The sequence below is a fragment of the Pan paniscus genome, chromosome 12 (assembly GCF_029289425.2).
Source record: "Pan paniscus chromosome 12, NHGRI_mPanPan1-v2.0_pri, whole genome shotgun sequence".
NCBI lineage: Eukaryota > Metazoa > Chordata > Mammalia > Primates > Hominidae > Pan > Pan paniscus.
This window is the reverse complement of record NC_073261.2, coordinates 48215332-48287420: the sequence shown is the minus strand read 5'-3', so window position 1 is coordinate 48287420 and position 72089 is coordinate 48215332. Positions and strand designations below refer to the sequence as shown.

At 35.4% G+C, this 72089-nt stretch overlaps 1 long non-coding RNA gene across 1 annotated transcript; it reads left to right on the top strand.

The window, feature by feature from the left end:
• The first annotated feature begins 23737 nt into the window (after positions 1–23737).
• On the top strand, positions 23738–62815 carry LOC130541213 (uncharacterized). Its single transcript, XR_008955257.1, has 6 exons — positions 23738–23799; positions 28497–28646; positions 29621–29760; positions 41920–42131; positions 46787–47017; positions 62511–62815. It is a non-coding gene; the product is annotated as an uncharacterized LOC130541213 (long non-coding RNA).
• The last annotated feature ends 9274 nt before the right edge of the window (positions 62816–72089 follow it).

The window sequence follows — 72089 nt, the reverse complement described above, 5'->3', positions numbered from 1 at the left end:
CGTCTATACATAGAGATGTACACACACATATGGATATACCTTATTAAGTATATATTGGTAATATGTCATAAAGACCCAGCCAAGTATATTATGTTTTTATATTATAGATGTGTGTGTGTACATCTTACATATAGATGTACACACACACATATGCATATACCTTATTAAGTATATATTGGTAATATATCATAATGACCCAGCCAAGTATATTATGTTTTTATACTAATAAAAACTAGATATCTCCAAAATGTCAAACATACAAAAAAGTGGGTAAATAAATCACAGTAAAACCATACAATAAAATGTAGCATTTACAAAGCATGTGGGTAAATACTATCAAAGAAAAATTAGAAAGATGGACAGCAGTTAAAGTGGTAAAAACTGATTTTATTCAGGAATATTGCAATATGGAAAAAGATATTTTACACAGAATTTGCCTCAGTTCTAAAAACAGCATAGGAATTGAAAATTTGTAGGCACGTAACATGATGGGGTCAGTGTGGATGGTAAATTACTAAGAGGAAACCTCAGGGAGAGGGGAAATCTGGCTAATTCCACCTAACAGGATTATTGCTGAAGATAGGCTAATCAGACATCATTTGGGGGTGGTCAAGGATGAGAACCTGATTAGGTATTGAGGACGATCAGATAAGGAGAACGAGAGGTTCTTGTTAGATTGACTTAGCAGGGGGCTGAGTCAAATAAATGTTCAGTAGGATAAATAACATTAGGAAAAGAATCCTTGTCAGTACCTATTGATGTCTTTGTTCATATTCGTGTTATGAACATTCATGATGCATATTTTTATTAGAAATGTTCCACTCTTTAAATGACCATATTGGTAATATTTTATTTTTCTTCTCATACAGTAACTTTATAATATCAAATTTGTATTTTAACTCCTACTTATTTTGTGCACATTTTGCTTTATCTCTTTCTGATTCATTTAGCTTTAGGTTAGTTATCATTTTATATTGCATATTGTACCTTTGATTTGTTTCCTAGATCTGAAAGACTGTCAGTTTACAACAAGGGATGGAATTTTTTCATTTCTTTTTTCTCCAATTTGCCTTTCCCCTCCTCTTGTCCCGTCTTTTAACAAACCTCAATCCCATTTTGCCAACAAGAAATCTGTTGCTTTATGAGACTAAATAACTTTCCCAGGTCACACAGATATAAGTATTAAGATTCTGATTCTGTTTGACATCAGAGTATTTACTCTTCATTACTGAGTTTATGAATTTTCAAACATCCTATTATCCCTTACCAGTAAAGTAATAGTGATAGCTGAGTACTTAGAAAGCAGATGCCCTTTAGGACACAGGCAAGTTTCAGAGACAGTAAATATTGAACTTTAAATGTCCATAACAACTGAGGATTTGTTAGACATTTACAATATTTCCAACTGTGAACTATTAATTATCATTTACAAGGTTAAGTTTTACAATGACTTTCTATTCTGATAAAAAAAGTAATGAGTTTTGTTTTACTCTAGGCACTAATTATAGGTCCTGATTTAAATATCTTAAAAAATTTTATAGCCTCTTTATTTCTGGCTCAAATAATGTAGATAATGAGTTTCTCTGAGCCAAGATTTTTTGTTTATATATAAGGTGTTCTAACATTTTCCCTTGTGGGAAAATTTCTTCAACATACTTCTTTCTCTTACTATGATTTATTTTTAGTTTACATGAAAATTAGCCAAATAGCTGAATCTGTTGATAACGTTCTTTAATTGAGCAATCCTAGGTCTACATAGAGAACACTCTGGGCTTTGTCTTCTAGTGATGTAAATGGGTACTTCTCAAGAGGCAAGTTTAGTTCTCATGTACTGTTTACAGTGATTTATAAGTGGAAACCTCCCTAGAAATAATTTCTAGAAAAAAATCAACCTAGAGTCATTGTAACAACAAAGAGATCAAAGCATACTAAAACCTCATTAGGTAGTATCACCAAATCACAATTATAAAACAGTTTATTCCTTTCTTTCCTTCATTTAACAGAGATTTGAAAAATACTTTATTAAGCTTCTATTATGTGTCAGGCTCTGTAATATTTGGTTGAGAAGCAGAATCCTTTTGAATCCATCATCCCATCCAATATTTCAGGCCGCCATTTTTAATTAATATGAATAGATAAGCAAAATGAAAATTACTTATCCTTCTCTGACCATGCATGCTTCACCGGAATCATCTGGAAACATACTTTAAATGGTAAGTATCTCTTTCAACTAACTCTATACCTAACTGTGAACACGTACGTTATTCTTACTAATTATTCGTAAGTTTCAGAAAAACAGTCTTACATGCCCTGTAAGTGTGTGTTTTAGTGTTAGATTCGCTAAGGAGCAGATCCAAGTATTTTAATACAAGTGATTTAGTGAAAACTCTTCCCAGGGCAATGGAGTGGAGGAAGCAAGCTAGGAAAAGGGAAGAAATCAAATGAGTGTGTAATTACAGGTGATGTCCCAGGCTCAGCCTGGTCTCTTACGGAACTGTAGAATATAAACTCAACTCAGTAACAAAAGGCATGAGTTGTGTATTACCCACAGGTCAGTCACTGGCCATGGGCTGTCCCAGGGTCCATGAAGTTCCCAGGAAATTCTTGTTTCCCTTGATAATTTGGCAGATCCAGTGGCCAAGGGCATCCTTTTATGTCCCTAAGTGCAGAAGGCAACTTTTGTCAGGGACAACGCTGAAGAAAGCACCTGCTCAAAGAAAGTTAAATATATCTCCCTTTTTCTTGAAATTCCCGTAGCCCATTTAACTTCACAATGGCCTTTCCACTGCTTAGTAATGGACTGCTTCTTTGTTCCAAATCTAGGAATATCCCATGACCTTAAAAATTGCTCCACAAGAAAGACTCATAGTCTGACATTAAATCAGTCTATTACCTACAAGTAAAAAAAAAAAAAAATCCCCATTTTTTTCATATATGATATCTGCAATGACTTGGGTAAATTACTAGGTGATGTATATTTTTTCATTTTTGTATCTTCCCTGAAAACCTGATGCCTCACACGGGAAAGATGCTTAACAACTTTAATTTAAAATAAAATATCCTTTATGTCTAAAACAATTTAAATTCCAGCTACAGAGAAACATAAACACAGATGAAAAATAAGAACAAATTATTTAAATTTGTGGTCCTTGACATTTAATAATCTTAACATTGACCAACCTGCATAAACAGAAATGTAAGGCAGTGGGCACGAAATCCCGTTTGGGGAAGTTTCTTCAATGAAACTCTGCAAGTAGCAATCAAATTAGTCTCTCTATTAGACTCCTGGAAGGAGGCACCAAGATGATCTATAATTAAATTCCTAGAATCCAATTTTCACTAGCCGCTCCTAGAATAAACATCATTAAACTACACATTGCTCATCAAAGCAATGCATAAATGCTTTCTAGAGCACTAGAAAGGGATGAGCAAAGGCACACATTATGTGTAATATTTGGATTCCTCAATCTAGCAAACAGAAGCAGAATACAGGGCAAAAAGATGTTATAAAATTACTCTCTCGGAGAGCTTGATGTATAATAGATCATGTAGCATTTTATTTATTTGGCTGTTTTTGGTATAATAAATTCCCATCTTTGCATGCATAGCCCTATACTTTACCTCTTATTTTAAACATAAATGTTCAAAACCAATATGTACCTAAAGAGTTCAGCTATAAGGTTTTAAGGTTGATTTTTTCTATATTTAAGAATTAAATGGGCATGTAACTTGAATTTTCTTTGTATTGCATATGTGTAGCATAGGGCATATTATAAAATTAATATTCTGTATTGTATATATATACATACACACAGATACATACATACACACACATATACATATATATATGTACACTCACATATATTCATGGTTCACAAGACAAATCTTCTATAACTGGTGACTTTAAAGGCCATAATCAATTATCTTATCTCACAGGAACAAATACACTTTGTTATTTAATTTCAATGTGTTCTCAATGGGAAGTTGTTTTTGAAGGGAGGCAGTAATTAGAACTGCAGTGAACCATTTGATAGTTGAAAGGTTGGACAGATTATTCTCCTGGGATACTTCTGCCTGAGAGTTTTTCTGGGTACAAGCCAGGTACAATAATCTTTATACTCACTTGAATTATTTCACCTTAAAACTTGGCCAAATATTACCATTAACAGAAGCTTTAACTTCAATCATAGAAAGCAAAAAAAAAAAAAAAGAAATGTATAAACTTACACATGTTTTATGCTAAAATGTACAAATAAAATATCAAAGTAACACTATTTGAAATATTTTTGAAATGAAGTGACCAAAATATTTTCGTATTTACTTTGTAAGAGTAGTAATAAATATTTTAAGGAATCAACTGGATACAAATTCAAGGGAGTATAATGATGTTTTAAATTGATTTACAATTATTAGTAAATAATTATTTTAATTTTTAAGATTTTCAAAATTTGAAAAAAGTCAGGAGAAACACAAAAATAAAATCACAGAAATGACCTAGAGCAGGAATTAACAAATCTTTTCCATAAAGGGTCAGACGGTAAACCTTTTTGGCTTCCTGAGTCATATGGTCTCTGTCTCAACTACTCAACTCTGTAGTTAGAATAAAAGTAGCCAAAAACAATATGTAAATACATGAGCATGGCTGTGTTTCAATAAACTATATTTATGGATGCTGAAATCCGGATTTCAAATAACATTTATACATCATAAAATATTATTCTTCTTTTGCCCTTTTTAAATCACTTAAAATGTAAATACTTTTCTTAGCTCAGAGAAAAACAGGCTACGGTAAGACAGAAGGTGAGCTGGATTTGGTCTGTGGTTCTTAGTGTGCAGACTTCTGATCTATAGTTCTAGAATATAACCTTCATATAAATTGGCACAGCTGACATTGTGATTTTTGCTTTTTTCTCTTCTATTTTTATAATAATGTACCTTTATAAATGTATATTTTAATACAGTATTACAGTATATATACAGTGTTTATATATAAATATAAACCTCCTTTGTAAAAAGATTATGAACTGTATCTCATTAACATACTATCATGTTAATAAGAAATCTTATATATTAATATAATTGGTTTATACAATATCAGCATCATTACTGATATAATTTTCTTCATTTTACGGATAAGAAACCTCAAACTCAAAGACTATCTAGAGGTTCCAAGTTCAGGTCCTCTGTTTTGAAGATAGAAAGACTGAAGCAGAAAAATATAATTTAAATTGCAGTAACATAAATGGACCCTTCTGATCCTGAAACAACACTTGGGAGCCAGTATGCTAGGTAAATAGCAGTTTAAAATACATTAACAAAGAAAGTAATAACAAACACCATTATATCCAAACGATGGAGAAGACTCATAGATAATTCTTTTTTCTCAGAAAAAAAAATACAGCTCACCAGTGTGACAACAATAATGATTACTGATTATTTTCCAGTCTCAAAATTATTCATATGGACAGTGCTGAGTAAACACTCTCAAACTCTGTTTATTCTTCATTTCTTAATTCATGTTAACTATCAACATTTCCTTAGTAAAGATTTCCCATTAAGTACAATAAATTCAATTTAATTTCTTTTATATTACAATTTTCCAGTTCTGAGTTTAGCCCATGTCATCTTGACTGAACATGGTTGTGATGTTTTCCTTTACAGACAATTTACAGTTTTTGCTATCAGTGTATATCATTTATTACTATCACATACTATTAGTGTAATTAATTAGTCTAATTGTCAGAAAACCATCTTAGCCCGCCCCTGCGCCCAAACACCATTTTTTTCTAATTTCTTTGGAGACACCTTAAGGTTTTTTCTGAGTGTTTTCTATTTTACATGGTTGTAGAAACTGATTGAATGAGGTTTCACTCACAGTAGCTGCTAAATGCATTTTTGTGGTTTCTTACTTTCTTACCTCTCTCACATGTAATGTATTAAGGCAGAGAAAAAAAAAGCTCCATGCTTTAGCTTACTGTAAGTGTCTTCAGAAAAGCTCATTTTTTCTTTCTCAGTTCATTATGTAAAATATTTAATGCAGTTGGAAATTATAGCCCAAATCTCAATTATGGGAGAGAGCGTGTGTGTGTGTGTGTGTGTGTGTGCATGCGCACACACATGTATATGTGTGCACAATCTGTAAGCCAAATTTTCTGAGGTAATAGTTTATCTTTAAATTCTTAAAAGTTTTCTATTTTTATGCATATTTTCTCTGAGATCCCAGTTTCAAAATTGTGGTTTTACAGAGGGAAAATGCCTACTCTTTTCTCATAGCAAGGCTATTATTTACTCTCCTAAAATATTTATAAAGAGTTTTAAAGTATTAACCTAAATACCTTTTAAATTTTTGCTTAAATATATTTTTCATTCTGTTTTGGGAAGTTCTACCCTATAAGAATTGTGAATTGATGGGCATTGTAGAAGATTGAAGATAAATAAGCAGTTTTTAAAATATGACAACAAATTGGCAGTCATGTTAGCAATACATGAAAGTGACATTATTAAAATATGTTGATTTGTAATTGTTTTGACATTTTACCACTGACTTTTCAAAACAGTATTATGAGTACAATCAACTCCATATTTTAAGAAGTATTAGCAGATAGCTATTAAGTACCTCTCTTGGTGCCAGACAGCAAATCAATGGAATGATCAATATCACAATCCACAGGCCCTGAATCAGCTACAAAATAAGTGAATTTTGTCCAAATATTAATGTTCACACAAAACAATCATTAAGGTTATTAGTAAGATCACTTGTAATCATTAATACTATCAATTATTTCAAAGTTTTTGGTTTTTTTTCTATCCCCAAAAATGTATTTTTTAGTAAATATATTATCCTGATCTCCTGAATTCAGATGTTGGGCTTATTTTTTAAAAGGTTGGAAGGGTTATGTGACTCTAAGTGTTATGACTTTAGCCAAAGAGCAAAACAAAATTCCAGTAAATGTGAGCTGCGCTTAAAGAAACTAATCTAAACAGTTCCAGAGATTTGTTGTTCATTGGATTTATTTTTAACTGCTGGTAAAAAACTGATATCATCAGTAATTACACGAATATTCATCTTAAATTTTAGAGGAACTCTATATTAAATATATCTCAAACAAATAATCTATTATGCCTTTCTAATATACTCTGAAAGACCTCAGGTAACTTAATATTTAGTCACTGGGGAAATGAAAGAAGAGCATACATAAAGCTCTATGGCATCCTTAATCATTTTGTTAAAAACAGCAATAACTATTCTCTTTTAAGAAAGGAAAAGCAGACCAGGCGCGGTGGCTCACACCTGTAATCCTAGCACTTTGGGAGGCCGAGGTGGAAAGATCACAAGGCCAGGAGTTCAAGACCAGCCTGGTCAACATGATGAAGCCCTGCCTCTACTAAAAAAATAGAAAAGTTAGCTGGGCATGGTGGTGTGCTTCCGTAATCCCAGCTACTCTGGAGGCTGAGGCAGGAGAATCGCTTGAACCCGGGAGGTGGAGGTTGTAGTGAGCCAAGATCACGCCATGGCACTCCAGCCTGGGCGACAGAGCAAGACTCCGTCTCGAAAAAAAGAAAAAAAAGCAAAAACAGACACACACATACAAACTGAATAGGAGAGGATGTAAGCTGGGGATATGGAACTAGTGGAAATAAAATATATCCTGAAGGTGTATTTCTTATATATTTCAGAGACAGGAAGAGCTCTGGTTACTTCACTTTTAAGGTCGCAGGTTCTGAGAAGAAATAGTAGATACAAGGCATTATTTTCACTAAAGTTTCAATAATACTTCTCAGTACATATCTGTATGTATTAAGAATGCCACATAATAAAAATACACATAATAGAAATGATCAACAGCTGATAAATAATAAGCATCTCCTAAATCTAGTATTCTATTGCAATAATTATTGAAAGTCATTTAGCAATACTAACTAGAATGTATTAGATTTTTATCTTGAACTATGACCTAAAAATTCTACTCTTCTTCAAAACACTTATGTGAAGGAAATACACAGATCTATTGTAAAGTTGAACTGTCAGGATTTCCATCACAGTCTTCATTACAATAGAAAAATTAGGGACACTATAACTATCTAATGTAGGGCTTTGATTAAATAAATTATAAGGTAATAAAATGCAATATAAAAAGTAAAATATTTACTAGAAATATTATCTGCATTAATTTGTTTATGATTTACTGATAAATAATTATAGCAGATTTATTTATTATTATAAAATTTATATTGATAAAGGATTACAAAACTAACTATATATTCGACCTCACTGTATTTAAAAGAGAGGCATAATATAAAGTGCTGAAAGTAAAGGAAATAAATGCTACAATTTATGGAGTGAGATTTAGGTCATAAAATGTGTTTTGGCTGCTTGTCTGCATTTTAAAATTTATCATCAATTATTTTTGTAATCTGCATATTTAAAAAGATGTACATATTTGTTTCCAAAACAATATTAAATGTTGAAATTTTGAGAGGTCTAAGTTTCATCGATTTTTCTTCTTCATTCTTTCCTTGATAAAAAAATGAGAAAAAAAAACTTTTTTTCAATAGTTTTACTTACAAAACAAATTGCCACAAATTAAACTGTCAACAAATATCAAAGGGAAAGCAAATCTTTTTGATAACTGCCTAGCAAAATGTCACTTTGGGATATTTGACATTTTGATACAATCATTGATAATTGTTGTGAAAAGCTCAGTAAATTTGTAAACCAGGTGCAAATAATGTGGCATAAAATGATCATTATGCAAATTAAATGGCTTAAATCTTCACATGTAGCTAATGTGTTTATGCTGAAGTTGAAGGCATTTATTTTCTTCTCACCTAGCAGAACCAACTGCAAGCACATCCTTCTAATTGTCTACATGTTGAGAAAACTACTTATATTACTACCTAAAGAAGCCCACCAAAGACACGCTACATAAAATGGGATCATTTTAGGCCTTCTATCCAAGTGGTATAATAGGAGAAAAAGGTTTCAAGATAAAATGACTTACACACAGTTGTTATAGGAAAGAAACTTAATAATCACAGGTTCTTGTTCTCAGTCAGTGAGGAAATTGGAAACTAAAGTAATTGAATTTCTCCCTCAAAACTTAACAATTAGTGGAATAATGGGAGTGTAACTCTAGTCTAGTCATAAATTTACCTACGCATTAGATTATATGCGAAAAGAAAAGCTATTTCCTTTATTTCTTTGTTGCTGATTTTATCTCCCTTACTCTGCTTGGTGCATGAGGAATTGGCAGTGTCATAATGGCCAGTTCCAGTAATCCAAGCCCAAAGTAACGACTGTGTCTTTTTGCAACTCTTCATGAGAAGAGGCTTCTATTTCTCTGTATGTTTCTCTGAATAAGGGGCAGGTATGATGAGATAGATATTCTGAGGGAATTAGAGACTATTATAAATACTTAACAGTGGTGAGGAAAATGCAGAATGATACATGGGCAGCATAATACCACCAGTCTTACTTAATAAATATGTGCAATCATTATTTGTCAATTAAGAATACAATAAAACTTAAAGTTGTTCTTTTTTCCAGTGGCTTTTGAAAGCTAGATGGAAAAGATGAGAAGCCAACATTTAGACTTTTACAAAATCACAGTTTAACTGGCAGCATGTAATAGGCATGCAAATAAGGAAAAGAATTTGAGATGTTGGCAAGAGAATGATTAAAATGATGCAGCAGAGAATTTAGATAAAAGGGGAAGACAGATAATTCAGTAGCGGGGATATGGCTAGGAGGCTAATCAACAAAGAGATATTACAGGCCGGGCACACGGTGGCTCACAACTGTAATCCCAGCACTTTGGGAGGCTGAGGCGGGCGGATCACAAGGTCAGGAGATCGAGACCAACCTGGAGAACACGGTGAAACCCCGTCTCTACTAAAAACACAAAAAAATTAGCTGGGCGTGGTGGCGGGCACCTGTAGTCCCAGCTACTCGGGAGGCTGAGGCAGGAGAATGGTCTGAACCCGGGAGGCGGAGCTTTCAGTGAGCCGAGATCGCGCCACTGCACTCCAGCCTGGGCGACAGAGACTGACTCTGTCTCAAAAAAATAAAATAAAATAAAATAAATAAAGGGATATTACAGAAGTAATAGGCCTAGAGTTCTTGGTGAGAATGCAAGACAGGTGTAGGGGGCAGTCACATGTGAAAGCTACAAGGATAGGTTAGGATGGAAAAAGTGGGAGAGTTGATTTCAAAAGTTCAGAATTGCAGTGAGTTTAGATAAGTATGCAAATCAGTGGCTGAAACAGAGTCAAAGTGAAGGTCCCAGATGTTGAGAACATTATGGAATTAAGAAGTTTACATGTTGGATGTCTGTCTGGATGCCTAATTAACTTTGCAGAATCTATTACTGAACTTGAGTGAAGAGAATGACAAAGAGTCAGGTGATACAATCTTTAACTAATACTAAAATGTTGCCAAGAACTCTATAGGTGGGAACAACTAGAAAGAATAATGGATGGTATAAATATATGACACAAGTGAGTAGGCCAATATGGGCAGCATAGAACAAACACACCAAAAACAACAATGTCAAGTATAAACCCAGATTATTCTCAAGACATGTGAGGATTAAATGAAAGAATGCTCTAGAAATACACAGGGCTGGCCAGGAGTGGTAGCTCACGCTTGTAACCCCAGCACTTTGGGAGGGCGAGGTGGGTGGATCATGAGGTCAAGAGTTCGAGACCAGCCTGGCCAACATGGTGAAACCCCGTCTCTACTTAAAAATACAAAAATTAGCTGGGCGTGGAGGCGCGTGCCTGTAATCTCAGCTACTTGGGAGGCTGAGGTGGGAGAATCGCTTGACCCCGGGAAGTGGAGGTTGCAGTGAGCCAAGATCATGCCATTGCACTCCAGCTTGGGCAATAGGGCAAGACTCCATCTCAAAAAAAAAAAGAAAAGAAAAGAAAAGAAAAGAAAAGAAAAAAAGAAATACATAGAGCTAAAGTAACTTTCCTTCAGAGCTTGATTATAAAATGATCAACTGACAGACAAGCCTTAAAAATCAATGCCTAATGTATATTATTTATTATTTGTAGAAGTAATTCACCCAAAGATATTTTCTGCAAATATGTGGTTGACAATACACTGAAATCTAATCAAGACAACTGCTAAGTAATCTTTGACCTAGGCAAAAATTAAGGGAAGTTTAATGTATGCAACTTTATGAATAGTAGAATTAGTTGAATGAATTGAGTTTTTGTTTAGAGCAACTATTTATTGATGTGTCTTGAGCTCTCTCCAGAGGACCTTGTGCTCACACAAAGGTGAGTGTTTTGCCATGGCAAATATATCTTTATAGCAGTAATGGTAATTATAGGTCCCAGAGCTTGTTCCTGAGAAGAGTCTTCAGGTAACTTTCTTCACTCTGATTCTGTGTAGAGGAAAAGAAATCCTAGTTTATACATCAGTTTTGTTTTTGTTTTTGTTTTTTTAAGTTAGGGTCTGTATTAGCCAAGGTTCTCTAGAGGGACAGGAGTAATAGGATAGATGTATGGATGAAAGGGAGTTTATTAAAGAGTTTTAAAGAGTATTGACTCACATGATCACATGGTGAAGTCCCACAAGAGGCCATCTGCAAGCTAAGGAGCAAGGAAGCCATTTCCCAAAACCTTGAAAGTAGGGAAGCCAATAGTGCAGCCTTCATTCTGTGGCCAAGGGCTGGAGAGCTCCTGGTAAACCACTGGTGTAGGTCCCCAAGAGTCCAAAAGCTGAAGAACTTGGAGTCCGACGTTCAAGAGCAGGAAGCATCCGGCACGGGAGAAAGATGGAAGCCAGAAAACTCAGGCAGTCTAGTTCTTCCACATTCTTCTGCCTGCTTTTATTCTAGCCTTGCTGGCAGCTGTTTAGATTGTACCTTTCTGGATTGAGGATGGGTCTGCCTCTCCCAGTCCACTGACTCACATGTTAATCTCCTTTGGCAACACCTCACAGACACCCAGGAACAATACTTTGCATCCTTCAATACAATAAAGTTGACACTCAACATTAACCATCACAGGATCTCATTCTGTCATCCAGCCTGTATTGCAGTGGTACAATCATAGCTCACTGCAGCCTCCAACTCCTGGGCTCTAGTGATCCTCCCGCCTCAGACTCCCAAATTGCTGAGACGTCCAATGCACATGGCTAATTTTGTTTGTTTTTTGTAGAGATGGAGTCCCACTATTTTGCCTAGGCTGGTCTCAAACTCCTGGGCTCAATCTCCCTCCTACTTCAGCCTCCCAAAGTGTTGGGATTATAAAATAAGTGTGAGCCACAGTGCCTGGCATATATAATTCTTTTTGGAAAATTTAGGGAAAATAAACATGAAAAAAGATCGTATGTTTAAAATTACAGATTAGATTCTAATATTCTGTTTCTACTTGTGAAGCCCTGTCTTAGCAAGCAGCCTTTCTCCTTTTTTATAATTTCTACCCAATCACCTTCAACATTTATGCAAAAATGAGTTTCAAAGTATAACGTACAAAATATAAGAAACATATGAGAGCACTAGGCTTATTATCTATAGCATTTGTAGGCGTAGATAAGGTCAAATCTGTAAATTGTTAAAAAACAAAACACTTCGGATATTAATACTAAGCTGAGTGATAGATGGCAGGATGGTGATTTACATGTTGGCAGGATCAAAGTGTTCTGAGTGTGATGTGTGTGGAAGTGGCTTTGTCTCTCCTTTTCATACTACTGTGGTGCCGTAAACCATAGCCTCGTCCATGAGATGAGATCCAGGCATGCTTTGGAAGCTCTCCTTTCTGCCTTGCACATATGCCGTATAAGCCTAATGGGCCCCAAGGTACACTTCCTGTGTGCAGGCCCAGCTGTCTGCTATGTTTTCCCTCCTCCCATCTGACAGCCAGCAGGAGACTAACCAGCAGTAGTCTAGCAACCTGAGTCAGATCATCCCCAGGCACGTGAGACAAGTGATGAGTTCTGGGCTTTTTTGTTGTCTTTCTCTCATTGAAGATACTTTCCTGCAATTGTTAAGTGTGTGGTTTGGTGTGAAGTTGTTTAGTCCAAATTAGCTTATCAAAATCACGTTGCTGCCTGTAGTCCAGTTCAGCTTCTCCCAACTGCAGGTTTGGGCATCAATATAGATTTTTTTAAATGTGTTCCTTTGTTTTCATTTCTTGTTGCCCTCTGTGGCTATATCATCTTCAGATACCTTGACTGAATGTCCCTGAGTTCAGATGAGTTTATGGCAGAGGCAATGTTCAAAATCTTTAACAATTGGTGTAGCATGAATTCTTCAGCATAGATGCTGCCCTTACAGCTAGAGCAGGATCCTAGATAAACCAGTTAGGCCAGTAATTCTTATTTAATTGCTGGATCAAAGAGATTTCTCCAGGACGAGCTGGGTATTTGAGTGGTAGCAGCTTTCAGGTGGGCTGATTGTGGCAGAATTCTACCCACAACCAGTATAGCAAAATATAGTGTTTTCCAGGTAACTAAAAACACTGATTTAGTGAAGATTTTTCTTGTGTTACATTCAATGGCTATCAAGCTATTTTAATAGTATAAATAACCAATGATTATGTCTAACAACATTCAAAATATTGTGTTGACTATTTTAGGAAATATGATTGTGACTCAAGATCTGATTGCTTAATTGGTTGGACTGGATTAAGGAAATTAGTAGCGAGTGCACTTAGGTTAACGATGACACAGTAGTCAGAGTTGGTAGTAACAATTTTTCTGCATTTTGTTTTGCTCTTTAATCCATTTAACTACATATACTTGACTGTCTGTTACTTCTGGATCAAAGAGTATCTTAGTACATTTTTATTTAGGTGTGAATTCTGAACTATCAAAGTCATTAAAAACATTGCTTGTGTTTCAGCCCACATTTCTGTGCATAGAAAAGGCCACTGTAACACTTTACAGTTATAATCTCACATCTCACTCCTCCCTTAAAAAAGGGACATGTCAGGGATCTTTCATATATTGAAAATATCCAGAGATCTGAAGCAGCTTGAACAAACTTAATTCTCAGTGCCTTACCTTCTATGTTTTAGTAAGCCTACTACCAAAACACACAATAAGACATGGAGTTGTAGACTATGCACATGTAATACTCTACACATACACACTTACATTCTTTCCCTCTTTGTCTCTCCCTCCCTCTCTTCCTCACTGACACACACACACACACACACCTACACACTTACATTCTTTCCCCCTTTGTCTCTCCCTCCCTCTCTTCCTCACTGACACACACACACACACACACACACACACACACACACACACACGGAGGCAAAAATATGAGGAGGCTTTTGATTGGGGTCTAGTGTAGTCTGAAATTCTGCAATACAGTTCATTCAAATCCCTCTTTGCAATTTTAACTCTATTTGAATGAGATCAATTAACTAATTGTTTCAGCCTATTCTTTGTTTTCTATCTGGAGAACTCTAATATTGACGAATTAAAACATGAAGAATGAAAGAAAAGCTCTCCGAAGCTGGCACTGCTATTTAAAACACACCTTTCATTGCACACTTTTCAATGACTTGGTGGTCCCTAGGTTTGTGTTTTATATTATTTTCTGTTTGGTTAAATGCTTTATAAGTACATGTTCTCCTCTATTGTACATAATTAGTCAAACCATCTCGTGTTTCCTTTATGCAAAACTGTTCCCACATTGGATGCACTTCCTTCCACACAAGAGACAACTGAAAATGTAAGATCATGCTAATACCTATGGGTGCTTCATTTAAAAGTTAAATGGATCTGCCTCTGAATTCCTGAATTTCTGTAACTCTTCCAGATGAAGTCATGGCTATCAAACTCTTGAGGTTCAGTTTTACATGTTCCTGATCTAATTATGTATAAGAAAGGAATCATATAATGAACTTCCTCACAGAAGTAAATGAAGTAGGGAAATAACTCTAGCTTTTGTCTTGTGGTATTCAGAATGCCTTGATGTTGGTCCTTCATGGGCTCATGATGTCAACTCTTCCCAGTCTTTTCCTGTTTCTTGCCATGTTCCAGAGGTGAAAATGTCTCAATGTGATTCTTCCTATTTGTCTCACTTCCTTTAAATAAAAGGTAAATACCATGCCAGAATTTTTGTTTTACCAATTGACTCCCTGACGGTAAAGATGGGTGGTGATGATAGCATGAGAAAGGCAAATTAAAGTATTTTAAATGTTCTGCAATATTCAACATCCCTATATATCAAAGATTGGTGACATTAATAATAAATTTGTCAAAGCTATTTGATTGAGACATACGGCAAGAACCAGTGGCTGCACTATAGAACTCAGCATTGCATTTGAGGTTTTACCGTTGATCTCTGATTCTTTGGTTCTTAACTTTCACTATGTATACGTGCATTGTTTACTCCAGCTTGTCACCTGATTCAGACTAGCAAATATCAGCAAGGAAGCTCATACTTGTGGCAACATATACTTATTTGATGAATTAAGGAAATAATACTTCATTTTATTTACTCTCTTCATTCCAACATTTTTTCATCAACGTCTAAGGTTTCACTGTTTTAAAATTCTACTCTCACTATCTTTTAATTCCCAAACTCCAGTAAACTTCACTTCAGCTTCTGCCATGTCCTTAGTGATCGCAATTATTATTAGAGATTTTTCAACTGTTGTTACAATCATCTGGTTCTATGTTAACAATAATGATCCCCAGACATCACCCTCAGAGAATTGGGTCTGGAACAGGGCTCTAGAATGTGCATAATCATAAAAACCCCAAGCAATTCTGATTCAGGTAGTGCTCCTGCTTACACTTCGGGAAACACTGACCTAGATATTCTAATCCACAAAGTTACTTCACCATATAAATAATAAAATTCAATATTATAGTCTTTGGACACAGCCTCATAACTTTTTATCTCTTTCTCACTCTCCTTCATAAATTCTAGACCTCATAGAATTATGCTTTCATGACAGGCAGTGTTTCTCAGACTATGCATCAGCTAAGCTAACTTACCTTCTGCGTCCTATTATTTACATTTAAATATTTTCTTGCCAGCATCTTAATCCCCTTTCATGCCTTACTTCAGTCACAAAGATCCTCCCCGGAAAAGAGAAAGATAAACAGAAAAATGGAAAAAAATTAAATAACTATAATAATCCTATATCTACATTGCTGTGTGCAATTGAAGAAAATCATTCAACTAGTTGGTCACCAATAACAATTCTGAATTTTAAATTAAAATGTCCTCAGTACTATTTATCAATCACTTATTTTACCTCTACACCCTACTTCACCCATTTTAAAAAACATTATTCCAAATGCAAAGACCAATAATAGAAATCCTAGCTGTACTTTCAAAAAAAAAATGTGTTGCTTTCTTCCATAATTTCCCATAAAATTGTTGTGTCTTTCACAAACTTAGAAACATCTGCATACAGGTCTTGTTTATCTAGTCTCATTTGTTGAAACGATTAGTCCTTCTTTTCCTAATCTGGGCCATTGTTGTTCTCCTTGACCACATAACTTATGAACTTTCATCACTGAACATATCCTTTCTCTTTTGTATATTCACTCTGTTGGACAGTTAGTGCCTTGTCTTTAGCCAATAATATGTATTTATTGTTCCCATTTTATAAAAATATATTTTGAACTTTATTTTTATCTAGCTATTGCAGTATTTTAAAACTTTTTTAAAGTTGTAGAAAGAGTTCTCTTTTGCTAACTCATGTTGATTGTGGCCCAGATGTTATCCAACCATTATTATCTACTTTCTATACCCATATCTTCTCTTATCTCCTTGACATAATGTTGGTTGGATAATTTTCTCTAACTGCTAAGTAGCTTCACCTTGTTCTCTTGAAATACATATTATCTTTCTTAGAATTTGCAATCATTTAGTCAAAAACCTAAGTTAAGTCTTTTGCTGCTATTTTCAGCAAACTAATGCAATTCATTTCTTGCTACATTTTCCATGATTTAGATTTTCATTTTATAAAGCTAACAATACACAGTAGCTAGATATATTGAATCTATCCTTCCTTGCCTTTTTACTTTTACTTTATAATTTTTATTTCTTTACATATTTGCATTTTTCTTTGGTACAGAGTCACTACATATTGTTTTAAACTTTAGGGTATTCTTTTATTTTGTCCCAAATACTTTTAAAAATAAGCAAAAATTTGATTAAAAGTTTTAAATAATTATTAAGTTTCATAATAAGTTTATCAATTAGCTTTGTTTTGTTTCTCTTTCTCAAATTTTCTATCTTTCTGATAATATTTAGCATCCTAAATAATTATAAATAAGTATTTACATGGCTAAAAATGTACTTGATATTAGGAGTGGAGAATCGCTTTCATTTCTTTTGAATTAAACAACTTTATTTTTAAGATGGATTTAGATTTACAGAAAATTGAGTAAATAGTACAGAGAGTTCCCAAAATATTCCCTTTCTTTCCTGTTCACAGTCTCCCCTATTATTAACATCTTGCATTAGTGTGGTACATATATTGTAGTTGATAAACTTATGTTGATACATTATTATGAACTAAATTTTACAGTTTGCGTTAGGGTTCACTCTGTGTGTTATATAATTCTATGAGTTTTGACAAATGCATAATATCATGTTTCCACAATTACAGTATCATAGAGAGTAGTTTCACTTCCTAAAGACTATCCAGTGCTCCATCAATTCATCCCTCCTCCTTCTCCCAAAGCCCTGGTAACCACTGAACTTGTTCACTGTTTCTACATCTTTGAGATGTGCGTGACTTTGACAGATGTCATATGGTTAGATCATGTAGCATGCACTTTTTTTAGACTGAGTTCTTTCCCTAAGCATTATGCATTTAATGGTCCTCCACATCTATCTGTGATTCAATAGCTCATTTCTTTTTATGAATGAATACTATTCCATTGTATGGATGTGCCACAGTTTGGTTATTCATTCACCCTTTGAAGAACATTCAGTTGCTTCATGTTTTTGAAGATTATGAATAAAGCTGCTATAAATATTTGCATGGAGATTTTTGTGTAGATATGACTTTTTAACTCATATGGGTAGATATGTACGGGCATGATTGCTAGATAATATATAAAGATTATGCTTAGCTTTGTAAGAAACTGACAGACTGTCTTTCAAAGTTGCTGTACCAGTTTATCCAATTTCTATGCTTATCCACCAAGTAGTCTTTAAATTTTTGATATGATAAACAATGATATAGCATACATCATTTTAATGACAAATTTGTTCACATGCTTAAATATGTTTTTAAGACATCCACGTGTTTTCAGACATGAACTACTAGTCAAAGATTACACACATCTTAAGGTTATTTATATTAAGAATCATCATATAATAAGCTTAACCAGTTTTTATTTCTGCTCATATTTATAGCTTAGAAAAAAATAGCTTTTGGTTAAGGAATTTTGAAGGATTTCATGATAATAGCTTCTAAAGAAGGAAATTATAATAAAAGTAATAAATCAGCTTCTATAGCATGAGAATGAGTATTGCCCAAAAACTCAAACATGTGCTGGTGGGATAAATGAAGTCGGTTATGATGGAACATTTCTTATTGAAGATGACTGCAAATTCATAAGGTAAAGTAGAACTCCTAATATAAACAATAAAAAATCTGGAAGCTGAGGTAAACAGAAAATTTCTCAGAGATATGATGTACTTCTATCCTATTTTGTCATGATCATGAGATTAGAATGACCTTGAGGTCATGGTCATAAGATAAATATGAACACATTGGTATGCTCTGAACTGCGCCTAACAAAGCCATGTTTTGCCATAATGTTCTGTGCTTTAGAGACACTTGTGGAATAGTATGGCATTAAGAGGTTGATTTGCTGTGAAATTGATTGTTTCAATGGAAAGCACACATTCACACACCTACACCAAGATGAAGTTAAGTTCATTTCCTGGTGGCATGGAGAACAGCTCTTGTTGAAACAACAAATCTGAGGGTTGAGAACCGGCACTGATAATGTCCACGTCTCAGATAAACCTTCTCATGTGGAATAAGGTTGTGCCTCTTCGTGCATTCCATAAAATGATCAGACTTTCAAGGGAGCAATTCTGAAGTTCAGTAACATGAAACAGCACTTTCTTATGTTATAGATGAACACTAGAGCATAGTAACATTATGCTGGGTTTTGCCTCCAATTATTTGGAGCTAGATAGTTAAATGAATAGACAGATTAAATAGATAGATTAAATGAATGACTTGGAATTGTTTTTGTGTGTGTGTATGTGTGTGTGTTAGTGTGTTACATACGTGTGTTAATGCACATACATATGTATTTACATATTTAACACATTTAAAGCATGTGAGACTCGCATAACATACAACTCATTACTCTATGAAACTCAATGATAAAAAAGAATATCTAACTTTCTGCATAAAATTTAAAGTTCAAAACCAAGACTAAAATAATGGCCATTATGTATTAAAATAAAGTAAATGAGATAATACAAAAAGTAGTGATAAAACTAACTGTTTTAATTTCAGCTATTCTTCGAGGAGAGTGATAAATAAAGAAGGAGGCGCATAGGCAGTAATCATAAAGTCTTCACAAAGTAACTTCTGTTTTTTTTTTGTGATATTTCACCTATGTTATACACTTGAAAATGCCTCTGGGAATTAATTCTGATTCTTCAACATTTCCCCTGAATATATAAAATTAGAAAAAGCCAGAGTTGGCGATTTATGAGAGAATTAGGTAACATCTCTTGTTGTCTATTGAATATCTAAACAGAAAAAGATAAGATATATGTTTTAAAAGTATATGTAATGTTGAAAATGTATACTCTAAGTGAAGTCCAGGTGAAGTATCTGCTAGATATTCTGGACAGGACATAGATGAATTCAATTCTATTAAATGGAGGTTAAAAAATTGTGGAAGATTAACTTGAATTGGAAAATGATAAATAAAAGGTATAATGAAGGTTACATTAGTTGTTTTTATAAACAATTTTAAATAGAGCATCAAATGTGGTATGGACTGAATTGTGCTCCCTTAAAATTCATGCTCGAGCCCTGTTTGCCAATGTGGTCATATTTGGAGGGGCGATTGGGAGTTAATTAGGTTTAGATGAGCTCATGAAGGTATGGTTTTAATGATGGTATTAGTACCCTTACAAAAAAAAGATACCAGAATGCTTGCTCTCTCTCACTCTCTTTCTCTCTCTCTCTTTCACCCTCTTTCTCCCCTTTCTCTCTTTCTGCATGTGAGGACACAGTGAGAAGGCATCTGTGTACAAGGAAGGAAGCAAGACCTCACCAGAAACCAACCATGCCAGCACCTTGATCTTGAACTTCTAGCCTCCAGAGCTGTGAGAAAATAAATTCCTCTTGCTTAAGACACCTGATCTATGGAGATTTGTTATGGCAGCCTGAGCTGAGTAAGACTATATGCTATACATAATTGCAATACACGAGAAAGTTGAGGTGTGTATGTATGTGTTTGTGTGAGCACATGTACAAATATGTTGAGATAGAGACAGCAGGCAATGAGAGAGAAAGATAGAGAGAGAGAGAGAGAGAGGGAGAGAGAGAGAGAAAGTAGCAAGCAAGCCACGAAAAATAATATTTTTCCCGGTACTTCCTGAGGTAGTGCGTCAGATACCTGTATGTTTTAAAGTGGAATAAAAATAGAATTTTAGTCAGGGTTCTTCACAACAACCACAAATCCATTGTTCTGGCCTGCTCGATGCAAGAGTTTGGTGTTTGGCCTAGTGAATTCACTACATTGTGTTAAGAAGGAAGCATAAAATGAAGATTTCCTGTCCTGTGTAGCAAAAGAATCTTGTGTTATATCATTTATCACACTGTAATATATGCAAAATGCTATTTAGAAGCCTATCTTTTTTTCAACTTTTATTTTAGATTCAGGAGATACATGTGTATTTTCGTTACCTGGGTATATTGTGTGATGCTGAGGTTTGGAATATGAAAAATCCCAAAACCAAGGTTCTGAGCATATACCCAATAGTTTTTCAACTGTTTCTCCCTTCACTTCCCCCCAGTAGTCCCCAGTTTCGATTGTCACCATATTTATGTCCATAAGTACCCAATGTTTAGCTTTCACTTACAAGTGAGAAGATGTGATATTTGGTTTTCTGTTCCTACATTAATTTGCTTAGGATCATGGCCTCTAGTTGCATCCATGCTGCTGCAAAGGACATCATTTCATTTTTTATGGCTGTATAATATTCCATGGCATATATGTACCACATTTTCTCTATCCAGTCCACCACTGATGGACATCAGGATGGTTCCTTGTTTTTGCTGTTTTGAGTCGTGCTGCGATGAACATGTGAGTGCATACATCTTTTTGATAGAATGATTTGTTTTCTTTTGGATATATATCCAGTAATGGGATTACTGGGTCTAATGGTAGCTCTGTTTTAAGTTCTTTCAGAAATCTCCAAATTGCTTTCCAGAGTGAAGAAGCCTGTCTTTTAGATAATTTTCATTTTTCCCTACTTTAGTATCCTGACTGATATCTGTATTTGGTTTTAGATAGGTAATTTGATTTGAAACCAACAAACAAGAGTATGCCTTTTCCATAATGAATGTTCTATCATGCCAGAATTAGGTCTTTTAAAATATCACTTTTCAAAAGGCCATAGTTTTGAAGGGTTATGGAAGAAATGTTCTGCACTGTTGACCTCTAATATGTATCTATTTGGGATCTCAACCACTTACTACTTTTATGCTCAGCATACGTTATTATAAGGTGCCAAAATTAAAAACAAAATTCCTTCATATAAATTAGTGACTAAATACCATAGTTCCAAGTTTAGCGTGTGCTAAGGTGACAAATTGCTGAAGTATTGTAGAATAAATGATAAAGAACTATATCTTTGGAGGCAAATATATCTACATTTGAATGCTGTCTCTGTACCACCTGCTCATGTGATCTTCACAAGTTTAATGAAAAATGTACATAGGTACTTTGCCCAATGACTGGCATTTAGTCACTGCTCACTTAACGTTAGCAGATGTAGAAGTCTTTCAGCCTTAGAAATCGGAAGGATATTTATTGTTTCTATTTGCTGCAATGCACTTTTTTCCCTCAACATATGCAGAAATTTATTTCCAAAATGAAGGGAGATAAGGAGGGAAGGGGAAGGTAGTGGTACTAACCAAAGTCATCAAACCCAAGCTGCAACAAGAACAAGTCACTTTGGTTCCTGGAGCCAAACTTGAAGAGGAAATAGGCAGAAAGGAAGACACAATTGTAAGAATATACAGTCAGTGGGATTCTTTTTCTATCTGAATGATTTAGTTATAAATATAGATGTCTTCCCTCTATGCATGTAACAAATACAAAATTCACTACCGTGAAATTTTAAAACTGAACTCTTTCACATTTGTTAAAAAAGTTAAAATCACATAATTTTCTTCCCTTCAGTTTCTGAATTATTACATGGAATAATGGCTAGTCCTAACTTCTATACACAGTTAAGCTATATTAAACTCCTTTGACAGTATAAGGAGCTACATAATTTCTATCACACTTGCCTTGAATTTAGGCATGAGAAAAATTGCTTGAAGCGACTAAAAAGGAGCAAGTTAAGAAAAAGGAAAGCTATAAATGAGACAAAAAGAAGACTACCAGATGAAACAATTACCCTGAAAAACTCATGTATTTTATTAAAGGAGTACAAATACCCCACAAATGACAATAAATGTAATCTATTACAACAAAGTAAGCAAAATAAAGTGCACATATCAAGCATGATAAATGGCCCTAATAGGCTATCTGCTGAAAGATGTAAGGCTCGAGATTAAGTCCACCAAAGGGTCCAAATTCCTTTTAGACCCTAAAGAAAAGGTTCTGCAATGCACTTCTATTTTTTTCTTTTAGTCTTTAAATTGTTGCATTGCACTTTTAATATACAAATGTATGTATACAATATTTCTCATGTATGCATTTAAGAAATATTCATTGTGAACCTAGTATTCCAGATACTGTTATAGGCATTAGATTAACACACACACACACACACACACACACACACACAGAAATCAGCAAATTTTCAGAAGCATTCTGGGCGGCACCCACTGGATTGATTACCAATGCTTCCTACATACTATTTGAATGGTCCTTATTTTCCATAAAATAAAGAGAAATGCATAGCTCAAAACATATCTTTACAATAATAAACTTCAAGATTTTCCTAGATAGTTGCAAATTTGAATATTATGTGTGATCAGACCATAATTCATATGTTTCATTGTCAATTTATATCTTATGGTTACCATTCTTTTATAGTACAAATACAATACAAATTTGAAATAATTCCTTTGTTAAAAAAATTAAAACCTAAAACAAAATTTAATTATGTAAAAGCAAAAACTGCAGTGATTCCAATAGCAATATTCTATTATAAATATTAGAAATCACATTCTTCTCTTGGTTAGAGTGACCTGAGTATTTTTTTCTCCACATTTAGTATCAAATAATCTTATTGACCTGATATAGGGCATACATGTGTATTTACATCTGTGTATTTGGACACATATAAATATGTGTATATATTAATCATTATACACACACACATACATATATGTATATACACATATGCATTTAAGATGAGGACATTGAGACTTGAGGTGATAGGTGTTATGGTAATAGTTGAATGCCCTTTATTAAATAATTGTCTTTCAGCTCCAATCCCTCTACTTTCCACTCTGTTTGGCAACGATGGGCTTGGAACTTTGCAAATCACACTTCAACATCACCAACTGCTCACATTCTTCCAAGAGAGACCAGAAGGGAAACTGGGAAGCTGGAGGAGAAGGGGAGCGGACCATGCCTTCCCTGTGTGTTTCCCGTTAGTGTTAGCAGCATCTCAGTTTCTGTGTGTGTGTGTGTGTTTTGTGGCAGTTTATTTCCATCGCATTAGTTGCAGTGTATTTTCTAAAAGTCTTCTGCAGTTTTTTGTACCTGGGGTCTGGAGAGGGCTAGACAGAAGAGCTAGGAATAAAAATATGTGGAGTACTAAGTCAGAGTGGAGAGAAGGGTCCTCAAGATCCCCCTCCCCTCTTCTACCCCCATAAGGAAGTGTTTGCAGAGGTGCCTGAGGAAGGCCTCAGACAACGGGACCTCCAAATGAAGGCACGTGGGATAAGAATGCAGATATTTGTCAGGGCACAGCTGACCATATGGGTCTGAGTTTTTGCTGCAATGCATTCGCTGTATGCTAAATTCGATGTGAGGTATATAGCTTTGCTCCATGAGGCCTGCCAGGCCAAGCCTTTGTGATTGCCTGTGGTCAGGCCTGAAAGATCACCCATGGGATTTTAGCTGTACTACTAGTTCCCTCATGTCATTTTTGAGTCGATTTATAGACCAAACCTCTCCCAAAATCCTGCAACCAGTGTGCGTATTTTTCTTCACTGTAGATTAGCTTTGCCTTTCCTAGAACTTGATGTGAATATAATACTAATGTCGATAGATATGGATAAATTGTAATCACAGGATAGGAGAGTAGAAATAAAATGAATGAGCAAAGTTCATGAGAAAGTAAAAAGAGAAGGCATCTAGAGCTCAGATTGAGGGATTGGAATAGTTATTTTATTAACAGCAAAATTGGAAGAGAAGACAGATGGAGTTGAAGATAATTTCTAAAAAGAAACTTAATATCACCTGAGATTATCATTCATATAATTCCTTTGATGTTCAATATATTATATTTTATTAATGATTTTCTGATTGCAAACCATCCTGTTGTACCCTATTTAGTAACTATTATTATTTACCCTTCAACTTTAAATGATAAAGGTTGATGCAGAAATGTTTATCTGAACCATATTGTAGAGAAAAAAATTAAATCCTCAATGAATTGAGAGCATGTAAAAATTATGAGGAAAGAAAAATACCCTACGAAAAAACTAATCACATGAGAAAAGCTGGACGCATTTTAAAATAATTAGTTAATACATATAATTTAGACGTCTGAGTAGTTAATAATGGTAGAGATGTTGAAACTGTTACCCACATTCATATGGGTGAAAATCACCATGTTTACTAGCAACCTATGGATGCACAAATTGAATGAATGAATGAATACAAATGAGTATTATTTATGTATATATGTGTGTGTGTTTGTCCCTTTTGGTAAAGTAACTTCACATTTAGGAATTTATCATACAGGAGTGACAAGAGTCTGCTCATGTTTTCACCTGCAAGAATGTTGATTCACATGCATATTTAAATTAGTAACACAACTAAAAAGCTCTCCTGAGTTCAACAATGAAAACACAGTTAATAGTATAATAACACAGATAACTAAGTGATCGTGATGAATAGATCTTTGCAGCCTATTGTTAAGTGAAAAAACGCTAAAAATTATGTATAATATAAACCCATTTGTATAAATGTAAATATAGAAAGATTTTGAAATGTTATAGCCAAATATTTACAATCACCATCTCTTAATTGGTGAGATTACATGTGAGTTTTAGATTTTTCTTCTTGTTCTATTTTGGATAAGGTTATTTAAATTTTCCTCAGTAAATATATATTACTTTTGCAATAAAAATAATTTGCATTTCTAATAGTTTATAGTTTGTTTCTTCCCATGTTTCAGTTATTTTGTGTTGTAACTATCACTCAGAGCCCTTTGAGACTCCAGTTATAGCAAAACAATTTTGCAGCTGCTTTTCACAGTGTTAAAGTCTCTCTGGTTATTCTGCTTTATTGCTCTAATAGTTTAATGTCAACTCTTTTTCATAAGAAAGATCTATCTTGGGTATTTCAATCATCTTGCAAAAAAGGAAAAGCGTATTTTTTTCATGAAAGATTGAAAATAAATACTGGCTTTACATAAGATCATAAACTTGTTATCTTTTTTTCTTTTTTGTGTGGGAAAATGTCAGAAAATTGCAATAGTAGGACTAAAGTAATAAATTAAAATATAACTAGTAGAATAACATAAAATGTTAAATATATTATTGAAAGCAGAATAACATAGTGAGAGCTACCATATAAGAAAAACTTGGATTTAAATTCTTACCTTTTCATCTGATAATCATGTGATCTTAAAGTGATTACTTAACATATGAATATACCACAATAACCTCTAAAATATACAAATTTTCCTGCCTTTATTTGTAGGATGAGAATGAGACTTAAATGAGTAATGTGCAAGGACTGATACATTGTAAGGATGCATTTATTATTACCTATACTTAATTTTTTTACTGTTCAACCAGAAAATATATATTGCCAGATGGTAAAACATATTACCAGATGGTAATATGTTCTATGAAGAAAATAAACCAGACAACATAATAGATAGTGAATGAGAATTAGCGTTGGAAGAGATTTGAAGAGGCTGACTTAGATTACTTGAGTTCATCAGAATTTAAATATGCTCATACCTACCATCAAGTGTGATCCCACCAAGTGTCAAATACTTCCACACTGTGACAAGTAGTATTAATAACCAAAGCCAATATATTACAAAGTTTTTCTATGTGCCAAACTGTTTGTAAGATTATTTGCTTTAATCCTATATTAGCACCAAAATTGAACTATAATATTGACACCACAGACTTCTGGACAAAACCAAATGGAAAAGTCCATTTCATGGAAACGAAGAGTAGAAAGGTGACCACCAGAGGCTGAAAGGGAGGCAGAGAGATGGGAAAAGGGGGAATGCTGATCAAAGGTGTTAAATTACATTTAGCCTAAAGTTGCTTCCGTAGGTATTTTAAATTTGACCTAAAGTTTCTCTGTACATAGTGAACTGTAGCCTAATTGGATATATAAACAGATTGTAACTTACTCTTGTACCTATTACCAAGTTTCAGCCAATCAAAAGCAGCCAGCTGTTCAAACCATATTTAAATAAAGCAAATGCCATGCTGTAACCATTCCGGCTGTTTCTCTAACTCACTTGTATTTACTGTACGTCTCTTTCCTCTTTCTGTCCATAAATCCTCTTGGACCACACGGCAGTACAGAGTGGCTTTGAGCCTCCACTGGTTCTGGTCTGCTCGATTCACAAATCATACTTTGCTCAATTAAACTCTGTCAAATTTTATTTCTCTAAAGATTTCCTTTTAATAAAGTTTCAGTTAAGCTGGAGGACAAAGGGTGATCCTTTGCACTGCATCATAACCAAATTTAACAATAAAGTATTGTATATTTCAAAATTACAAAAGAATAGTTTTCAATGCCTTCACCACACAAAAAAATAATAGGTTGATGAGGTGAGGAATATGTTAATTAGCTTTATTAACTCTTTGGACAATGAATACATAGGTCAAAATTTTATACCCCATAAATATACACAACTATTGTTTGTCAATTGAAAATGACTTAATAAATATATTTTGGTTTCTACTGCTTCATTTTCATCACATTTGACATTAAATTAACGAAGTGGCAAAATTTATTTTGTGGCAGTGGACTATAAGTAAGCTCTCTACCTATACCCAATTAAGCCATGGTTAAGTAAAGAGAAAGTGCACAAAGAGTTGGCCTGAAGTTTAAGACATATGAAAGCAGTCTAACAATGTTTAAACCAGCACTGAAGGAATATGAGAACATAAATTTTTTAAATTTAAATTCCATTTAATTTTTTAAATTTAAATTTAAATTTTTTAATTAAAAAATTTTATTACAAAAAATTATGTATACATAAATATCCTCCCAATCTATATTTTCTAAAATTTAAGGTTTATTGTCCACTAGATGATGACAGAATTCTTGCTTCAAATTTAAGTTGGGGGTCAGGTTGATGGGCATGGTTCTTAGCCTAATTTTTTAACTTCTCAGAAAGTTTTTCAATACAAGACTACTGCACTAAACTGTTCCTTCTAAGTTTAAAACTTGGCTCTATAATACACTATACTAGTGTAAAAATAAAAGGTAAAGATTCCACCATAAATGACAAGGAGGAGAACTTTTGCTGTAGTTGCTTCTGCATAGAACAATTTACTTATGGTGAAACCATCCCATAGAAAAATGTGACATATGAAACTTACTCATTCTTCCAGTCTCCTTCTTTCTTCATTTTTCTTCTCTGGAAGTTGCTGTATTTGAGTAGTTTATAAAGTTTAAGGGTTGAGGGTGAATGGGATGATTGGACTTCACCTCTAAAAGAAACATCCAGTGCAGCACAGGATAGCTGTCCCATTATCTCAATGCAGTTTCTAAACTGAGGTACCTATAGTGCAGGAGGGGCTTTCTTTCCTATGTGGGATCTATTTTATATATCAAGGTGTAAATTGGGCTTGAGGTGAAAACAATTTCACATAATATAACTCCATTAGCATTATTAATAGCCTATTACCTCCACAGCCCCTCACACACTTTTTGTAGGTTGACTATCAGTTTGAATTTCTTGGTAGGATTGTGTTTTCATCGTGCTGTAGTTATCAGTATTTTAAAGGACACTTTGCAATAGCTACGTATGGGTGTGTTGGTCATTCTACAAGTAAATCTGGAATCCTTTTGGAGATTACAATATAATATACTTAAAGTACTATTTTTTTTTCAAATTACAAAGAAACAAAAGACAAAGCCTTTTGCTTCTGCTATAAATAGGACACCCTCAGGAAAGCTGGAACTTCTAATTCTTCCAGTGATGGAACTCAGCATATTTCTGAGGAGCAGAGAATTCAGAAGCTCCCATGGGCCTCCCACAGCTGGAATCTAAGTAAGAAAATGAATTCCATCCCTCACATGTTTTAAAAATGCAAAAGGATGCTGACATTCTAGTTATAAAAGTTATCCAGGCTGTCAATTTTGTGACTTTAATGTATTCAGTATTCCAAGAAAATGCTTCTTGGAGTCTGGCACCTGCAAATACTGATTTCTTAAATCTATGTTTTAATGCTGTGTTACAGAAATCGTAATTACAACAATTTCAAGCAAGTAGTTGTACTGAATGAAATGTTCACTACTCTTTACATTTAGAAAGAAAATATTTCTGAGTAGGTAAATATTGCTGTTCAATCCCATTGACAGTTTGCTTTATGAATTTGAGGTGGCTTATGAAAATGTCCCTGAATTTTGAAAGCTCTTTTATAGCCTCTGGATAACTTTTACTTTCACAGAGCTTTCTACCTAAACTGCTAAGTCCATGATACAATATGTTAAAAATAAACATTAGTGAAATATTGAATTTCAAAATTATTATATATAGTTACTAAAATATTATCTTTTTAAAATATAATCCTTTTGTACAATTTTTGCATTAGTTACTACATTTTGCTTTTATTATTTATAGCTCCTAGCCATAGAAAGCTTTCCTTACACTGGTTTTTCACACTTAAGAAGTTTCCTCATTTATATTTGTTTTAAGGGACACCTTTTTTTAAAATTTCAAATGTTATCACTTACCGTTATATACTTATTTGTCTTCAAAGTTTCACTTCTTGGTTAAATAATGGACTGTAATTTGGTTTTTATATTCATCACTAATATTTGGATTTTATCTGTCAATCTATTTATATATGTGGTTTAATCAATAAAATGCAAAAGACTGGTCATTACTCATCTTTCTAGCAGATAAGTTGAATAAATAAAAATTTAGAATCTCAGAAGTTTACTTTAGCAAATTTTCTTCAGATTCAAGAGGACATCTAATCAGAAGTTCATGACACACCCTATCAATTTGTTTTTCACTAGAACAACCACAGAAGTCTCAGAAAAGAGAATATAAAAGCATACAACAAAATAAAGGACTCCTAAGAGTACAGGGATCACATACATGAAGTTGAACAATGTTCGGTTTTAATTCTTCGCAATTATCATTTGTAAGATCGTAGGTAAGTTTATTTTTCTAATACTGGGTTTGTCTTTTTTAAAAATGCAGATAAATGGCTGGGTGCAGTGGCTCACACCTGTAATCCCAGCACTTTGGGAGGCCAAGGTGGGCGGATCACGAGGTCAGGAGGCAGAGACCATCCTGTCTAACACGGTGAAACCCTGTCTCTACTAAAAATACAAAAAAAAAAAAAAAAAAAATAGCGGGGCGTGGTGGTGGGCACCTGTAGTCCCAGCTACTCGGGAGGCTGAGGCAGGAGAAAGGCATGAACCCGGCAGGCGGAGCTTGCGGTGAGCCGAGATCGCCGGAGAGCGAGATCTCTAGCCAGGGCGACAGAGCGAGACTCTGTCTCAAACAAAACAAAACAAACAAACAAACAAAAAAAGCAGATAAGTAAATATCCACTACATTAGGCATTGTGAAGAACAAATCAAATACTATGTAAAACTTTTTTGAAACAGTGCCTAACATGTATGGCACATCAATAAATAGGGATTTTATTGATTATTTTAAATTAATCTTGCAACAATAAAAACGAAGAGATTAGGAGACAAACTTCTATTCGAATCTGGGGGTAAATTTCCTTACTTAACCACTATAATTAAAATTGAATTTACGATTGAAAACTGATATTGCTAAATTCTGTCTTACATGTGAAAAATCAAGTCTAACATGCTAAAGAGTGGTAAAGGGTTGCCTCTTCTGATACCCTACATTACGTTTCGCTGATCCCAGTCTTACAGTTTTTATAACTCCAAATCTGAGGTGCCTTTTATTTATCTATATCTATATGTATATCTATCCACCTAGATCTATAGTATATATTTTTTGAGGTCACCATACTACAGTTTCTCTGTCTAGCATATCTCTTTCTGTTTATATGCAAGACAACAGATCACATGTGGGAGATGCTTGAAGTGGAGAAGTGTGTCTCCAAAAGTGTGATATCTACAATGAATCATTTGGAAAGAGTCCTCAACCAGCTGTGGTGTCTTATGCCTGTAATCCCAGCAGTTTGGGAGGTCGATGTGGGTGGATCGCTTGTGCCCAGGAATTCAAGATCACCCTGGCCAACATGGTGAAACCCCATCTCTACAAAAAATACAAAAATTAGCTGGGCATGGTGGCGCATACCTGTAGTCCCATCTCCTCGAGAGAGGCTGAGGTAAGAGGATCACTTAAGCCTGGAGGTCGAGGCTGCAGTGAGCCATGATTGCACCACTGCACTCCAGCATGGCCCGCATGGGGGACAGAGCATGACCCTATATCAAAAAAAAAAAAAAAAAAAAAAAAAAGAGTCTTGATGCAAAGAGCACTGATGGTGCTTTAAGCTTTGGATTTTGGATTTTCATGTACCTATTGATTTATCATAACAATCAAATTAGCCATGAAGTCAGGAGAACATTAAGCCTCAATTTGGCAGAGCTAGTATAGATAAATAACTTGAAGTCATCATCAATTGTACTAGGCAACAAAGTGTAACTGTCCTTTGGAATTAGGGCTAAAAAAGAGATTCATACACACACACACACACACACTATATACATATATACAGTGTGTGTGTATATATATAGTGTATACAATACGTATTGCTATATATATAGTATATAATAATCCCTTTGTTAGCCCTAATCATGCCTTTTGTTAGCCCATATATATACAAAATGCTCAACAGCACTGATCATCAGGGAAATGAAAATCAAAATGAGATATCACCACACCCTGCTTAGAATGGCTATTATCAAAAAGACAAAAGATATCAAATGCTGGTAATGATGAGAAAAAGAGAACTCGTCCGGGTGCGGTGGCTCATGCCTGTAATCCCAGCACTTTCGGAGGCTAAGGCAGGCAGATCACGAGGTCACGAGATCAAGACCATCCTGGCTAACAAGGTGAAACCCTGTCTCTACTAAAAATACAAAAATTAGCCAGGCATGATGGCACGCACCTATAATCCTAGCTACTTGGGAGGCTGAGGCAGGAGAATCACTCAAACCTGGGAGGCAGAGGTTGCAGTGAGTGGAGATCGTACCACTTCACTCCAGCCTGGGCCACACAGTCAGACTAAATCTCCAAAACAAAACACACACAAACACACACACATACACACACACATAACTACTTATCAATAAAAGGAAAATGCTTCTAATTTATTAAATATAACAGTCCAACTTAAATATATAGTAAACGCAACATAAATGACAGAGCTTTTTAAATCAAGCTTACATTGTAGCTGTTTGAATATTTTTACATTATCTAATCATACAATTTTGAAGCCCATGCCCCTGCATGTAGTATACTGTAGATCTTATGTACATATTTCATATATCAGCATAATGATATATACAACATAGAATATAGAATAATGCCTAGTGCTTTTATGTACATAGGCAAGTAGTTTGCATGTAATGTATAAAGATTATTTATGTAAACTACAAATGAAAATTAGTGGTATTAGTTTTTAACATGTTCTATGAAAATTAGTTCTTTTATGTTTTGTTTTAATTTAAAAGCAGAGAAATGTCAAATCAAAAAGGTGTGTTTTTCAAATTAACAAGTATTTTCTATACATGGACAAAGAAGAATATTTGTTAATTACAATTAATTATTAATTACACAGTCAGGTTAAACATAAATGTCCTTGGTATAATAAAATTCAAACATTCCAAACTTTTACCCACATTTAAATATAGCTGTGATGAATGGAAAAAGACACAAGGTATAAACAAGATTTTTAGAGCAAGGAAGAAAACATCCAAGTTTACAGGTTTCACCCCAATAGCAAAAGGATTCTTTTTGCCAGGGTTAGCTGACACAAGCAAAAAGCAATGCAACAGCCATCAATCTGCCTTGAACAAGATCTAGTCTCTTTTGGTTGTTATATTTTAGTAGACTTTTTCAAAACTGAATTTTTCAGGAAAACTGAACATACACATTAAATTTACATATTTTCCTCCTTGTTGTTTTCATATGTTAAAAGACTTTGACTAAGACCCCAAAAGCAATTTTTCAAAAACCCTGGCTAATTTTCACTTATTTTGCAAAAACGAAAATTTTCTATCATCTTCACCCCATATTTTCTTCCAAGACAAAGGGTTTCACTAAGCGAATGAATCTAGCATATATCATTCAACATTTTTATTATATCATGCCACCCAACCTCACTCATTATGCTCTTTGCATGATCTAAACATTCAGTTCCCCAAAATTAAAGCCACTGCCTGCAAAATACTGTCTTTTGAGAAGTACAATTAATGAAATGTCTTTTAAATGAATGTATGTCCATTTATGGAAATGGGACTTTTCTTAGAAATAGTTTGTTGCTTGAAAAGTATTCAGGATTATTTTGTGAATGAATTGTGCACACAGATGGAACATGAATAAAAAAAGATAGCTGTTGATAATCATTTATATTAGAACCTGACTGTCTGAAATAATGAAGTGAATTAAGAAAATAAATTGTCTTCAGAATGTACAAAATACAAAATTGAAGAAGTATAAATACCCTCCATGTGTCTCTACTACTGTCAAATATAGAGGGCACCTTCCCTGAAAAACTAGCCTTAATATTCTGGTTAACTTGGGAAGTGTGCACTGAGAGAGCAGACATGGCAGGGTGGCCTATTGGCTTGATTACTGAGGTCACTTTACTCCTTATCTCTGATCTGAAGAGGTGCAAACGACTTTCTGAACATAAAATGACCAAGTATTTGGATTTTCTGCAGAGGAGACAATTCAATCGAAATTCAGTGAATGTCTTTTTATTTCTATGATAGGTAAAGTGAAAAGTTCTAAGTTTTTAAAGATAAATTGGTTCCATTGCTGGCCTTAAAAAAAATGTTCACAAATTGTTGCTGGCTAAGGGCAATCTGGAATGTGGCTAAAAATGTGATAAGTGCTTATGAATAGGTGCTGTGGGAGCACAGAAGCAGCAGCAATTAATTCTGCTTCGAGTAAAGAGAAATATTTTACAAATAAAGTGGGAAGTCAACTGGGACCTAGCTAATGAGAAGAATCTTGCCAGGAAGGTAAGGGGAAGCTTTCTAAATAAGAGAAAGACAATACAGTATCATCTTTAATCATCACAGCTTGTATTATCCCCACTTTGCAGGCCAATTTATTGAGGCTCAAAGACCTTGTTCAATTTCCCTTTTTAAGTTACGATGAAAAATCAGATTGTAATGAAATGCTGTTGATCCCAAATATAACTTTCTCAGCACTTCTTTCTGCAGTTTCAGTTAATAATACCAAACAGACAAATGAAATGTATGAAAATTAAAAGACAGATTAATATACATTTATTTTCATGGAAGTGGAATGGCTCCAGAAGAGCAAAGCCACAATAGAAAACTCTGCTCTGGGTAAAACAGCAAAAAATTTCTGAGTTCAGGAGATAAAATTGTCTGGGATCAAAATGAAGTGGTAGAGAAAACATGGACCCTGGTTTGGAGACCATGGAGGAAACAGAAAATGCCATGATCAGTTTAGTGTTGAATGTACAAAGAAAAGGCAGTAAAGCTACATTTCTGTAAGTGCTAGAACTTACTACTAGGACAATAGGAACTCAAGGGGCAAGTTGCTAAGGAAGTGAGAACAGCCAATGGATGCCACTAATACTTAACATAGCCCTTGTAAAATTCCATAATAAAATTGATAAAGAATTGCAAACATTGAAAAAGAGAAAAATTATCATTCCTCTCCAGAACACAAGGGTGCCTTTCTAGAATGGCAACAAAGTGATATTTTAGCTTATAAATGAGTAAATAGGAGTCTATAATACATAAAACCACATCTGTCTGCCACAAAGTATGTTTCACTTTCCCAGTATCCCTTCTTTTATAAGCCAATAAATTTCTTTCTTTCTTTCTCTCTCTCTCTTTAATTTTTTCCCTGGTGATCTTACTTTAACACCCTTGATATGATATATTTGTTTACCAAGAATAACTTTTATAAGAGTAAATGTGCATAAATATTTTTGGCTATATCAGTATCTGTAAAGTATGCCTATAAAGATAAAAACTATAATTCAATAATACAATTAATATTGTTTTCTTGAACTTCAATTCATAAACATAATAATTATTTTATATCTTTTAGTTGATAACTATACATTATGAAATATATGGTGTAATTAAATTATAGCAATCTCTCCAAATGGAGTTCTCTTTGAGACCTCACATAATTAGAATCTACTCTTAACTTTAAAAGTACCACAAAGGCCAAAAGTTCTTCATCCCCAGATGTAAGATTAACTGAAGATTTGTCTTCATGCACAAATATCTCTCTTACTTACAACTTCTATTTTGATATTTCCTGACAATAAGAAAATATCTTTACCAGTATTCTGAGCTTAGTGGGTGTGCATTATGTGTTGGCTTCTTTATTTTTTCACTTTCACTTCTTTCACACACATTTACTACCTTCCAGTCTATACACAGAACACCTCTTCGTGTGATGACACGCATTTGAGGATGTGAACTGTAGACTTTAGTTAATAATAACATATCAGTATTGGTGCATCAATGGTTAAAAAAAAGTACCACAGTGATGCAAGATGTTAATAGAGGAAACTGGCTGGGAGTGAGATGGTATAAGGGAACTCTGTATTCTCCACTGAAATTTTCTGTAAACCTAAAGTTGCTTTAAAAAGTATGTGTGTGTGTATACATACACACACACTTTATTATATAGGTAATATATACTTTGTAATATATACTTTATTTTCTATATGTACTTTTATATATACTGATTTATATATACTAATTTGTATGTAATATATATGTTATATATGATATATAATTATATATGTAAATATAATGATTTTAACCCATTCCGCCAATTTACATTTAATGTGTGTGTGTGTGTGTGTGTGTGTGTGTGGAAATGAGAATAGAATTAAAATGGTTTCTACACAAAATCAACTAAACAAAAGAAAGACAATAATGGAGGGAAGGAGGAAATAGTTGACAAAAAGGTAAAAGACATATGGAAAGCAAAGCAAAATTGAAGTTTTGTCTTTCATTATCAGTAATTATTCTAAATGCAAATGGTTTGAACTCTAATCAAAAGGGAGAAACTGCCTAAATGAAAAATGAAAAACAAATATGATTACACTGTGTCCTATCTACAAGACTCATTTCAAATCTAAAGACATATATAGATTGCAAGTGAATGGATAGGAAAAGACATCCCATGTACATGGTAACAAAGTAAGAGTTTGAGGTCACTCTACTGTTATCAGACATGAAAGACTTTAAGTCAAAAACTGTTGCAAAACACATAGAAAGACATGCTGAAAATAATGCCAATTCATTAAGACAATATGACTATTTTTCAGCTTTATTGCAGTGTAATTGCCAAAGAAAAATGTACATATTTATGATGTTTTGATATATACATACACTCTGAAATGATTAAATCAAGCTAATTAACCTATCGATCACTTCACATATTTATCACGTTTTGTATTAAAAATATTTAAGGTCTACTATCTGAGAAGTTTTCAAGTTTACAATGTATATTATTAAATATAATCACAATGCTCTTCAAGCTTATTCCTCCTCACGGGAAACTTTTATTCTTTGACGAACATCTCTCCCTTTCTATCCCACTACCCACACAATTTTCTTTCAACCACATTTCTACTCCCCTTCTATGAGATTGAAGTTCTTTAAGATATTTTAATACACAAACATTCCCTAGGATAGAACATATGTTTCCAGAATAGATCATATGTTAGACACCAAACAAGTCTCAATAAACTTATTAATAAAAAGACTGAAATCCTACAAGTATCTTTTCTGACTATAAGAAAATGAAAGAGGAAAACAATAACAGAAGGAAAACTTGAATATTAACAAATACATGGAAATGAACAACTCTCTAAAACAACTAATATGTCAAAAAAGAAATAATGATGGGAATTAGAAAATAAGATGAATAAAAACAAAAAATGCAACATGCCAAAATTTAATAAATGTAGAGAAGGCAGTGCCCAGAGGAAAATTTATGAATACAAATAATTACATTAAAAAAGAAGAAAAAGTTTAAATTAATCACCAAACTTTATACCTTGAGCCACCAGAAACAAACAGAAAATTATACCCCAAAGTGGCCAAAAAACAAATAAACAAACAAAAATAAGAATACAGTGGGTATAAAAAGAAAGAACATAAATACAATAAAAGAAACCAAAGTTGGTTCTTTGAAAATACTTTTTAAATAATTAACAAGCCTTTAGCTAGACTGACAAATCAGAAAAGACAAAAATAACTAAAATCAGAAATGAAAGTGGGGTACAGTTATTGACTTTATAAAATAAAAAGGATTATAAGAATATATTATGAATAATTGTATATCAAAAAATGGATAATCTAGATGAAATAGAAACTATCTTATAAGCACACAAATTGTCCAAACTGACTCAGAATAAATAGAGAACAACAGATCTATAATAAGAGATTGAGTCAGTTATTGAAAACCTCCCAATAAAGTCCAGGATCAAAAGATTTTACTGTGACCTTTATTAAACATTTTTAAAGTAACACTAATATTCCTGAAACGCTTACACAAAATAGAAGAGAAAACACAACCTAACTCATTCCATGAGTCCAACGTTATTCTGATACCACTGACGAGTACGAAATATTGCACAAAGTAAAACACTCAATTAAATGGAAAGATATTTTATGTTCATTGGTAGGAAGACAATATTTTTGTGTTAATACCACCCTAAGTAAGCTCTGGCCTCATGCACTCTCTATCAAAAATTTAACAGCCATTTAGGCCTGAATGAAAAACTTGTCCCCGAATTCATACGGAACTGCAAAAAACTTCAAAAACCCACAACAATTTTGAAAAAGAAAACAAAGGAGGATTCATATTTCTCAACTTCAAAACTTTTTACAGAGCAACAGTAATCAAAGCAGTGTGAAACTGGCACAAAGATTAGAAACAATATATTAACTCATTAGAATTAAAAGTCTTGAAATAAACCCTCACATATACGGACAATTGATTTTTTTTTTTAAAAGATAGTTATGTTTCCCAGTGAGAAGGAGAACTATCCTCAACAAATAATACCAAGATAACTGGATTTCCACAAGCAAAAGATTTAAGTTGAACCCCACTTTACACCTTTTACAAAAATCAACAAATGTATGAGCTAAACCAATAAAACCCTCAGAAGAAAACCTAGGCATAAAACTTTACGTCCCTGGATAAAACAACGGATTTGTTGATATATCACCAAAAAACAAGCAACATTAGTGAAAATAGATGAATTAAGATTCATGAAAATTGAAAACTTTTGTGCATCAAATAAAATTATCAAGAAAGTGAAAATAAAACCTATTAAGGATTTAAAATATTTATATATTTTATATTTTTTGAGAGCTTAATATATTGAATGAAGTACTCTTACAGATCAAGAACAAAATGACAAAAAAACCCAATGAATATTAGGCAAAGGACTTGTATAGACATTTTTCCATACAAGACAAGAAAATGCTTAATAAGAACATGAAAATCTTCAACATCTTTAGTCATTACAGAAATGCAAATTAAAACCTCAATGAGAAACCACTCACACATCATCTCCTAAGATGGTTATTGATAGCAACACAGGCAGGAGGTAGACAAATCCTAGGCAGACAGGGATGGGTCCCAGTGAAACCCAACCTTCAAGTTGAAGGCAGTTTGAAGCCTAACTACAAGTCTTGGGTAAATCCACAGACCAGACTGAGCACCTCTATCCCAATTTGGTGCACTTTTTTTTTTATTGCTCCCCACCCTTCACCTATTTTACATATACCTATCCTTCCCTAATTGTTTTTTTACACTGTCATGTGCACCTTTGAATGATGGCTTTCTTTTAGCCTCTTTTGCATACTTATAAACCAATCAGCATAGCACACTCACATTCTGAGCCCATAAAAGCCCTGGACCCAACCACACTGAGGGAGAAACCACCTGACCACATTCCCTCTTAACTAAGAGCTGTTTCATCACTCAGTGAAACTTTTATCCTCTCTCCTCACCCTTCGATTGTCAGCATAAGCTCATTCTTCTTGGACTCAGAACAAGAACTTGGGACCGTGCTGAACACAGGTACAAAGAAAGCAGTAACGCTGTGGCCCTCCACCCTCCACCAGCAGAAGGGGGCTGCCCCACTCCATGGAAAGCAGTGCTGGGGCTGAGCCAACCCAGGTGCCTCAGGCCAGAGTGGGGTGACAGGACTGACAGAGTTGTTAACTTGCCACTGTGCCTTGGGCTGTGGACAGTGGGACTAAAAGAGTTATTATTCACACTGTAACACCCACTCTGGGACTTCTGGGTCATGGGCTTCCCTGCTTGAGTGCCTTCATGTTCCCCTTGTCTAGATGCTAGAGTCCACCATGGAAGTCACTCGCAACATGCTTGGTCAAGCTGTAAGCCCTGCATGGAACCCACTCCTGTGCTAGCACTTGAAGCAGCTGGCCAGATCCTTCACTCACTTGCCCACACACCCTCTTCATCTGGGGGCTGAGCTCATAATCATGGTGGCTGCAGGATTCATGCCAGAGTGCAAGCCAGGTGTGGCCCAGTGGCTGAGTGGTTGGGGCACCTCCTGTGGAGAATGTGGGCCAAGCAGGGGCATTGCTGGCTGGAAATCTCCAGCTGGAGGTCTCAAGCTGGCAAAATGGCTGAGAAAAATCCTGCATCATTTCAACAACTTAAAAAAATTTAAAAAAACATAAAAGGAAAATAACAAGTTTGGGCAAGTCCATGAAGATATTGTGTTAGTGTTACTATAAAATGGAGAAGCCCCTATGTGGAATAGTTTAGAGGTTTTTCTTAAAAAACCTAAACACAGAATTACTATATGACTAAACAATTCCACTTCTAGTATATACCCAAAGAATTTGAAAACAGGAACTCACGCAGTTACTTGTATGCCAGTGTTGATGAGGATATGGAGAAACTGGAAACTTTGCACTGTGGTTGAGAACGTAAAATGGTTGCAGCTACTACAGAAAACAGTGTGCTAGTCCTCAAAATAAACAACAACAAAAAAATTAACACATGATACAGCAATTCACTTCTGAGTATATATCTAAAATAATTTAAAGTAGGTTCTCAAAGAGATTTATGACACTGATGTTCATAGCAGCTTTATTTACAATAGCCACAAAATTGAAATAACCCAAGTATTCATCAACAGATGAATATATAAATATAAGGTGGTATATATAAATGATGTGTTATTTAGGCTTAAAAAGGAGTGAAACATCCTATAATATGTATGATCCTTGGAAATATTATGCTAAGTAAAATAAGCCAAGCAGGAAAAGAAAAATATCATATGATGCCACTCATGAAATATCTAGAACAGGCAAATTTGTAAAGACAGAAAGTAGATGAGAGGTTACCAAGGGCCATGGGATTGGAGATTGGGGGGTTTTGCTCAATGGTTATGAAGTTTCTGTTTGGGATAATGAAAATATTTTATAAATAGATAGTGGTGGTGGTTGTATAAGATTCTGAGTGCACTTAATACCACCGAATTGTATACTTAAAATGGTTGCAATGCTAATTTCATGTTATATATATTTTGCCACACAAAAAAATCAAAATACATAAAGGGACTATGAGTAGATTAACATGCTATTGTTAAAAAGAGAACGGGCATTAAGCATCTGGAGTTTCAAATAATAAAAAGAAAATTTTTCCATAGATGAATTGTTTATGGGTAAGAAATGGGCAGATTAGTCTGAAAATATAAACATGGACTTGAGGGTGAAAGGTCTTGAAGGTTAAATATAGTCTTCAGGGTTCAGTCAGTGAGAAGACAATGAAGGTTCTCAGGATGGAGGGTGCCAGGTTCTAACTGAGTGGGTAAGTGGCAGGTAGCTGGAAAAACACTCAAGGAATCATAGACTGTTTTGACATGGATTTACTCTCTCCCTGGGTACAAGCAAGCCGTATATATGGTGTTATCAGGATAATTATACCTTTTACAGACAATAATGGCTGCAAGCCAAATATGAGCTAACACGGGTGATCATCTAATGTGCCTCACATAGCACGCTTACATAATGTGTGGGGTTGTATGCCTGCATTCCAAACTTGCTGAGTTATGCTGCATTAGAAGGCTGCTTCAGCCTACTCCTGACTAAAGCACAGCCATTCCCTTACACTCCAACCTCTAGGCTGAGGTTTTCCTCTGGGCAGGGACACGAGCCAATAGGGCGAAGACCTGAATCCATAACCCACAACAACAATACAGACAGCAACAGCTCACTAATAGGATCCAAGCTATGCAACTTATGACTATTAAGGCCTAGCATAGGCCAGAGCCTAAGGATTCCCACCATCTCTGCAGGGAGTCATCAGTAAGGCTCTTGACCACCTTAATCTCCCATGAGTCCCCTTGCAAGGCTGCTGTTATATTCTGCCAATTGTCAGGGATAAAGGTACAACATTGTGTTCCTAAAAGGGCACAGATGCCTTCTTGGGCAGCAATTATTATGTCTAAGTCCATTCAGTTTTGCAACAGAACCTTTCTGACCTGATCAACCTCATCTTTTAACAGGAGGAGGACCACTCAGGTGTAATTTAGAATCTGAGCGGTATGCTCTGCAAGAGCAGTAACTTGTGCTTCTACTATTATGGCACCTGCGCCAGGGATAGTCATTGCCAAGGGGTAGAATCACCAAGGGGCTCATCACACTCACAAAAACTAAAAGCATTGTACCTCCTCCCAGTTATGTGGGCATCTGGGCAACATGGGGAGGACAGTGGCAGGTGCATAAGGCCACCCTCAGGTACATCATCCAGTTCAATCCACTGGTAAGTAAGTAAGCCACCCTTTGTCCCAAGAGACCCATAAACTCCCAGGGGGCACAAACTCTATCAGGGCCTGACCTTGGTGGGGCCACTCGTTCCACCATACCTTCAGTGTGGCGACATCTGTTATGTTTACACAGGCCGCGATGGGTACCCGCCCCACAGTGGTGTTGCCCCAGTGTTGCTCTATGCACTGTGGTGCCTGGGCTGGGGGTACCACATGTTTCCCAATTAGCTAGCCCCACACATCATAAATGCTGTGGGCCAGCCAGGGGGCAGGCATGCATGGATCTTGTGGCATCCTTTGTCCAAAGCTTGTCACATTGCATTACAGGCATTGGCCATGGAACCCCAAGTCTCCAGCCATCTCCAGTTCTCTGCAGGCACTGAATGTATGTGCTAAGGCAAGCCATCTGCAGCTGCTGCTAGAAGGGAGGTACAGATCTAACAGTTGGAAACCTTGGTCACCACAGCATAGGTGTGGGGCTAATCCACAATGCAGTTGGAGCATGTTAACTTATGGATGAAATGACAGAGAAGACACAGGTACTAATGGAGATAAATTACATCCCTCAGGCAAAATACAGGCTAACCTTTCATCCCTGGATAATGCAGCCTCTAAGGGCTTCTGCCCTGGGCAATGGTACCACACCTTCTCAGCTCCCATGGTTCCTTTAAGTCCTGTATCTATGCCAAAGTCATGGGGGAGATCATAATAAGCCACACAGACAGTACATATGTCCCCTAGAGGAGGGTTCCTTCCCTGGCTATTCCCTATAAACAGTCAACCATGGGGGCCATGCACTGAACACCCAAGGAGTGACATGAAAGTCATGCTGTAGATCCTCCCCACAGGCAGCTACGACGGCCAACCACTGGCAATGGGGGCTTGGAGGGTCCATGGCCACGGCCAGGTTTTCTGTTCCCCTACCTGCAAGGGCACTGGAGCAGGCAACAACAGGTTACCATTCATCCCCATACCTAGTTGGAGGAGCCATCCTTGGTGTGTATCTGAAACTAAATATGGGTGGCAGCCAGGTGTAACAAAGCCTCCACTGGGGACAGGCCACCTTTCCGTGGCCATTCATTCAAGGTTTGGAGCACCCGGTCCAGCCTGGAACTCCAGCCCCACAAAGACAGAATGTGACATGCAAGTGTAACCCATTCTTCGAGAGCCCGTTATATCACTCAATCCTACTTGCAGCTTGCAGGTTGTATAACACATAGAATCCCCACTTTTTGTCCATGTATTATACTTATTGTTGTACCTGTTTTCAAGTGAAATGTGTCCCCCTATCATTCTCAACAGCCAGAGGGTGAATAAATGTTGCAGGGCCTGGATGGTGTGCTGTTGGTTGGCCACCCCTGCATTTGGCAGGGGCTCAATACTTGCCACCTGGTCAAGGCCACTCACCTTATTGTTACTTGTTGTGTAACACTGGGCACCTGCCTCCATCTAGGGTATGACTGAGCACATGCCAGGCATTTCTGACAAGCCTTCCAAATGTCTTGTGTGGGCAGGGACAGACCCCAATGCTTATTGACCTGTTGCATCAGTATACCCCCCTCATGTCCCAGTTTCTGCTCTAACCACAAGGCCACATCTTGTCTAGGTACTGACTCTAACCATCAAACCTTGGCCAAGGCATCTGCCTCATCATTGCCGGGGTGGCCAAAGGCATATGGCGTGACATATGATAAACAGTTGCCTCTTTCTGATGTCCAATTTCCCAGAAGTCTTGCCACATGGCTTGGCCCCAAATGTGTTGGTGGCCGACTAGCCACTTCTGTATTTTCCAGGTAGTTAACCACAAGGCTAAGCCTCAGTAGACTGCCCAGCTATTGGTACAGATTGCCATAGGTGTCACCTCCTGGGTGATTACCATCCACACGGCTCTAAGTTCAGCCCATTGGCTACTTTGTCCACACCTGGTTTCAAATCATATGGTGTCACTACTAGATTGGGCTGCAACAGAGATACAGGCAGCAGTAGCACCTCAGCTAGACCCATCTGTGTACCATGCCCCATCAGGAATGGGGGGATGTCCTTCCTTAAATGGTGAAGGCTCAGGGTCTAGGGGTGCCTCAGGCCCCATGACCTTATCTTGCATTAGGACTACTGGTCCTAAGATCTCTTGCAACTCTGCTACTAAGGGGCTTGTACTCAGCATGCTCCACTACTCCACGTAGGCGCCACACTTTGCCAAAGCGGATGTCTGTGCCATTCCAGGCCAGGGGGTCATTACCCATGAACTCACCCATCCTGCTATCGAATAAGTCATCCACATGATCATGGCAGCCCATCCTGTCACACTCTCACAAGCCTGAAGGGTGCCAAACAGAGCTGTTTCTCTATCAAGGAATAGTGGAGGTCAGCTCTCTTCCATAGTTTCAAAAGCCTACTGGCATTCTCAAGTGCTCTGTGAGCTGCCACAGACCCCAACCAAAAGCATCTGTGCTCATATGCACATCCAGCTCAAACGGGCACCTCTAGTAAACTACCCAAGGAGCTTGTGCCTTCTGAATAGCCTGCTTGCCTGCCAGGAAGTTGGTCTCAGCTGCATCATCCCAATCACAGGTAGCTCTCTTCTTTGCTAACATATGAAACAGTTTTATCATTTGAACTAAATAGGGCACAAATGCCTGCCAATATCCCAGGAGGCCCACAAAAGTTTGCAGCTGCTTCACTGTGGTGGACTGGGGATACGCCTGAATCTTATCAATGATAGCCTCTGGATGGCCTTTGTCTTACGCAACCAGATAACTCCCAAGAATTTGGCAGATAATCCAGGCCCTTGGACCTTGGATTTGTTGATGGCCCAACAACATGCTGCCAAATGTTGCTGCAAGAGGGGCACTGCCTCTTTTAAATCTACAAGAGAAACAGAGGTTAACATAATCATCATCAATATGATGTAATAGGCAGACCGCTTCTGGACATAGCCAGGTGGCTAAATCCGTGACAACTAGACCATGACATTTCGTGGAGCTATGCACATAGCCCTGCAGCAACACCGTAAAAGTCCATTGTTGCCCTTCCCATGTGAAGGCGAACTGTTCTTGACTCTCTGGGGCGATGTCTATGGAGAAAAATGCACTGTCCAAGTCCACTACATAGTGGTACTCTCCCAGTTCCTTTGTCAAATGGTCCATCAAGTCCATGACTGACAGTACAGCTGCATGCAAAGGGGGTGTTACTTTATTCAGTTCCCGATAGTCCACCATCATCCACCAAGTTTCATCAGTTAGAAAGCTAACTGGCCACACTGGAGAACTGTAGGGGCTGTGGGTGCCATGCACTATTTGCACCTCCTCCAGCTTTTTAATTGTCTCAGTTATCTACATATGCCAACCCAGCAAATCATATTGATTGGGGTTGTGGCAGGACCTAAGACTAGTGATGCATATGCCCTCGCAGCACTGGCTTCACCACATGCATTCAGGGTCTGAATTCCCTGGCCATGGTTTGTAATGCCAGGTCACGTAAGATAACCACCAGCAGAATGTATTCCAGTATGGGAGAGACATACACAGTATATAAATGGAGAGCCAAATGGACGATGCCAAGGAGCAGAGATACAGGTTTCACTTTCACTGACTGGCCTCCATAGTCATAAATGTAAGCAAGATTGCCAGGAAACTTATCCGGGTTCCCATAAACAAGGCTGCAATCTGCACCAGCATCCACCAGTGCCAGCATCCACTGTACACTGGTTAGCGATCCATTAAACTGGATCGCTAATTCTATACATGGCCTCCAGTCATCTGGTGTCCCCCAAGCCGGGCACCTCAGCCAACTCCCTAATCAAACAGAAAAAGCCTTATATTTTCACCTGGCTGCAGAAAGTAGTCATTGAGCTACAGCACCTGGGTGGGACTGGATCACACAGCAATGTCCTTTTTTCCCTTAGGCATTTTCTGGGACTGCTCCTCCAGAGACAACCATCTCCTCAAAGTTAAGAGTACTTTATTAGGTTGCTTATCAATTTGCTCATAGTCAACCCTGGCCAAAATCAAATCTATCCACACATGTGAGTGTGTCACTCATTGGGGCTCCTTTTTCTTCCATTGTGGGGACCCCTCCAGGAGGGATATCCTCCCCTTATTTACAGTGTGGACCCCTCTGTTTCACTGACAGCCTTCTGCTTCCCCGAGAGCCGCCGTAGCAGTGGTCACTTTATGTATGCTGCGCCGTAGGTATGGGATGAGATAAGGACAGCACCTAGGGAGTCAAAGGCACTTGGGGGTGCAGAATCCAACATGATACTCCTCTTGTGGGAGGTGAAATGTTCATCATCTGGCCCTGGGTATTCAGGTCAAACATAGCCTATCGCATACCCATCTCTGGGATGTTTTGTACCAAATCAGCATACAACTGCCATTTACTCACGGTTTTGGGTATTTCACTGGTGTCGTTCCACAGTCTGTATGGCTGCCCATAGTCACTCAGTCAGAGTGTGGTTACCTTGCCCTTGCACCAACTACCTGCTCATCTGCAACCACTGATGGAGGGAAGGGTGAGTCATGATAGAGGCCAGCTTTTCCATCTCAGAGGCAGAACAGGAGATACTATCTGCTCCCTCTTCCCACAAATGAAGCACTCAGGCAAGCAGAGGTTCCCCTGGATGATAACAGCAATGCTTGCCTCATTCCTCCAACTCAGTTGGGGTACAGGCAGTATATGAGGTATGTTGCCTTACCTTGGAGAGTCCCTGAGTTTGCCTTTGGGGCCCCAATGGCTCTTCATGATCTACCTTCTGATGGACCACTGGGCAAGCTCACAACGGGGGTTCTTCCTCCTTGGTATCATACCAAGTGGGGGTGTCTGGCTGAGATGAGAGACCCAGGCCTGTATTCACAGCAGCCTCTAATTCCTTTTCCAAGCTCTGTAGCCAGGCCTGCAGGTGCCCTGCTTGCACCTGGAGGTCTCCATTCATGGCAGTTTCTATCTCTTTTTCTGAGATGTGTAGCAGGGCCTCCAGGTGCCCTGCCTATGTCTGGAGGTGTCCATTCACGGCAGCATCTATCTCTTTTTCTAAGCTGTGTAGCTAGGCCTCTAGGTGCCCTGCCTGCACCTGGAGGGCCCTGAACTGCACTGCATCTCTCAGGGACTGGGTGTGTACTTCTTGTAGCACAGTCAAAAATGCCTATTCAACTCTTCTGGCAAAAGCTCACTCACTCTCCATGCTCTGTACTTCCAGCTGCTTCAGCGCTCTCTCCATGCTTGCAGGAAACCATCTACCACCACTCAGGTTTCCAGCGGAGCCTATCCGAGCAGCACAGCTGCCACTGGGTACCACAACCCATGTTGCAGCCACGTGGCTGGCCCAGAAGCAGCAGGGAATGAAGGCTCACTCACCTCGGGATCCTGTTCGTAATGCCAATTGTCGGTTCTAACTGAGGTGCGAGGGGAGTTGGTGGGCGAGTGGCAGGTAACTTGGAAAACACTTGAGGAATTGTAGACAGTTTTCACATGGATTTACTCTCTCTCTGGGCATGAGTGAGCCATATGTACAGCTTTTATTATACCTTTTACAGACAATAGTGGCTCAGAGCCAATCACAAGCTCATGTGGGTGATCACCTAATGCGGCTCACATGGCGTGTTTACATAATGTACAGGGTTATGTGCCTGCACTCGAAACCCACTGAGTCATGCTGCTCTAGAAGGCCGCCACAGCCTACTCCTAACTAAAGTGCAGTCATTTTCCTTATAGAAGGTGACATAAACAATACTATATTACAAATATTTAGCCTATTAGTAGATGGGCCATAATGGAGAAATATTGCTGGGCACAGTAAGCTGTTTGGTATGTTCACAATCATCCATATATGCAGTATTTCAGAGCCATCTATGGAATAGGAAGAAAATGATAAGTCCACCATATGTTAAGTTCTTTGATAAGAAATATAAGTTTGAGTTCATCTATATATACCCTAAGTAGCATAGTGATTGGGATATTTGACGTACACTTAAAATATTAAATATTTTAAAATGTTGTATAAATGTGAGTACATATCAAATAGCTTAGATGAGTAATTTCGAGTTGGGGAGGTGGAAATATTAAAGATCCCTTTTGAGAATTTGAGCTGGAGTGGAAGGAGGTCATTTACCATGGAAAGGTCCTATTGCAATTTGTCAGATTTTTCCATTGGACTGATATAATTAAATATTTCCAACCCATGCTCATACACATAAGTAAAGAAATTATTCTTTTTCTGTGCAGCTACAATTCTGGCTCTAAAGGAACAATAAAAATGACAAACAACTCTTATGTGGCTGAATTAAATTGGTAAAACCATGAAGAACCATGCTCTTCAGTGGGTCTTCTGGTAGAAGCTTATGAGACCTTAGACAAACACCTCTGGCTGATGCTGCAGCCTGAGGAAATATCTCCCATTAAGTCCATGTGTTCATTTTACATCTGGCTTTTGAATTGTATTCTAGGTTTATGTATCATTTTCTCATGTTTGGATCTTCCTCCCCATGAGTACTTTATAGTTGATTCCTCAATCAACTTATACTTTTGAATTACTTTAAATTTTTACCTCTGTCCAATGTCTTATTAATTCTCTGTGGATCAGTGCTCTTAATATCAGTCCTACTTATCCTGCTCCCATCTTCAGCTCCCAGGAGCCCCCTTTCTTATGTGTCTAGTACCCCTGAGTGAAATGCGTCCAGATTTTCCACCTGGAAGTGCATTTCTCCTTATTAGAACAGGTGGTTCTTATGATATCATACATCTTTACTCTGCACTCTATTGATATTTAAAATTTAAGAAGTATCATCTATTTTACACATATTCTAAGATTACTACCTTTTAAAAGCAATCAATTTTTTAAAAATAATCTTAATCAGGGATTAAACTGTACTAAAAAAACTTTTTGTCCTGAAATTATGCCAGAAACTCTATTAAATATTTTAAATTGCCTATTCTAAATATATTTTTAATGTTTTATGTTATTCAAAACTCAGACTGAGAATAATTTTTCAAGTCAATTTATGGAATTAAGTAATTATTCTGACATAATTCATTGTGACATTCAGTATATTTTTCTTGCATTATCTCTTAGAGTTCTTGTAAAAGAATAATGCAATTATATATATTCATATAGAAACTTGCGATTATACTCTATCACTAAATTACTCAACAGTTATCACTTCAATGCTCAGAACATCAAAGAAACTTTGAAATGAAGATAATACTTATGAGATCAAGTTTACAAAGTAGTTGTGACATTTATAAGAGGGATAATTAAACACGCTTTATGAATTGGGGATGGGATCTAGATTGGGCCAAATTCTGCACCCTTTGCAGAGTTGAAAATTGATCATTTATGTCTAATGAGAAAATGATGAGATTCTTTCACTCAGTAGGGAGAAATCCTAAGGGAAGTTGCTGCTAGACAGAACAAATTTGTCCACATACACTTTCCCATTGGAACAGTGGCTTCTAGCTTTCATCACAGTAAAATATTTTTACTCAGTTTTCAATTACTGCTCAGCTTCAGCTTCTCGTTGTGATAGACTGTAAAAGGGAAGTAGCTACGTTTTAAAAATTACTGTTTTAAAGCCATGAGAGACTGAAGTATAAGAGAGCATCCCCAAAATAGGAAAGAGGCATTTCTCCTGAACTCATCAATCAACAGCCTTTAATTGTGGCATCTCCTTAGCTGCTGGGCCAAAAATGTGTAAGTGGTATGTGGCAAACATAGTAATACTCACCAAACAAGTACCTGTACCCAGAGGAAGAGATAGTGGGGCCCACCAGCAATGGTCTTTCTGGCAGAAACAGTAGTAAAACAGAAATGGCAGTAGTTTGAAACAAAGATGGTGATACCCAGGGGTACTCATGACCCATAACAGATAAGGCAGAGGTGTGCTTTGAAAGTAGAAATGTGTGGGGCCACAATACATGGCTGTCCTCTACATCTGGTGCCGAGGAATAGAAAGGAAGGACAAGTGTCACTTGATAAGCAGGAAACAAGTTATATTTTTGAATTTATTTGACATTCTACACCTGGCAATATGTTTAATTCACATAGCAATTTCTGTATCAGTAGGTGAGAGTAAACACCAGGGTGATATATTCACTTCTCTCAAAGTGACCTTGTAAGCTAAAGAAAAGAATTGCATATTATTATATATTTCTGGAAAAAAATTGGCTCTTGATACCACCTAAATTGATTACTTTTTAGTATTTCCTCAGTAGCACTTATGTATCTAGTCAGCACTATATTATTTTTACCTCTGCTAACCTGCACTTTGAAATTGGTTCCACCAATTCACTTTATAAATATATATTAAGTTCAAGGAATGTGGCCCAGTATTGTAGTGGAGACATAAAAATGAATAAGATAGCTCTTGCTCTCAGAGAGTTTGCAGTTAGGCAAAAATACAAAATAAAAATAAAGATCATATAGTTAGCAATATATGTAGTAGTCTCTGATATGATACAGAAGAAATTTACTTTCATAATTAGAATATTATACAGAATAAGTTCCACTAATGTATTTATTCCATAAATATTAAATAATCTACTATATATTGAATGCTAGGTACTTAGTATATGGCAGTGAAGCATACAGACAAAACCCCTTGCTGTTATGTAGCTTATAGTCTAGTGAGAAGACAAAGAAAATAAATAAATAAATGAATAAAGAAAGGAACAATTGAATGAATGAACGAATGAATGAATGAATGGCAAAGAGAAAATGTGCTATGAAGTAGACTCAAGCTATAATTATACATGTGATTTCTGGGCTTGGGGAGGTTAGTTTCAATTTCATTTCAATAACACGATTAGTTAAAGCATCTTTGAGTAACTGACTAAGAACCTGAAAGTGATGAGCCATACATGTACTTGGAGAAGACAAATAGCGATAGGATAGTGTTTAAATGAAAAATCTCGAGGCGGGAACATCCCTTTCCAATGGAAAGAATGGGATACAATCCAGTTTAGCTGAAGCAGAAAATCTAAAGGAGACTAACAAATGGATGACTCAAGAAAGGTGTCAGGAGCCTGGAACATGTAGAACTTTGTAAGCTATCGTGAAGACTTTGGTATTTTTCACTGAGAGAGATAGGAAGCCATTGGAGAGTTTGAGTAGATGAGTGACCAGATTTGACTTACAGCTTAAGAGAATTATTCTGGCTGCTGTGTCCAAAATAGACATCAGGGGAGCAAGTGCAGAAGAAAAGACACTAGGTAGGCAGTTGCTCCAGATAAGACATGATCATGGCTTGATGCACAGTGGGATAAAGACACACACTCAGATGCTTGAAATGCTTTGCAGATATAGTTTACAGTACTAACTGATGTATTGGTTATGAGATTTGAGAAAAAGAAAGTAAATGCAGTCCCCAGGATACCTGCCTTGAGTAGAAAGAGATTGGTGTATCCACTTATACATGTGGGAAAGACTGTGGAAAGAGAAAATTTAGAGATAAAATTGGTACATTTTTCTATGTGTGAATCTTGAAACGTCAATTACATATTTGTGTGGAATTTAATACACAAACATTTACAGCTCAGTGGAGAGGTCTGTAATGAAGAGGTCAAAAGTATTAGAAACCCTAATACTGGATGATGATATAGAAAGAGAGGTATAAATAGAGAGAATAAATTAGGAAGAGAAACAGTAACAAAGAGAGAAATAAGAGAAGAAAATAAGGCATGACAGCATTTGGAGACAGAGAAAGTGAGCTAAAATAGCGAAGTACACTAAATGAAGTAATCAATGAGGTAGAAAAACTAGAATTTTCTTTCTTTCTTTCTTTTTTTTTTTTTTGAGACGGAGTCTCACTCTGTCGCCCAGGCTGGAGTGCAGTGGTGCTATCTCTGCTCACTGTAAGTTCCACCTCCGGGGTTCAAGCCATTCTCCTGCCTCAGTCTCCCAAGTAGCTGGGACTACAGGCACCCGCCACCACGCCCGGCTATTTTTTTTTTTTTTTTTTTTTTTTTTTTTTTTTGTATTTTTAGTAGATACGGGGTTTCACTGCCTTAGCCAGGATGGTATCCATCTCCTGACCTCGTGATTCGCCCGCCTCGGCCTCCCAAAGTGCTGGGATTACAGGCATGAGCCACCATCTCCCGGCTTAGAATTTTCTTTTTTAAGTGAAGCCAAGTGAAGAAAGTATTTCAATGAGAAGATAGGGAAACCATAAATTCCCACTAATAAATTGAATAACTGGAAAAATCCATAGATTATGAGTGCGTAGTCATGAATTATTACATGTATTAGACAATCTATAATGTGTTGCATACAGAGTATGCAAAGTGGTAGGAATTTGTACCCTACAATATAGCTAGACGAATACCATATTTTTTATTAGTCATAAATTATCTACAATAATAATTTTATCTTTCTTCTTTAATGGAAATATAATATTTTAACGTTTTACAGGTCACAATACATTCATTTAAATACATTTAAATTATAATTTTTAAATGAACAACTATAATAAATATCACAAAATGTTTTAATAAACATTCATCGTCCAACTTTTTTTCTGTAGAGTTCTACTATACACAAATATAATGAGTGATGGTGAGATCTATTCCCTATGGAGAAATAGCTATGCACCAAATTTTAGTCATATTCTGTTATTGAACACTCAAATGTGTATAGGTAAATGAAGAAAATCTACATTTTCTTGGCTTTATTAAGCCATCTTTGCTGCACATATTTAACTTAAACTTGCAAGAAACAGAAATAGCATCTTTTTCTTAAGGTTATAATGATAGTCTACATCTGCTAGAAAGTACAATACAGACAAGGAATTGTCAGAAATATATTTATGCAACAACATCAATGTGAATGTAGTTATAATATTTATTGCTGCAAATAAAATACAATAAAGTATACAAAGAACACATAAATCTTAAATAATTTGGTATTTACAAGTTATTTTATAAGATTAAAAATTTGAATGGTAAAATATTTTATAAATTAAACAAAAACCAAATAAAATGTAAAAATGTGTTTGTCCGAAGGATTATATGTATATTTCTATTAATTGTGCAAATTATCTCTATAGATTTCCTTAGAAACTTTTGAGAAAAAAAATATAACCTTACAAGTCATAGAACGTACTATGATAAACTCACAAGATGATGTATTAAACAGTACTCAGATAATCCTAAGAAGTAAAATTGGCTATATTTCTTAAGTTTCTGAAATTATTCCTGAGAGATTTTATAAATAAAAATGTAAAAATCCATCATCATGAAAAAACTCCAGTGGCATAAATAACATTTCATGATTAAATTAAATAGATTGAAAAAGGGTGTAGAAAATTTTTTCCATCATGATGTTGCTGTTTGGTGGATAAAATTTTTTATTGTAATTCATAAGTAAAACAATCTTAGGAAATAGATATATTTCCTGTCTCATCCAGAAACACATGCTTTTCATATTCACATTTCAAACTAACCAAAGAGTGTATTTTACAAAGGTTCATAAAGAGAGCTAGCAGGAAAATTGACTTGTCCTTAGTCATACCAACGGTTGCCAATCTTAAGTAATTCTAGGAGAGGTTTCATCTCACACAGGCAACAGCTGCAGGACTCTGATGAGCCTCCAGAGTGGCCTTGTGTGCCCAACATTTTTGTTTTCTACTTAAAAATCAACTGACCAGGATGTGCCTGATTACACGCAGTTCTAACCAAATGCCTAATGCTATTTTATGATGCCTTGAATTTTATTACCAGGCATCCTTTGAAATACGACGCATGCCATTTTTCTTTAATATCTAATTCTAAAAGCAAAGGAAGATAGCTTAATTTCCTTGTATGTTTCATCAGTAAGGCAAAGAATCATGTTGGAAGCATAAAGCAATGCACTCCTAGGTAACAAGGTATCACTTAGCAAATTATCATGAAAAGAAATGCCAAATTGGCGTAAGGTAAAACAAAACCAGCAAGAGAAAGTTAAATTAAAAAATCATGGTCAATTCATTTTTCATTAGAAAAGACACAATGTCATTATACAATTCTATTTTCATACTTAATCTTTGTGGAAAACGTAATTAGAATAAACAATGATGAGAGAGAACAGATTCATAATCTTAACATCTATGGTTAGCATCTTGATCACAATCTTTTCTGATACACTCACAAATTAGGATTTGTGAGTCAATCCTCACAAATCAAACATGGTGCTTATAAATTCACTTTTCCACATTAGCGTTCTATCCTCCCCTAAATTTTTCTTCTCTTTTTTTTTTTTTTTAACTTTTACTTTAGATGTAGAGGTACATGTACAGGATAGTTACATAGGTAAACTGTGTGTCATGGGGGTTTGTGGTACAGGTTAGTTGCTCACGTAATAAGCACAGTACCTAATAGGTATTTTAAAAAAATTCTATCCCTCCTGCCACCCTTCACCCTCAAGTAGACCATGGTGCTATTGTTCCCTTCTTTGTGTCAGGAGATCGAGACCATCCTAGCTAACACAGTGAAATAAAAAATGATCAGGGCGTGGTGGCGGGCGCCTGTAGTCCCAGCTACTCGGGAGGCTGAAGCAGGAGAATGGCGTGAACCCAGGAGGCGGAGCTTGCAGTGAGCCGAGATCGCGCCACTGCACTCCAGCCTGGGTGACAGAGCGAGACTCCGTCTCAAAACAAAAACAAAAACAAAAAACAAAAGTAAAACACTCTTTGATATAGACAGTGATTCATCATGTGATCCACAGAGAAGCCCTGTGAGGGATTCCATGTGCAACTGAATCAAGGCCAGGCCAGGGAGGTGAAACCAAAGATCATTTTAGTATCATTCTAACAATGTTCCTTTTCAGATCCAGGAAGCTTTTTATTTTACCATGGGCTTATAAATAATTGTAGCAAATAAGCATGACCATGATTCTGTTGTTTAAAAAATCAGAGCTGTTTATGTAGCTGATTTTTTTTTAATGGGACACAGTGTTATAAAATTTCAGTACTTTTATCAGCAACTCCTCAGCCATTGAATATTTCTTAATGAACTAACCATTAGGAATACAAAAATGTTTTCTTCTTACTTTAAGGGTTGCATTCTTCAACTAGGCAGGCATAATCATGTTTGGGCACATTGATTATGCTTTTTTGTAGTGAAGCTTGAGTCAATTAAAGACCTGAATTTTATAGCAAGCAATGATAATCTCTCTTTTAAAGCATGTTTTCTGAAAATCTGAAGGAAGAGGAGGGAGAGAATAAGGAGGAAGGAGAGGGAGAGAAAGAGAGAGAGAGGGTAAATTAAAATAAAACAAGTTATGTTAGCAATATTAGCCACTATGTGATAACTTTTAGGTCTTGCTTTCTCTAAACCAAACAAGTAAAACAATTAAAACCATCATACATAATTCTCTCTAAATATATGCTATATTTAGAGAGAAATATAAATACTATATTTAGAGAGAAATATAAATACTATATTTAGAGAGAGATATATATACTATATTTAGAGAGAAATATATATATACTATATTTAGAGAGAAATATATATACTATATTTAGAGAGAAATATATATATACTATATTTAGAGAGAAATATATATATACTATATTTAGAGAGAAATATAAATATAGTATAGAACATAACATTTAAATTCTGGCTAAAACATAATTTACTTCTGGAAAGTCTACAGCAGCCTATTAAAATGGAGAGTGAAGTTTTATGGGTACCCACTCCTTTGCTAATCCTTTATTTCACCATACATTGATTATGAGGGTCAAAATAGTGAGTTATTTCTTCAGGTTGCATGTGGCTTTTCTGGATCTTTTTGTTTCACATTACGCTTCCTCTACTTTATTTATTTTCCACTCTTGGCATTAGGCATTCCCTAGATACTCATTATGCCACTAAGAAAAATGAATATAATTGAGAAATCAAGTTAGAATCTGCAGCTGCTTCCTTCCCATCTATCAACTCTACCCTCTACTTCTGTACATGGCCAAAGAGCTTAATTTGTTATGATTCTCAAGTTCTCCAGCAACTCAATGAACCTTACATAATATACTAATCTAACTAAATATATTTGACATCTTTGTCTTTTTAGTAACATGTCCGATTATAAAGTTACATAGTAACATAAACTCATGATAACAGGAGAAATAGAACTCATTTCTGCTCTCAATATATTTTTAAAAAATTACTCAAATGCCAAGCTTCTGAGTGACAATTCACAGTATAAATGAGTAGTTACATGATTTTTTTTGTGAAATTAATCACATTTTTCCTAAATAGTGTTGACAGATAAAATGCAGAGTGCCTAGGCAAATTTGAACTTCAGATAAAACAGTGAAGAATTGTTTTCATATAAGAATATCCCAATTATTGTATGGAACATAAGTATCAAACATATTTCTTATCTATCTGATATTCAAATTTTACTGGGTGTCCAATGTATGTTTATGTTCTGGAATCCTTTAATAGGGGTTAGCTAAAATCAGTGTGTTTTCTCTACTTTGGAGAGATGAAATTAGTTCTCTCTCTCCTCCCAGGTGTTGTTTCTGGACCATTTTCCTCATCTCCAAAATCAAATAAATAAGAGAGAGAGAGAAAAAAATCACTTTAAATACGTTCCCTTTAGGCACACCTATTTTCTTCCCTCCTAATAAAATATAATCTTCTGACCTCTAACAATCATTTTAGATTCAAAACCTTATATTCTTACCACATTTCATTCTTCAGTTTGGTCGCTTGCCTTACAACCTCAGTTTTCTGATTAGTTCAAGGAAATTTATTATTTGCAGAGTGGTTTAGAGTGATGCCTTTCAAAATGAGGGTTTTGAAACTGGGGTTGTATTATTTTTAGTTTACAATAGCCATGTTTCAAGCAACTATATTCTTGTAGGATTTTCAAGAGAGTATGTCATCAAACTTTTGGATATTGCCCATCTGATAGGTGAAAATACCTCATAGTATTTTTGTTAGCATTACATTAAATTTATAAATAAACAAACACACACATTTTCTTTATCTATCTTTCCTTTGATGGACCCTTAGGTTGACTGGACAAGAGTGGACATCCTTGTCTTGTTTCTGATCTTGGAGAAAAAGCTTTCAACTTTTCATCATTGTGTGTAATGTTATCTATGGATTTGTCATATATGGCCTTTACTGGGTTGAGGTATATTCCTTTTATTCCTAATTTGTTGAGTTTTATAATAAAAAGATATGAAGTTTTTAAAATGCTTTGTCTGCATCCACTGAGATAATCCTATTATTTTTCCCTTCATTCTCTAAATGTGATATATCACATTAATTTATTGGCATATGTCAAATCTTCCTTGCAACAAGGAGATAAATCCTAGTTGATCATGGTGTTTGATTTTTCTAATGTGCTATTGAATTCAGATTTATAAAAATTTGTTGAGAATGTTTGCATCAATGTTAACAGAGATGTTGGCCTGTAGTTTTCTTCTCTTGTAGTGTTCTTGTTTGGCTTTTGTGAGAGAGTAATGGCGATCTTCTAAAATAAATTTAGTAGTTTTTCCTCCTCTTCAGGTTTTTCAAGTGTTTGAGAATAGGTATTAGTTGTTACTTAAATGTTTAGTAGAATTCAGCATTGAAGCCATCAGGTTCTGAGGGTTTTTTTGGTTGTTGTTGTGAGGTTTCTGATTATTGATTTAATATTCTCACTTGTTATTGAACTGTTTAGATTTTCTGTTTCTTCATTGTTCAGTCTTGGCAGGGTGCATATTTCTTGAAATTTATTCATTGCTTCTGGGTTATCCTATTTGCCCACATATAATTCTCATCAGTAGTCTGTTAAATTATTTGCATTTCTTTTACATGAGTTGGAATGTCTCTTCTTTGATTAATAATTTTATTTATTCAAGCCCTCCCTCTTTTTGTCTTGGCGGGTCAAGCTAAAATTTGTCAATTTTATTTATCTTTTCAGAAAACCAACTGAGTTTTGTTGATTATTTATATTTTTTCTACTTCCAATTTTATTTGTATTTTCCCTGATATTTGTTACTTCTTTTATTCTGCTAACTTTTGACTTAATTTTTTAAGTTGCTTCTTGGAGGTTTAAAGTTAGATTGTTTATTTGAGATCTTTCATTTTTCTTAGTGTAAGAATTTATCATTCTAAAGTTCCTTCTTAGAATTTCTTTTGCTGCATTTGCTATCTTGTGCTTCCATTTTCATTTCTATCAATAATTTTTAAAATTTTGCTTTGATTTCCTCTATAACCCACTGGTTGTCCAATAATATGTTGTTTATTTTTCACATATTTATACATTTTTAAATTTTTCACCTGTTACTGATTCTAGTTTCATTGCACTGTGGTTGACTGAGATATTTGATATGATTTTGATATTCTTAACTTTATTGGGACTTGTTCTGTTGCCTAACATATGATGTATCATGGAGGTTGTTACATATGTGCTTAAGAAGAATGTGTCTTCTGCTGCTGTTGTCCCCAGGTTTTCTGTGGTAGGCCTGAAGCTGGGTTTATGATGAAATCAGATACTCAATTCACTCTCCTTTATTTATGCAAAGGATATCTCTCTCCATACTGTGCTTTCCAGGCTTGTGAGAGGAATGATGCAGATAATCTGAAACTGTCCTTTCTAACATTTTTAATATATCAATTTTAATTTCCATGTTAATCTTTGGTACTGTAACATCTTATCTGCATCCTTTAGCTCTGTGAAAGTATTTTTGTGGATGGATAATTGTTCAAACTGACGTTTCTGTGAGGAGATAATTGCTGAAAAGTCTTAATCCATCATTTTGCTGCGGTCACTCTCCTGCCAATTTTGTTTTAGATATTGTCTATTAGTATCAGTTTTTTATTCTATTTACTCAATTCTCTTTAGATACAATTTAAAAATCCAATACAATTATTTACATTTTCCCAGAGTTATAACATTTTTGTGTTCTTCATTTACTTTCATAAATTTTGTTTTTTATAAGGTATCATAATTTTATGCCTAATGAAGTGCCTTTAACAATACTTATAGTATATGTCTTCTGTCAGTAAATACCCACTTCTTGTTTATCTGAAAATGAATTATTTGCCTTTATGTTTAAAAGTTATTTCACTGGGAATATAATTCTAGGTTAACACTTCTTTTTTTTTCCCCTATGCTTTAGAGATTATCTCATGATTTATTTATCCGACTTGCATAGTTTCTGAAGAAAAGTCTGCTCTCATTTTAATCCTAGTTAGATAATATGTGATATTTCTTTCTTCTCTAGCTGCCTTCAAGGTTTTCTTTTTATCTTCAGTCTTCAGAAATTAGACTATAATACACTAGGTTATTATTATCATTTTATCCTACTTGTGTTTCTCTGAGCTTCAGGTACACCTAGGTTTTTTACTTTTGTGAAACCTGGAAAATTCTAATTCTTTCAAATTGATTATGTATCTCTCTCTCTCTCTCTCTCTCTCTCTCTCACTCTCTTTGCACTGCTTTCAGTGTTTCAATTACATGTATGTATCATACAGACCATTTATGTTATTAAATATTGTACAGAGCATTTATATTCTTACACAGGTGCTGGATACTTTGTTCTTTTTTCACTTATGTTTCAATTTGGAGAATTTATATTTGTTTATCTTCATGTCAACTGATATACTAGTCTTCTTCGTCAGTTCTGGTAATAATCCCATCAAACGAATTCACCTTTGATAACTGTATTTTTCATTTCTGCCATTTCAGTTTTACTCTGTTTTATAGTTCTGAAATTCCTAGTCTCTTCCAAATATGTTGTCTTATTTTTCAAGATTATTTAACACATTTTTCATAGCTATTTTTGTTTTCATTCTGATAGAACATGTGGTCCATCTCCATGTCTCTTTTTGTTCTATTATATCTGTTAATAATAGGTTGTAGTTCTTTTGCATTTTTGTGAATAGCCTTATTTCCATTTTAATTCTAAACACTGTGTGCAAAAGAACAGATACTGGAAATAATATTTCTGTTTGACATGTGTTTTCTTCTGTCTGAATATCAGTGTCGGGAGTGGAATCTTGTAAATCTGTAGCTGATCTGGAATTGGTTTATATTGTATAGTCAGTAATCATTATCTGTAGTAGTTATGTTCTAAAATGTTTCCAGACACCGAACCATTGCTTCTAGGAAAAATATAGATCTAGGTTCCTGAGAGCTTCTGGTTACATTTTTATTAACCAATCAATATATGACTTTGTTTCATTTGTTTTCCTGTGTAAAGACAACTTATTTAATATAACAAAGAGAATCTAACGTAGGCATTTTCTCTGTAAGGCACATCCTAGCTTTCTTCTGCTTCCAAACACTAAACACACTTTAGCACAATACTTAGGGGCCAAAATAAAAATAAGAATAAAAAAACTGTATTATTAAGTAATCCTTGGAAAGGATGCATTTACAATATAAGGTCTGAAACAAGAAAGTAGAATATTTCCCTGTTTGACCTCATCTGGGAATGCGTGCATCAAGAAACTCAAATTTTTCACTCCTCTGTGCATTCCCAAATAACTATAAAAGTGCTACAAGCATGCACTTTGAAATGACAAATAATTTTTAGCAGGCAGGTGAATTTGCAAATAATCCACAAATAGTGAGGTTTGACTATGTTTGTGTGGTGACTTTCAATGTACCATATGCTTCAAGGTCATGAATTTGCAAATAAAGAAGCCACAGATAGTGAGGACTGACTATGTTAGTGTGATGGCTTTCAATGTACCATATGCTTCAAGGTCATTGTGTTCAGAGCAGTAACTTCAAAAAAAAATGGGGTTAAGTTGCTTGCTTGTGCTTGATATGAGGCCTAGAGGGCTTGAAGAGTTTTTCTCAGTATTCCACTTCATCCCCCAGATGCAGCGGACTATGCACACCTGCATCACAAAAGAAATCTCTCTTCCCCATTGGTGCTTGTTACTTAATTCAATGTTCATAGTGAGTTCATAGGAGTTCCTCAATTCTCTTTTCTTTAGACTCAGTCTTAGGTAGGCACTGTGTAACCATGACTTGGAAACAACACTTATATAACACTCCTGCCTATTTCCCAGGGGCAAACAAAAAATGCTTACTATTCATTATAGGCTGTAAATCAAGGCTATAAAACATTTTCCATAAATAATCAGATAGCAAGTAGTTTAAGCTTTTAGTCACATACACTAATTAAAAAATACTTTATAAAATGTAAAAAAGCATTCTCAGCTCACAGACCTGCCAAAAATGGACTGAGGCATGGAATGAGCTCCAGACTCTAGCCAGCCCATGGGCACTTAGCACAGGTTGTTAGTACTTAGCACAGGTTATTTTCCTGTGCTTCCCACCTGTGGCAGGTTAACTCTGCCTTGAATCAGCAGGGATTTGGGGACATGAGCAAGCATGTTTCTGCTACACAAGCAGTAGGGTCTTGTAATCTAGTGTCAATAAAAAGTTCTGAGGGAGTGAGTACATTTTCTACCCTTCCTTAAAAGCAGCACACAATTAATTGCTATCATGTAGAGGACAAGGGCACAGGCGGGTTTTATGCCTGTAAATCAGTGGTTGTCAATCTTCACCTTACATACAAGCAGATTATGGATGTATGTTTTCAAAGTATATTGCCTCTACCCTCACACATTGGAAAGTCCTGAATATCTGTACCACGAAGGGAGACTTAGATCTCTTTCCTTGCGCCCGTGTTTTCCAGGAGGATGCTACAAAAGCGTATGGAAATTCCTGGCACGTAGATGCATGCTGTCCTGTGTCTGGGACACATATAAATTCTAAATTGCAATGTTAGACTTTGCCCAGCTTTTGAAAAGTTTTTTTTAACAGTTCTGTTCTTTTTTCTTACCCACTTTTAAGGCTTCCATTTGTTTTCTCCCATGCTTTACCCAAGCTAAAAATAAATAATACGACTTGTCTCTCCTTAGAGTAACTTGTTACTCATTGGAATTCAGTTTATAAGATTGCTTTAGGATCACAGCTTTCTGGTGGACTGAAATTGTTACGTACATTTTTTTTCAACTTTCACATTTTTTCTTACTGTTAGAATAGCCTTCCCTGTGGCCTTCTCTATTCAGAGTGGAAGCAGATCTTTCAAAGATATTTAATTAATATTTTTATATGTATTTTGATTTACATATTTTATATGTATTTTGATTTACTTTGTTGATCCCATATTTTGCTTTATCTATTTTACTTTGAGAATGAACTAAATTGCATGGAACCTCATTTGGGTACACTTAATAATAAGACCAAGAACATCACCTTCTCAGTCAAGGAACTTCCACTGTTGTATATCCACATATACGTTATTGGCTTTTTTTCTACAAACATATTGAACATTATGAAGGTATGACTTCTGGAATGCTAACTGTGTTGGATTCAGCAACATTCTCTCCAGAATAAGCACACTTCTTTTGTCACACCAAGAATTAAAGAGGTTGTGGACACTATTCTACTTCTGTGCCCGTAAGAATAACAATCAAACCTATTTTATATCTTTACTATATTTTACAAGAGGGATGTATCCATGAACTCTCACCATGATTGTCTTTAAACCAGGGACTTACGACTTTATTCATCATCCAAATATCCCTTTTTGTTCCATTTATTCTGTTTTTCTTCTTTCTTTTAAAAATTCATTTATGTAAATCTATTTTTCACGTTTTATTTTTTATTATATTTATGGTTTATTTTATTTAAAATTCATTTTTCACTTCTTATTTTTCTTTCTGTACCAATTTTCTGTAATCTGTCTTCTTGGCCCACCCCAGGATTAAAAGGAGTAGTTAATCTAATAGAGTTATGTGAACACATTTGGAATGTGCAACCCAGCATTAGAGTGTCGGAAGTTTATCAGAATTCACAATGAGTTGTCTTCAGTTTTTTAGGGATACCAGAAACATATGAGTTAAGCTAGCCTAATAAAGGGGTGAAACATAATCGAACTAAGTTAGCCCATAACTAAAGCTTGCATTTCAGTGACTATTTCTTCTCTTTCTTTCAGTTGGCTTAGAATTACAATCAGGAGAAAGGAATGTTCTTTTGCTAATGAATGAGGAGAAATTGGCAATGTTCCAGTCCCAAGTCTAGGCCTTGGGAGGCTTGCATTTTGCCAAATTATGATCCCCTTCTCAGCTGCTGCTCTTTCAGCATGGACGCTATCACAAACACATGGAAAATGGCCTTCCCTAGTTAATCCCAGCCAAACCAAACCCAGGTGCAAACTAGAGCCACACAGCCAAACCCACCCTACACCAACCATTCCCAGCTGAACTGTATCCATGAGAATAAATTATTGTGGTTTTTCAGCCACGTGGTGGCATGTAGCATTTTTGTAGTAATAACTAGCTGATACAAGGGATGTTATTTAATTGCCCTTTTAAATCCAATATATGAAGCACAGGCGAGAAATCATGAAATATAGATAAAGGCTGTTATTAGGCATCAAATGCTGAAATCAGGTCATAGAGCATCAGCTTTAGCATAGAAAGATAGAAAGAACGTATTGAGATTTTTTCTTTTTAATAGTAGAATAAATGCAAAATAATGCACAAAATATAAGTATATAACTCAAAGAATTAGCATTATCTTAAGAAATTACTAGTGTCCACAAACCCATTCTCTCCCAGAACTTCATGAAGGGGAGGAACTGGGAGTTGTGATATTTTAGTAATTAAAATGTCTTCAGGTTTAGATTTAAACACCTGCAGATTTAAATAGAAAGGCAATAGTAAGCTAAGAAATGAAGTACTATCTTTGTAAGCAACATTCCTAAAATGACATTCATCTTAATGTTTTTAATTCCCTGTCATAAAATAGGAAAAGAGAGTGCCAATTAAGGGCTATTTGTTAGGTTCACTATCCTGTGCCCTGTATGGTGACAGACTGTCTTTCTATATTTAAAAAACTAAGCAAACTGTTATGAGAATCCACAGATTTTAATAGTATTGGTACAGATCAAGTGAATAATACATTTAGATTAATAAACATAACACACAATGGAGAAGAACACAACCTGAAATTTTGTTTCAAAGAGTCAAGCTGCAAATGTTGATAAAATAAATTAAATTTCAACTTATGTGACATTTTTCAAAATCAAGCAACAATAAAGCATTTAAATGTCAGCACAATTTTTGTACTCAGTTAAATCTTTTTCAAACTAAATCATATTTCTTTACTTCCATTTTAAATATCAGTTAATTAATATGTTCTTAGTGGAATTCAGAGTAAAATAAATTTGGGAACTCAAACAATGAATGTGTAGATAAGTAACTTGGAAAAAAAATCAATAAAATTCTTTATTACAATGTTACCACATTAAATTTATAGCAGCTGGTTAAACAATACACACCCTCCTCCATACTTCTAAGTTTTGCTCCAGGATCTTTTTTATAGACTGTATTATTTCATGGTAGAATTGTAAAGAGTCAGTTAAAATAATTTTTCTGAACATTCAGTGCACCTTCAAGAAAAGTTCTATTTTGAAGATTTCTCCAAATAATAGCTTACTTAAATATCTCAGAAATAGTTTTTCTTTAGGGCACATGTAGGTTTTCACCATGGGTAATTCTAAAATAGAATGTTTTTACCCAGAAAGGGAGCTTCCCACAGGGAATGTTAACCTTTTAAAGATATAATCAAGATCAAACTTTATATAGGAGAATCATGAGCTTTGACATCTATTTTAAATTATTTCCTTTTCCATCTATCCTACTTCCTCAAAAATTATTTTTGTTTTAGTGCTAGTTTATCTTATTGGTCATAGGTTTTTTATGTTTTCAAATATTAAAATACATACTATTATTTTATGGCCGTGGAAGGTATTAGCAGACCACACAATAAAACCTGCCACTGTTCATAAGAAGCAATTCTGAAAAGATGTCACTTGCTACACTTTACAGGGTCCTCTCTAAATAGACAAAAAGAGAAAAAGATACTAAACTTTCACCTCCTGCAAAACTTGTGTTTTTTCTGACCTGCCAGTTTAGTAATTCTATTATTAACTGTGTGTTCTGATGTGTAAAGAGGAATCAAATTCATGGTTCATCTCTAGCAGTTGTACAACCATATATATATCATTTCTGTTTTCTAAAATCACAATTATTATTATTATTTACTTGTATTAATGTTCTAATTTTATTTAGTCTCACTCAAATTGTTATAAATATTTTGTTCATATATATTAAAATCACATATAACTATTTTCTCATGTGAAACTTGCATGATCAATAGAGGGTAAAGAACAAAAACAGTAGAAAAATGAATAATCCCATTACCTAAAGCAAGAATATACCAAGTACTGTAGCTAAATTATATGTGTTTCTAAATCTAGCTCTAGTCCCCTGGATAGGCTTATAAATGCACACATAATTATATACATTGTATATGTTGCTTGCAAATTCTATGTTCTATGAATTGGCTGTAGATACATATATAATTATATATAGTATATATATTCAAAAATATATGGAAAAAATTGCTTTTGCAAATGATATAATACTGTATTTATTTAAAATATCTTTTACTTTATTTTTAAAAAATGAGCATTTGAAATAAATGCTTTATGGCAAGACTATAAATCACTTAATTTACTATAGAAGTAAATTAATTTACATAAACATTTCTCAATTGCTCGATAGAACTTATACAACAAGTTTTTCTGTACATAGATAATTGAACACATGTTTTATAACTTTCTAGATGTAGAATTTCTGAGTCAAAATATGTACAAAATTCTAAAGCATGTGATGTGCCCTGGGAATAAAGAAAAGTGAGCATGTAGCAAAGATTCTTAGTTTGAAGATGGATAAATCAAAGATGATGCTGAGATTTCTGGCTTATGCAATTTAATTATCAATATGATTGTCATTGATTAAATAATATATAATACTCTAATCTCTTTATCATTGAACAACTTATACCATAATTTAGTTTGAATATGTGTTCCCTCCAAATCTCATGTTGAATTGTAATCTCCAATGCTGGAGATGGCGCGTGGTGCGAGGTGTTTGGATCATGGGGGCCGATCCTTCGTGACTCAGTGCTGGCTTCATGACAGTGAGTTCTCATGAGAGCTGGTTGTTTAAAAGTGTGTGCACCTCCTCACCCACTCTCTCTCTCCTCTGCCTCTGCCACATGATGTGCCTGCTCCAACTTCACCTTCCACCATGAGTAAATGCTCCCTGAGACTTACCCCAAAGCTGAGCAGATGCTGGTGCCATTCTCGCATAATCTACAGAACTGTGAGCCAATGCAATCACTTTTCTTTACCCAGTCTCAGGTATTTCTTTATAGCAAATGCAAGAAAAGCCCAATACACCCCCTTATTATTCAATCTGACACAAATACAGAGAAATTTAATTATATTTAAAATATTATTAAATTATCTGTAAAATGACCTGTAAATAGATGAAGCAGTACATATTTTTCTATACAAACTCAGAGTAGATCTATAAAAAGACATATTAACAAATGAAAATATGTGCAACCTCATTAATTTTTAAAAGAATTAATAAAAAATTACTATAGTGTTTTCATGTATCCAAAGGACAAATGTAGTATTCTTCATAAATGGAGTAAAACAAGGATCTGGGTCAACAAGTCATTTCAAACTCTTTGTTATCATGGAAATGAATGAGGGCTCTTTGGGGAGTATTAAGACAATAACTTTAACAGTGCACATTTTCTTTGACAAAACAATAATACGTCTAGTGATACGTCCGAAACACAGATTACATGTAACTATAAAGTTATGAACCGATAAGATAAATGCGTGTTCGTTTTTTGTATTTTCCTATTTTCTGTACCAATTTGTCATTATCCTCATGCCCTAAATCCAGCTACTTCACACTAACCAAGAAAAGTTGTATGATTTTATTGAGTAATTCATGGAGCCACTAATGAGGATAACTTGAGAAAGAGTTTAAGAATATTTCATTACACTGCTTTATTCCACATTTTCCCCATGTGAGAGAGAAAGGAATTACCACTTTTCTCAAGCCAAGTGATGGGCCTTCAATAAACTTCTGAGATTGCTTGACGTGCTTAACCTGCGGTTTAAAAAACATTCAGCATTCAGTGTCTCACTCTCATCTGAAAAGAAAGATGCTGGCATTGCAGCTGCCCCTGCCTATGGGATGGCACAAGCACAGAGGTATACTGAGGCTGTAGTTGCAGAAGTATGCAAGTTTCCCATGGAACAGATATTGACTCCATAATAACTACTTCTGGAATTCTGAGATGCCATTTACAAAGGGCTGTGCTGCTGGAACTCAAACGGGAAGGAAGATTTTTCAGTTGCCATTTGAAGATTGCATTGCCCATGGCAAGTATACTGTAGATGAAATATCCTCAGCAACTTGAGGTGAAGGACTAGTTAAGGAACTCAAACATGCTACTAGGAGGGAAAGAATAAATAATGGATTCTGTCACATCCAGAAGCCAACAGCATTAGATTAAAATCTTACCAGCCGAAATTCTTGCAAGTTATTTCTACCTGTCAAATGAGATATTTCTGACGCTTTCTCTTTCCTCCATTACTAGATACTCCAGACCTACAAGGGCCCCAAACCGCAGTTACGGAATGGAAAAATAAGAACAAGAAAGACAGACAAGCTTATCTTATTATCTACTTCACTGCAGATTTCACAGTCAGGGCAGGCCCAAATTGGAGAGGATAAACAAATGAAAACTCATTACTTTGATATGACATTTATTAGGCTGTCTTACCATAAATGATTGAAAAACATTTTATTACTTGAGCCTGACTGAGAAACTGAAGGACTTGCACAAGCGTTTACATAGCATGGAGAAGATATGAGCTCACAGAGCACACTTAAAGGCACAGTCCTGAAAACAGATGAAAATAAGTTTACCTAGTAAACTATATTAAAATTTTACAAAGATTTTCATTGCAGCCTTGTTAATATTAATAAAACTTAGATTAAAACCTTGTTTCAACTAGAAAACTGGCTAAAGAAAGTATAAACAGCTTTAAAATGCAATACTATAAATCTTTCCAAAAAAGATGGTAGGTTTCACTTGTAATAATAGGTATGACTCAAAGGACAGTGTTAAATGCAGGAAGCTACAGACATAACTTAAGAGCACGGTAGACCCTTAAACAATGTGGAGGTTAGAGGTGCCAACATCCCTCACAGTTGAAAATCCACATATATCTTTTAACTCCACAAAAATAAACTATGAATAGCCTACTCTTGAACCTTACCAATAATACAAACAGTTGATTAGCACATACTTTGTATAAGTATTATATACTGTATTGTTACTATAAAGTAAGAGACAAGGTTATTAAGAAAATTATAAGGAAGTGAAAATATACTTACAGTACTGAACCGTATGTATCGATACTGTAAGTATATGTCATCTGTTTACAAAATAAACCTCTTCCTGAAAAGGCAGGCAACTGCAGCTGCAGACCTCAGTCCTCTGTACCTATCAAGCAATTCAGTTTTCTCCTGTAATATCATGAATTTTCTCTGCTTCCTGGGAGCACTTCCAGCATCACTAGTGGCACTTCGTATGGGATCCATGATGCTATTCAAAGTTTACAAGAGTTTGCAACATTGAACTAAACACAAGGAAAGATACTCAAGAACTGCAAGATCATTTACTGCAATATGCAATTTACTGAAGACACGACTGGTCACACAATGCTTAGCATAGAACGGCATTGTAAATAGATTCTCACATTTGAGATCCCCACAGTAGCAACAGGAGGTGGCTGTAAAATTATTACAGCAGTGCAGTTTGTACTAGAGTTAATTTATGCAGTTAGAATTTAATATTGCTTATTTACATTTCTTTCTCTACTGCATTTACTTCGTTATTGCAAATGGCACCAACAAACACTGCAAGTGTTTGTGTCCATGTTTTGATGCATTTTAACTTCTTATAAATTTGTGTATCTTATGGTAATAAATGATAAAATAGACTAATAACTACATATATTTTTTGATTTATGGTATACCTCTTTCTTTTTTTTTAATATTCTAGGCTACATGGTTTATTTGCAAGTTTTTTGAAACTGTAACAAATTTCTGATAAGTTTTCCAGTATATTTATTGAAAAAAACATCTGCACATAAGTGGATATAGGCAGTTCAAATCCTTGCTGTTTGTGAGTCAACTGTATAGTTAATTACATGTTCTTCATTCCATAATTTGTTTTTTTTTTAAACTAGGTGTTTTTGAAACTCCATATACAAACTAATTTCCTCGGATGTTAGCTTATTTTCTTCTTCATCAGGTGAATTTATTTCATGTTGCATTAATAAAAGACTCCTACAACTTAGTTGCTTTTAACAATAGTGTTTTATTTTTTTGTTCCTCTTACATATCCTTATGGGTCACCTTAAGTTCTTCTCTTCATTCAATGATCAAGGTTGAAGAAGCAAATCTACCCTGGGAAAAGATAGCCTCATGATGAGTAACAGCCATGGTGAAAAAGAGATAACAAGAACTTCAGAACTGCCAGGCATATGTCATTCTTGCTCAGGTTTAATTGTCCAGAAGTCACAAGGCCAACCCTGATGTTTCCAGGGCAATGAAATATAATTCTCTCATGGGGAGGTGAAGAAAATAACTAGGACCAACTCTGTCAAACAATTAAGAATATTTTTAAATTTTATTAAGTGCCATAAAACAATGTCTAATTTTAGGGAAGCATTTTTTGTTGCAACACAGCAAAACCTGATTTTTAACTGAAAATATCTGCAAATATACAGTAGAGTTGAGAGACTTTAACTATGAAAATCCAGATACCTAACATCTAGACTCTACCACCAAGATTTTACTTTAAAGCTTGATTTTGGGGTGGGGGTGGTTATTCCTTGAGGTCTAGAAATTCCTTTCTCATATATTGGGAATAACAGAGCAAGTACTATTATGCTCATTTTATACAAAAGGAAGTTGAGTTTTGGAGGCATTTACTGGGTCTACTTACTAGTTTAATGCCTTACTAGGTCAGGTTTTCTGAACTTGGCCGTACATGATTTTGTTTAAGAAACTTTAAATATGTTGATGCTTGAATTCTACCTGAAGAGTTTTTAAAATTTATCACTACTAGTGATTTTAGATTCCGCATATAAGTGAGATCATGCAATATTTGTCTTTCTGTATATGGATAATTTCACTTAGTATAATGTCTGCTAGCATTATCCATGTTGTCACAAATGGCAGTTTTCTTTTTTAAAGGGTGAATAATATTTCACTATATGTATGCATGTAATATACAATTGTAGCATATAATTCCACTGAATGTGCGCATTTCTTTGTGTGTATATATATGTGTGTGTATGTGTATATATATTATACATACACACACACATATATTTTCTGTATCCATTCATCTGTCAGTGGACATTGAGGTTGTTTTAATATCTCAGCCATTGCAGATAATGTGACAATAAATATGGGAGCGCAGATATTTCCCTTGAATATCTACCTAGAAGTGGTATTGCTGGATCATATGGTAGTCCTATTTTAAATTATTTTCTGTTTTCCATAATGGCTGTACCAACTTACATTTCCACTAACTATGTACAAAGGTTTCCTTTTCTCCACATCCTCACCAACACTTGTTTATCTTGTCTTCTTGATGATAGCCATTCTAACATGTGTGAGGTGATATCTCATTTTCAACTTACATTTCCCTAATTATTAATGATCTTGAACATTTTTAATATCCTTATTGGCCATTTTCATGTCTTTTTTTAAGAAATGTCTCTTTAGGTCCTTTACCTATTTTTTAATTGGGTTATTTGGTCTTTTGTTACTGAATTGTATGCATTTCGTATATATTTTGGATGTCAACCCATTATCATATATACGGTTTCCAACTGTTTATATATGCACTACCAATCTTTCATTTCTCTCCTGAAGGAGAAGCCCCGGTATAGGACGTTTCCTCCTGGATGCATGTGCTATGCCACTTAGAAGATGGGCAAAGATAGATGCACAAAAGATTGAATTTTCCTTTTGCTGGGATCTTTCCTTGGCTTTAATTTGGCCAGGCCACTGTAGCTCTCAGCTGGTCTCTCAGAGGTATTTTAGTCTGGATATTGCTGTTAACTTGATGTCTTCTGGGGGGAGATAAGGTCTGGAGCTTCCTAGTTTTCCATCTTGCTTATGTCACCTCTGAGAACTTTGGGAGATATATATCATCCTCAGAAACCATACATTGAAGTTGATGATATAATGTTCCACCCAGCTCCTCTTTTTAGAACTCAGTCATTCATTCCTCCAGTCTTCAGGAGTCTTGGCAACTGATAGATCAGAGTGGAGTCTCTTCCTGAGAATTGCCTTTGCCCTTAAAGAACTGCTTTGCCCAAGTTTATGGATTCATCAGCAGCAGCCCACCTCCAGTGACTAGTCTACATAGTGCTTCTAAGATTCCTTGATGCCTCATTGGGCAATGATTCTGAAGGGTTTTGCCAGTTTCAGAGCTCCTGATGGAACCAGCTGAAGGTGATTAGTTCTTTTTTTTTTTTTCTAAGTTCTGCTTCCCTTGCTCTCTCACAGATGTTATTCCTGACAACACTGCTCAATACCCTTCTAGTCTGCAAATTCCTTTTTCAGTTTTTCCTAGGGAATCTGAATGAAGACATTCAGTTACATTTCTGTCTCTACTGAAATATCTCTATCTTGTTTTCTGTGAATCTGAAAACTCCACTGAATCATTATATTCTGCATGTGTGTGTATATATGTTTGTATGTTTACATGTGTGTACATGGTGGGTATTGCCCTTCCTACTCTACACAGGAATGCCTTTTATCTCTGATCAATCTAAGGATGTTGTTGCAAGAGGATGTTGCCACATTATTTATACCCTTACTCTTTCTTAATGTACTGACTCTCACTAAGGTATGAAAGAAGACCTTCAAAATACCCTTAATCACATCAATTTTTGTACTTTTTTCCTGCTAATTACTAGTTGCTCAAATGGGATTATTTTTTCTCACTTATGAAATCTATTAAAGTCTTAATAATGCAAATCACTGATGCTTTGATAAACATTACATGTGGTTGAAAGTATAAAGTTGAATAGATTAAGCAAAGTTTGAGATAAATTATATACCATTCTATCATACATTTGACAGAAACTCTATGTTTTATCATGTCTTATCAAAGAGGAAACAAATGGAAGGATGCATAAATGTCATCCCTTTTTATACTCTTTCAGATTATATGATATTTGAATAGTTTTTATGTTTCTCTAAGAAGAAGCCTTTAAATAACGGATATATAACTTATTTATATGGTTTGGCTCTTTGTCCCCACACAAATCTCACCTCAAACTGTAATCTCTTGAACTGTGTCCAGGTGTCCAGGGAGGGACCTGGTGGAAGGTGATTGGACCATGGAGGCACTTTCCCCCATGGTGTTCTCATGACAATGAGTGAGTTGTCATGAGATCTGGTTGTTTGATAAGTGTCCGGTGCTTCCCCCCTTTTTCTCCCCCTTTTTCCTGCTGCCTTGTGAAGAAGGTACTTGCTTCTCCCTGACCTTCCACCATGATTGTGAGTTTTCTGTGGCCTCCCCAGCCATGCAGAACTGTGAGTCA